This window comes from Somniosus microcephalus, chromosome 12 (assembly GCF_052327205.1).
Source record: "Somniosus microcephalus isolate GS21.2 chromosome 12, FLI_Smic_1.0, whole genome shotgun sequence".
Taxonomy (NCBI): Eukaryota; Metazoa; Chordata; class Chondrichthyes; order Squaliformes; family Somniosidae; genus Somniosus; species Somniosus microcephalus.
Window position 1 is genome coordinate 199,296,353 of NC_140998.1, and position 72,089 is coordinate 199,368,441.

General features: G+C 48.7%; 1 protein-coding gene across 1 annotated transcript; it reads right to left on the minus strand.

The window, feature by feature from the left end:
* Window positions 1-1,073: 1,073 nt before the first annotated feature.
* LOC147109876 (uncharacterized) lies at window positions 1,074-59,892 on the minus strand. Its single transcript, XM_086002414.1, has 9 exons — window positions 59,887-59,892; window positions 59,259-59,415; window positions 43,795-44,151; window positions 41,547-41,852; window positions 40,494-40,587; window positions 27,545-27,725; window positions 26,780-26,900; window positions 22,549-22,562; window positions 1,074-7,866 (listed from the first exon to the last, which is right to left on the minus strand). Exons 1-9 carry the CDS (start codon window positions 59,890-59,892, stop codon window positions 7,750-7,752), a joined length of 1,353 nt encoding a protein of 450 aa, XP_085858540.1. The 3' UTR covers window positions 1,074-7,749.
* Window positions 59,893-72,089: the final 12,197 nt, after the last annotated feature.

Consider the following 72,089-nt stretch of genomic DNA (forward strand, 5'->3'; position numbering starts at 1 on the left):
TCCACCACACTATGGCCTATCACGCGCAAGCAAATGGCTTGTGCAAGCGGGTCAGCCTTCTGGATGCATCCTGGGTAGACAAACTGCCGTGGGTGATGTTAGGACTCCGCACGGCGCTGAAGGAAGATCTCCAGTCGGCGGCGGCGGAGATGGTTTACGGGCAACCGCTTCGAGTTCCGGGTGAATTCCTGCCATCCCCTACGCGGCCATGGTCCACAGCCAGGCAAAGAGAGACCCACCAGGATGCGGCCCGCTGTTTCCGCCCAGTTCCGACCTCACAGCACGGTTTGCCTTCGTCCAACGTCCCGGGGGAGTTGTCGAAGGCCAAATTCGTTTTTGTGCGCCAAGACGGCCATCGTACCCCGCTCGCACCTCCTTATGCAGGGCCCTTCCAGGTTTTGCAGGCAGGGGACAAGAGTTTCATGATCGACGTCAGGGGCAAGCCTGATCACATCTCTGTCGATCGCCTTAAGTCTGCGCACCTGGACCTCGAACGACCGATTGAGCTGGTGCAGCCTCCGCGCTGCAGCCGGCCACCGGCTGCCGCTACACCTGACAGCGCCGTGTTACCTGCCAGCTCACCGCCTGCTCAGCGTTTTCCCCTCCGGGAATTTAGGAGTCGGTCTGACAGACTTGTCCGATCTCCTCAGCGATTGACTCTTCTCGTTAAAGACAATTCTTGGGGGGCGTATGTGGCAAAGCCACTAAGAGACTCTCACAGTGACTTGTAAAATTGCCTTTAATCATGTTTATTACCTTTTAATGTTGGCTCTGGTTAAACAGAGCTAGAGCGACAAAATCGCGATGTGACGCGATGACGTCATCACGTGGGTCATGTGACGTCCCCAACGGCGGGAAACGTGATGACATCATGACGTCAGAGGTAGAGGGCGTTTCCAGCCAGTCCTCGTGTGGAGTGATAGTGAATAGACCTGTTTAGAGCTTCTCCTGCATTTTCTTGTTTTGTAAAGTTTCAGTACATTAAACTCAGTTTGTTAACTGCTAGTGAGTTTATAGATTCTTTGCTAGGAGTGCACAGACTCCTACAATATATTTAAATTGGACAAATGGTCTGGATGCAAGAAAGTCAAATTTTATTAAAACTAAACAAACTACACCACACGATCAAAGTAATCACGGTAAAATTGCTTAACAGAGGAAGGCAGATGGCAAAATGAGGGATAAATGGCTACAATGTTAATCTTACAATAGAAACATAGAAACATAGAAGATAGGAGCAGGATTAGGCCATTCGGCCCTTCGAGCCTGCTCCGCCATTCAACGAGATCATGGCTGATCATCCAAACCCTAGCATCCGGTCCCTACACCGACAACCATCCCACCAAAGCCCTATCCCCGTAACCCCTTAACCCCACGTATTTAATCCCCCCTAACAATAAGGGCCAATTTTTTATCATGGCCAATCAACCTAACCCGCACATCTTTGGACTGTTAGCATCTTAGCAACAGTTCCCTTAAATTACCACCCCTTTACTTCTCACTAGATTGTCTTGCTAGTGGGTCAGAAGCCTTGCTCACCTGCAGTCCAAAGAGTAAAAGAGAAGAGAGAGATGCTTCTGGGAAGCTATCTTTTATACCCCTTTTTTTGGGGGCCCGCCCAGATCTGATGTTTCTGGGCTAAAACAAAAGAGATCCAATCTGTCCACTTGTCTGGGATGGGTTTGGATAAAGTTGCAGTTTAAATGTGTCCATTGTCTGTGATGGCTTTCGAATAAAGCTGCAGTGGTTTGAAGGTGTTCTCCCATTCATTTAAACGGTTCCTCCTCAGTTTGGATGTGTCCACTTGATATACAAACAAATGCTAATAGCATTCAATTGCTTTGTAAACAAAGCATTGTCCTGTGGTCATCTGGAACCGCAATTGATTGACAGTCTTGAGTGGTTAGCAAACAAAGACCCTTTGTTCATGCTGGCAGTTTCAAGCATTTGATCTTAGAGTCAATTTCAGTGAATGGATGTGTGTAAACAACCTAGTGTGCTTGTTGTCCGATGATTGGCTGATTCAAACGGGCTACTCCCCAGTGTAAACAAACAGCTTGTAGGTTACCGGACCCGCCCAATACCACAGGGTGACTGACAGCTCGGGCTCCATTCAAACCCATTACAGGACAGCGCTGAGCTTTTTCATATGCTAACAGCTTGTCTGTTTCATATGCTAACAGCCTGTCTGTCCTTTTAAATTCTGTTTCCATGAGGTCTGTTCAGCCATTTTTAACAGTTCAAAACTCAAGAGTACATCTTTTAATAAAATGTACAATCTTAAAGTGTGCGCTTTTCACAAAGTTCTTTGATTCCAGTGTCCAAGTGCTGCCCAGCTTATGAGCTTTTTAGCGCAGCCTTTTGCGGTTCTGGGTATGTTTTAAAACATTGTCCAACCCAGAGACAATTTAAATCACACAGGTCTTCATCCACGATGTGGATTAATATTTCCCGATCTTCGGGGGCTGAGGGGATTTTGCGACCCCTACAAGGTACAGAAAATACTCAAAAAGGCTAATGGGATTCTGACCTTTATATCTAGAGGACTAGCGTACAATTGAGCAGAAGTTGTGCTGCAGCTATACAAGACCCTGGTTAGACCACACCTGGAGCACTGTGAGCAGTTCTGGGCACCATACATTAGGAAGGATATATTGGCCTTGGAGGGAGTGCAGCATAGGTTTACCAGAATGATACCCGAAATTCCAGGGTTAAATTACGAGGAGACATTACACAAGTTCGGGTTGTATTTCCTAGAATTTAGAATGTAAAAGGGTGAACTGATTGAAGTTATCAGTATATTAAGGGGAAAAGATGGGGTAAATAGAGATAAACTATTTCTGTTGGTTTGGGACGCTAGGATTACGCGGCATAGTGTAAAAATTAGAACCATACCTTTCAGGAGTGAAATTAGGAGACAGTTCTACACACAAAGGGTGGTAGAAGTTTGGAACACTCTTCCACAAATTGAAATTGATGCTAGATCAATTGTTAATTTTAAATCGGCGATTGATAGCTTTTTGTTAACCAATTGTATAAAGGGACATGGGCCAAAGGCAGGTATATTGTGTTAGGTCGCTGCTTAGCCATGATGTCATCGAATGGAGGAACAGCCTCGAGGGGATAAATGGTCTACCCCTGTTCCTATGTTCCTATGTTCAGTGTTGATGCCCTGCAAAAAGCTGGAGTGCTGCCTGTGAGACCCTGGGTGCCATTCCCTGGCTTGCGAAGCCATTTGTGTGCGTGCTGAAGCACTTTTCCCATTTATTTGTTTTGGATGGCCAGTCATTTTTAAAAGCTGAAGACTGGCATTTGGGAATTCTTTTTAATGTTTCTCTTTTTCAGAAGGTAGTTGAGCTGTAAGTGAAAAAAATTGATTATTTTAAAAAGATTTTTATTTTAGAAGGCAGTTCCTCTTTAAGGAACTGCACTGTTTTCTAAAATGACAGCCTTGCTTTAAGAGAAGATTGTTCTTGCTGCAATGACGCTGTGGCCACGCTACATTGGGCTTCCGGCTGAGACTAACGCCAGGAAAGGCGGCCTTGCACGGTAAGTTTAGCGCTAGGCTAACGTTAATTAGCAACCAGCACCAATTTCGCACTCCTGCGAGCTCCATTAATTTCGGTGGCCATGAACTCTGACCTGCAGTGGCACTGCAAGTTTTCAGCTCTCTCCAATTTTTAGCCCATTTTTCTTCCAAACCGGCCTGAAACACCAGCGCAAACAGGTCCAATTTCCCGGCCATAGAGAGGCGGAGAGGTTTTGGGAGGGAATTCCACAGCTCAGGGCATTGGCAGCTGTCGGCACGGACACCAATGGTGGAGCGATTCAAATCGGGGATGTGCAAGACTCCAGAACCACTTGTAAAGAAATTAGTTCATTAGTACGATGTAGTGGCATTCAAAGCTACGTCATCGAAAGGCAGTAAAGCTGGCCACTCTAATATCTAACATGGTAATTTCAAAGCTATGATGAAAGACAAAAGTCTCATGAGGACAAAAAATGTTGCCAATCATCTGACATATTGGAGGAGTGGAATATCGGTGTTCACCTGATGTGGTGGGCATTGAGGATAATACACAGCTACTGAGCACTGTTGGACATCGTGAAAGTTAAAAGTTTAACAGTCAAACTGCTTTGTATCTGAAAGCAACAGGTTTTCCTGGAAGTGTCGTAAAATGAATGCCTTGTCAGGCTTTCCAAGATATAAACAGGATGACTTAGAAGTGTCCTGAGAAGAAGGCATTGCTTGAGTAAGGGAATACATGTTAGTGATGACATCACCCATCATGTTTAATATTTCATTATAAGAAGGTGTATTGCCAGAGGACTGACGGATAATTAACAATGGGCCATATTTCCCGATCAGAGGCTTCCCGCACGCGGAGGCCTCCGACCTGGAATAAAATCTATGGACTTACCTGAGGGCTCCCAATGCGCCTATACTTCCGCTCCTGGGCCTCTCCAACTCAAAATTTGCAGTGCCCACGTATCCCAGAGGCGCAGGCGGTTCGGAAGCTTCCCTGGGATCACGTGTGCCATGGGGAACCAATCAAAGAAGGGAATCTCCCTTCATGCACTTCACAGGTAGACCTGTCAAATATATGAATGGAGATCACCCCAAAAACACTGTAAAACATTAAATAAACATGTTACATCAGAAAGTCTCATTTAAGAGCAATGGTTCTGAGGTAAACAACATGTTTACATAGATAGTCTGTTTCCTGAGGATTTGGGAAATAGATACGTCATTTTACCATTTTCCTTTGATGTGGTCAAAATATATGGTGTATAAAGGAGTATGGTTTTCAACAGTTTGTCAGAGTGTACACGAAAGATATAGAAACCGCTAAATTCACTCTCTGTATACAGTTAAGACTGGTCACCTTAACCTGTCAATACAGTCTGTTCCGTATAATCCTCTGCAAAGTCTCCTGCTTACTCGACACGTGTTGTTGTGAACCAGAGAAGAAAGGAGGTTGCTTAGCAACCAGCTCATCCACCTATGAAATCCATCTCAAAAGCAAAATACTATCAGATATAAACTAAACATTACAAACAGCGTAGATATGGGGGAGCGGTAGAGGAAAGGAGGCCAGAAGGGTTTTGAGGTGAGGCTTTAAATGGGAAAGGGAGGAGGGGGAAGGGCAACGGAGGGATGGAGAGGAGGGAAGAGCCGGAGGGAGCACAGAAGAATGGAAGTGACGAGAAAAAGGGAAAGTTAGGAGACAGGAGGCGCTGAGAAAGGTGGAGAGGAACCAGAGGAAATGAAGGGAGAAGAGAGGTTTTAAAAAAGAAAGACTTGTTTTTATAGAGCACATTTCACCACCTCAGGATGTCACAAAACGCTTTACCGCAAATGCAGTATTTCTGAAGTGTACGTACTGTTGTAATGCAGGAAACGCAGCAGCCTATTTGTGAACAGGAAGCTGCCACAAACAGCAATCACATGATGACCAGATAAACTGTTTGAGGGATGTTTATTAAGGGATAAATATTGGCCCGGGACACATGGGATAACTCTACTGCTCTTCATTGAATAAGTGCCGTGGGATCTTTCAAGCCCACCTGAGACTGCAGACAGGATGGAAGTGTCGTGAATTGGAAGGGATAGGTAGCGAGAAGAAGAGAGAGGAGGAGTGGGGCGGCTGAGATGTAGAAAGAGGGTGGGCGTCGAGTCGAAGAGGGGATGTATATGGGAAATAAGTGGGTGTAGGAGTGGAAAGGGCAGAAGAGTAAAGAGGAAAGGACGGCGTGGGGTGGACGAGGGGGCAAAAGTGAAGATGGAGGACGTGATAGGGGAGATGGGAAAGTCGAAATCATGGAGGAACATTGCAGAGTAATTTAGAAACGGCCATGAAAAAGAGGGACGGATCTTCGGATTGCAGGAGGTGGGGAGGAACAGTGGAGCGTGAGGAGTAGGGGAGTGGATTGGGAGTTGAGCAGTGGGAAGGATTAATTTTAGAGGCAGAGAACAAGGAGCGAGAGGCAAATGGAAGGGAGTTTATATTGACGAAGGAATGGGAGTACGGTTGACTGATCTTATATTACCATGGAGAGTGTTGAGCAGCTGATTGTGTTGTCAGTGGACAGTGGGTGGGGGCCAGCGATTTGAATAACCAGAGGTGGGCCTTCTTGTATTCAGGAGGCAGCAGTGGACAGTTCGTGTCACAGTAGGGGTGGGTTTTTGGAGGTTGAGTTAGATGATTTCCATTTCAGTGGGTAGGGTGCGTTACTGGAATAAGTTCGCCTCGAGAAAGTGAGAGGAACTGTTATTAAAGATGCATTAAATTGTCTGTACAACAATGCACACAGTGTCCATAATAAAAAAGGGGAGCTGGAGGTAATAATGCGTTGCGAGGAACCAGACAGAGTGGGGATTACAGAGAAATTGATTCAGAAAAATCAGGATTTGGAATTAAACATTGCAGGGTATTTGGAAAAGATAGAGGGGGAGAAAGGGGAGTTGGAGTCGCTGTATTTAATAGAGATGACGTAATGTCGGTAGAAAAAAGTGACTCATCCATCATCAAGACAGAAATACAATCCATGTGGATAGAGATAAGAGATATAAAAAAGGATCAATCACACTAATAGGTGTAGGCTACAGACCACCTAATCGTGGAAGGGAGGTTACCAAGCTAGATGGGGAAAGCAGGCTGAAATGAAGGGTTAGCATTTATAGAGTGTCTCATCAACTCCAGTCAAGGTGCTGCAACAACCCCCATATATCATTTTTGAAGTGTGGTCATTTATTTGATGTCGACAAGCAGGGCAGCCATTTTGCTCACAGCACGACCCAACACACAGGAAATGAGGGAAGCAGTCAGTTGATTGGTTCAGAATGCATTTTAAATTTCAAAACGCAATTGGATATGTGTTTGAAGGGCACTAATTGCATGGTTATGTGTAAAAAGCTGGGATGTGTCACTAAATTGGAAAGCTCTTCAAAATAACCGGCACAGGCACGACGGGCCGAGTGGCCTCCTTCTGTGCTGTTAGATTCTATGATTCTTTGTACATCATTAAATTCCAAATTGAATCTTCAAAATGGTGCCCTGCAGGAACCAGACGGGCGCTCTGGCCATCAACCTAACTGCCCTTACCCACAACACAGGCAACAGAAAGCCGGCAGAAACTTGGTGCTCAGTGATAACACTCCATTTTCAGGCACCGACCAACTCAGTCTCACCTTCGGCTACAGTTGAAATAAGGACCGGTGTTTGCTATTTTCACACTGTCTTTAGCCTAGTTAGCGTAATGACTGCCCTGACACAATGATCTGTGCGGAAACGTACAGGTGGGAGGGAAAGAGAAGGACCAGATTGGGGACTCCCATTAGAATGAAACTGACGGGAATGGCACAGAAGCAGATGGCTTGGTTTCACACACTTGCCAACTGGCGCAAGAGAAAACTAAGTGTAGAAGACTTCAAATCGATTCTGTGAGGACAGTTTTACAATTTCACTGTAAATAATGAACATAGGAACGCTCCTGTTATGTGTACGATATAACCAACACATGGCGGGCAGGGAGAGGAAGATTTCACTCTGTGGGTTGTATGTAGCAAAATCGTAAAGTCTTCATTAGAAACACGTTTCCCACTTTGCAACACCCAATGTCCACTCAGCAATGACTCTGCCCATCTTACAGTAAAGCAGCGTTAATTCTAACTGGCAATAACTCTGAGAGATTCTCAACCCGGAGCCATGCAAACAGTGACAAGCGTTAATCCATGGCAACATCCAACTAGTTTGGTTTAACCTCGGCGTAAACGGTGGCTTCTGCTGATCGCTTGACACCTTTTCCGGGTTTGCCGAGTGCATCCAGGTTAATTGTTGCATAATTGTCCTCATTATTCTGCACCTGAAGAACAGGAAGGTGGATTGAATATTCGGGTTATCCATAACTTCAGGTGAAACTTTCTCATTTAAGTGGAACTCATTTTTATTTCAAACTTTTAGCTAAATTATTGGCCCAGAAATTCGGGTCTCCACGGGTGAGTACGCATGGGCTACTCACGCGTGGGCCCGATGGAAGTGCCGGTTTCTTGCATGCACTGCGCATGCGTGGGAAACTGGCACTTCCATTCCTCTGAAAGCAGGGGTTCAGAGGTCGAACGCGTGCGCGCGGGAGTCTGCGCGTGCGCTTTGAACTTACGTTTTTTTTACAGGTTTTTCTGTGAGGGTAAGTCTTTAGATTTTAGAAATGTAAAAACCAGGCCTGCATTTTAAAAGGTAAGTGGCCAATTAGTTAAAATTAAAACATTTTTTCACAGATCACAGAAACCCCACAGTGCAGATAGAGGCCATTTCGGCCCATCGAGCCTGCACCGACACATATCCCACCCGATCCCCTAACACTAAGGGTCAATTTATCATAGCCAATCATCCTAACCCGCACATCTTTGGACTGTGGGAGGAAACCGGAGCACCCGGAGAAAACCCACGCAAACACGGGGAGAATGTGCAAACTCCACAGAGACAGTCACCTGAGGCCGGATTCGAACCCGGGTCTCTGGCGCTGTGAGGCAACAGTGCTAACCACTATGCCACTGTGCTGCCCTTTTCCACAGGTTTATTATTTTTAAATACTTTGAAGCAAGGTAAGTTTATTTTTAGCCCCGTTAGAATATAAAATTACTTTTTTCAAAAATTTAAATTATTGTTTAAAATAGTTATTTAATGTAATTTATAGTTTATTTAAAAAGTGTGATGATTTTTTAAAATTTATTTGAAGGTTTACTACTATTTTAGGGCCGTAGTATTTATAAGTTTTGACAGGTCTTCCTGTCACTACTTATGAATGGGCTTTTCCTTGCACCGATTGGCTGCCCACAGGCCACGTGATCCCAGGGGACGCATCGAACTAATTACGCCCCTGGGACACGCAAGCACTGCACGCAGGCAGCTGGGCCAGGCCCCGGAGCGCAATTCCACGGGGCCCTACAGCTCAACTGCCAGTGCACAAGGTAAGTGCAGGTCGGGGGCTTGCATCCGTGGGAAGCCCCTGACCCGAATTTCTGGGCCATTATTAGATTACCAATGGAACGGCAACAAGGCAATCGGAACATTTCAAGTGCCCTGATGTACTGTCAGATTATTTTGAAAGTTAAAACAGCAACTTGATATCATAGAATCATGGAATGAAACCACACAGAAGGAGGCTATTCGGCCCACCGTGCTTGTGCCGGCTTCACATTCACCTTCAAATATTTATCCAAATCCCTTCTGAATGTTATTATTGAATCTGCTTCCAGCATCTTTCAGCTAATGCACTCCAGATCATAATAACTCAATCCAGATCATAATAACTCACTGCATAAAATAACATTCTCTTCATCTTGCCTCTGGTTCTTTTGAAAATTACCTTAAAGCTGCCACTTCTGCCACTGGAAACAGTTTTTCCTTGTTTATTCTATCAAAATCCTGCATCATTTTCAACACCCCTTTAAATCTCCCCTTAGCCTTCTCTGCTCTGAGGATAACAACCCCAGCTTCTCTAGTCTCTCCACATTACTGAAGGCCCTCATTCCTGTTACTATTCGGGTAAATATCCTCTGCACCCTCTCCAAGGCACAGACTTCCTTCCTGAAGGGTGGTGCCCGGAATAGGCCACAATGCTCCAGCTGAGGCCTCACCAATGTTTTATAAATGTTCAGCATAACCGCCTTGCTTTTGTATTCCTCTATTAATAAAGCCAAGGGTCCCATGTGCTTTTTTAGCAGCCTTCTCAACTTGTCCTGCCACCTTGTACACACACCCCCAGGTCTCATTTGATGCACTGCGCGTCCCTTCTTAGAAAACCTGCAGCAGGTCTCAGTGACATCAGAATCAGTTTTCTCACAATTTTGTGGGAAATGATGAAAATAAATCTCCACAACGCCATTTACCACGTCCTTACACATAGTGAGAAGAGGATTACTTAACCAAAAATGCCCCAATCACAATACACTTCTGTAAGTCGAATACTTTATCATGAAAATGAGAGATTAAAAACTGGGCGTTGAATTGAGATAAAAAGGATTGTGGCACAGGAACACGCCCCAAACAGGATATACATAGCTGACATTCATTATTACCGAACAAACCACTGGAAACCCCACATCAGGACAATTACACCGCTGGTATTCTCAAAGGTAATGATCTATGGATCAGTACCTGAGCATCGCGCAAATTGGCATAAGTCAAGCCGATCAGAAAGTTGAATGCGTGGTTCAAAGAGTGATGTGGGAGGAAGTGGTTTCGATTAAAGGGGCACTGGCACCAGTACTTCAGAAAGAGGGAGCTGTTCCATTGGGACGGGCTCCAACTTAAAACGGGCTGGGGCCAGTGTCCCATCGAATCGAATGACTAGGGCTGTAGAGAGTATTTTGAACTAATAAAGTGGGGAGGGTTCAGGAGAAAGTACATTTATAAATCTGAAGAGAAAAGAGAAGGCCATAGAGCAGGGCAGTGATTTGGGTAAGGAAAGGCAGAGTGTGACAGGAATGGACAGAGAGTCTAATGGTGAAAGTGCATCAGTGAATAAGAGAAAAATAGTAAAAAGTTAACATTAAACGCACTGTATCTGAATGCACGAAGAATTCGTAACAAGATAGAGGAATTAATGGCACAAATAGAGATGAATGGCTTTGATCTAATAACAATTACAGAGATGTGGTTGCATGGTGACCAAGATTGGGAAATATATATTCCAGGACACTTGACATTTCAAAAAGACTGACAAAATAGAAAAGGAAGGGAAGATGAGCCTGATAATAAAGGATGACATAAGGACAGTAGTGAAAAAGGATCTTGGCTCAGAAAAGCAGGAAATAGAATCAGTATGGGTGGAGATAACAAATAAAAATCTGCAGAAAATAGTGGTGGGAATAGTATATAGCACGCCACCTAGTAGCAATACTGTCGGACAGTGTATTTATTAATCAAGAAGTAAGAGGAGCTTGCAACAAAGGTAATGCAATAACCGTGGAGGACTTTAATCTTCATATAGACTGGAGAAATCAAATTGGCAAAGGCAGGTTGGAGGACGGGTTGATGAATTGCATTTGAGACTGATTCCTAGAACAATATGTCGTGGAACCAGCCAGGGAAGAGGCTATTTTAGATCTTGTTTTGTGTAATGAGACAGGGTTAATTAGTAATCTCATAGTAAGGGATCCTCTGGGGAATAGTGATCATAATATGATGGAATTTCACATTCACTTTGAGAGTGATGTACTTAAGTAAGAAACTGGAGTATTAAATGTAAGCAAAGCCAATTATATAGGCATGAGAGGCCAGTTGGCTAAGATAGATTGGGAAATTAGATTAAATGTTATGATAAGCAATGGTAAACATTTAAAAATATTTCATAATTCTCAACGAATATACGTTCCATTGAGAAATAAAAACTCCATGGGAAATGTGATCCATCCATGGCTAACTAAAGAGGTACTATTACATTAAAAGAAAAGGCTTATGATGTTGCCAATAAGAATAGTAAGAATGAGGATTGGGAGAGTTTTAGAAACCAGCAAAGGATGGCCAAAAATGATAAAGAGGGTGAATATAGAATATAAGAGTAAATTAGCACGAAATATAAAAACAGATTGTAAGAACTTCCACGTGTAAATAAAAAGGAAGCGAGTAGCGAAAGTAAACGTGGGTGCTTTAGGGGCTGAGACAGGATAAATTATAATGGGACTAAGGAAAGGGAAGAGATGTGAAACTAATATATTGTATCTGTCTTCACAGTAGAAGACAGAAGAAACATACCAGAAATAGTGGGGAGCCACTGGTCTAATGAGAGTGAGGAACTTCAAGTAATGAAGATCAGTGGAGAAAAAGTACTGTAGAATTTAACAGGAGTAAAATTCAACAAATCCCCTAGGCCTGATGGCCTATATCCTATGGTACTAAAAGGAACTGCTGCGGAGATAGTGGATGTATTGGTTGTGAGCTTCAAAATCTCCCCAGATTGTGGCACGGTCCCAGAGGATTGGATGGCAGCAAAAGTAACACAGCTATTCAAGAAAGGAGGGAGAGAGAAAACAGGGAACGACAGGCCAGTTAGCCTGACAATGCTCATCGGGAAAATGCTGGAATCCATTATTAAGGAAGTGGTAACAGGGCCCTAGAAAATCATAATATGATTAGGCAGAGTCAACATGGTTTTAAGAAGGGGAAAATCATGTTTGACAAATCTATCAGAGTTTTCGAGGATGTAACCAGCAGGATAGATAAAGGGGAACCAGTGGATGTAGTGTATTTGGATTTCAAAAGGCATTCATTAATGTGCCATACGAAAGGCTGCTACAGAAGATAGGGGTCATGGGGTTGGAGATAATATATTAGCGGGGATAGAGAATTGGTTAAAGGACAGAAAACAGAGAGAACAAATAAACATGTAGTTTTCCTGTTGGGAGGCTGTTACCATTGGTGTGCTGCAAGGATCAGTGTTTGGGCCTCAGCTATTTACAATCTACATTAATGACGTAGATAAAGGGACCGAGTGTAATGTCTCCAACTATGTGTGCAGGAAGTGTGTCCAGCTGCAGCTCCTAGCGGACCGCATGGCGGCGCTGGAGCTGCGAATGGACTCACTCTGGAGCATACGCGATGCTGAGGATGTTGTGGATAGCACATTCAGTGAGTTGGTCACACCGCAGGTAAAGGCTAGCTCAGACAGTAAATGGGTGACCAAAAGGCAGGGTAAAGGCAGGAAGGTAGTGCAGGAGTCACCTGCGGTCATCTCCCTCCAAAACAGGTTCACCGTTTTGGGTACTGTTGTGGGAGATGACTTATCAGGGGAAGGCACCAGCAGCCAGGTTCAGGGCACCATGACTGGCTCTGCTGCACAGAAGGGTGGGAAAAAGAGGGATAGGGCTATAGTGATAGGGGATTCAATTGTAAGGGGGATAGATAGGAGTTTCTGTGGCCGAGACCGAGACTCCAAGATGGTATGTTGCCTCCCTGGTGCAAGGGTCAAGGATGTCTCGGAGCGGGTGCAGAGCATTCTGAAGGGGGAGGGGGATCAGCCAGTTGTCGTGGTACATGTAGGTACCAACGATGTAGGTAAAAAGAGGGAGGAGGTCCTACAAGCTGAATTTAGGGAGTTAGGAGCTAAATTGAAAAGTAGGACCTCAAAGGTAGTAATCTCTGGATTGCTACCAGTGCCACGAGCTAATAAGTTTAGAGAGAGTAAGATAGATAAGCTAAATACGTGGCTTGAGCAGTGGTGCAAGGGAGAGGGATTTAAATTCTTGAGGCATTGGAACCAGTTCTTGGGGAGGAGTGACCTGTACCAAGGGGACGGTCTACACCTGAACTGTGAGGGAGCCGATGTCCTCGGGGTAATATTTTCTAGGGCGGTTCGGGAGGATTTAAACTAATTTGGCAGGGGGATGGGAACCTAGGTAGTGGAAAAGAGGGAAGTCATATGAAGTCAGAAATAGATGGTAGAAAGGTGAGAAGCAATAAGCAAAGGAGAGAAACACAAAGGGCCAAACTAATTCATAATGAGAGTGTGAAAAAAGCAAGCCTGAAGGCTTTGTATCTTAATGCTAGAAGCATTAGGAACAAGGTGGATGAATTAGTTGTGGAAATAGAGGTAAACAAGTATGATTTGATTGGGATTACAGAAACGTGGCTGCATGGTGGGCAAGGCTGGGAACTTAACATCCAGGGATATACAATATTTAGGAAGGATCGGCAAAAAGGTAGGGGAGGTGGGGTAGCATTGCTGGTAAAGGAGGGGATTAATGCAATGGAAAGGAAGGATATTAACTCGGATGAAACGGAATCTGTATGGGTAGAAATGAGAAATAGCAAGGGGAGGAAAACGTTAGTGGGTGTGATATATAGGCCTCCAAATAGTAATATGGAGGTGAGGGAAGGCATAAAAAGGGAAATTAGAGAGGCGTGCGATAAGAGCACAGCTGTCATCATGGGTGACTTTAATTTACATATTGATTGGACTACCCAAATTAGTAAAAATTCTGAGGAGGAGGAATTCCTGGAATGTTTTCGGGACGGTTATCTGGACCAATATGTCGAGGAGCCGACTCGAGATCAGGCCATTTTAGACTGGGTATTGTGCAATGAGAAGGGACTTATCAGCAATCTTCTTGTACGAGGCCCCTTGGGTCAGAGCGATCATAATATGATCGAGCTCTCAGTCGAGATGGAGAGTGAGGAAATTGAATCAGAGACTAAGGTCCAGAACTTAAATAAAGGGAATTACGAGGGTATGAGACGGGAATTGGGTAAGATTGATTGGGTGGTGTTTCTGGGGGGATTGACAGTGGAGAGACAATGGCAAGCATTCAAAGATAGAATGGAAGAATTCCAGAACATGTTTATACCGGTTTGGCATAAAAATAAACCTAAAAAGGTGACTCAACCGTGGATAACGAGGGAAATTAGGGACAGCATAAAATCAAAAAAAAGGGCATATCAACTGGCAAAAAAAAGCACCAGACCGGAAGATTGGGGGCAGTACAGGATACAGCAAAAGAGGACAAAGGGATTAATCAGGAAGGGGAAAATAGAATACGAAAGTAAACTTGCAGCAAACATAAAGACAGACTGCAAAAGCTTTTATCGGTATATCAGGAGGAAAAGACTGGTAAAATCCCAAGTCGGTCCGTTGCAGTCCGATTCGGGAGAATATATAATGGAGAATAAGGAAATGGCAGACCAATTAAACTCATACTTTGGTTCTGTATTCACAAAGGAGGACACAAATAACCTCCCAGGAATATCGGCAAACATAGGGACTAATGAGAGGGAGGAGCTGACAGAAATTAGTATCTCTAGGGATATGGTGTTGGGTAAGTTGAGGGGACTGAAGGCCGACAAATCCCCGGGGCCTGATAAACTACATCCTAGGGTACTTAAGGAGGTGGCCCTGGAGATAGCAGATGCTCTAAGGATCATCTTCCGGAACTCCATTGACTCGGGAACAGTACCCGTGGATTGGAGGGTAGCTAATGTTACCCCAATATTTAAAAAGGGGGGTAGAGAGAAAGCAGGGAATTATAGACCAGTAAGCCTTACATCGGTTGTGGGCAAAATGCTAGAGTCCATTATTAAGGATAAAATAGCGGAGCACTTGACAAATGGGGAAAGGATCGGACAGAGTCAACATGGATTTACAAAGGGTAAATCGTGTTTGACTAATCTGCTGGAATTTTTTGAGGAAGTAACTGGTAAAATAGATGGGGGAGAGCCAGTGGATGTGGTGTACCTTGACTTCCAGAAAGCCTTCGATAAGGTTCCACACAAAAGATTATCATGCAAAATTAAGGCTCATGGGATTGGGGGCAAAGTATTAACGTGGATAGAGAACTGGCTGGCGGATAGAAAACAGAGAGTTGGAATAAACGGCTCGTTTTCGGAGTGGCAGGCAGTGACCAGCGGGGTGCCGCAAGGATCTGTCCTGGGACCCCAGCTGTTCACAATATATATAAATGATCTGGATCAGGGAATTGGATGCAATATTTCCAAATTCGCTGACGACACTAAACTAGGAGGAGGGGTGGGCTCTGATGAGGATGTCAGGAGGCTACAGTGCGATTTGGACAGGTTGGGGGAATGGGCGGATACGTGGCAGATGCACTATAATGTGGATAAATGCGAGGTTATCCACTTTGGGGGTAAAAACAGGAGGGTAGATTATTATCTAAATGGCAATAGATTGGGAGATGGGGAAGTGCAGAGGGACCTGGGTGTTCTTGTGCACCAGTCACTGAAGGAGAGCATGCAGGTGCAACAGGCGATTAAGAAGGCAAATGGTATGTTGGCCTTCATATCAAGGGGGTTCGAGTATAGGAATAGGGATACCTTACTACAGCTGTACAAGGTGCTGGTGAGACCGCATCTGGAGTATTGTGTACAGTTTTGGTCGCCCCATCTGCGGAAGGATGTTCTTGCCATGGAAAGAGTGCAACGGCGATTCACCAGGCTGATACCTGGAATGGCGGGAATGACCTACGAAGAGAGATTAAATAGTTTGGGCTTGTACTCACTGGAGTTTAGAAGATTGAGAGGGGATCTCATCGAAACATATAAAATTATGGCAGGCCTGGACAGGCTGAATTCAGAGAGAATGTTTCCAATGGCCGGGGAGCACAGAACCAGGGGCCACAGTCATTTAAAACAGAGATGAGGAAGAATTTCTTCACTCAAAGAGTGGTGAGCCTGTGGAATTCCCTGCCACAGAGGGCTGTGAAGGCTAATTCAATAAATATTTTCAAGAGAGAATTGGATATATTTCTGAAGGCTAAGGGGATTAAGGGTTACGGAGAAAAGGCGGGGACGGGGTACTGAACGGGTAAGATCAGCTATGATCTCAGACGAAGATCAGCCATGATCTCATTGAATGGCGGAGCAGGCTCGAAGGGCCGAATGGCCTACTCCTGTTCCTATCTCTATGTTTCTATACAAAGGACTGTAAGTTGTGTGGAGAGCACAGAGAGTCTGCAAAAGGATATAGACAGGCTAAGCGATGAGGAAATAGCTGGCAGATGGAGTTTAATGTGGGGAAGTGTGAGGTTATTCACGTCAATAGGAAGAATTAAAAAAGTGTTCTTTTTAAATGGTGAGAAAATATTAAATGTATGTATTCAGGGGGAATTGGGTGTCATTGCACACGAAACAAATAATGTTAACATGCAGGTAGAGCAAGTAATTAGGAAGGCAAGTGGTATGTTGGTCTTTATTACAAGGGGGTTGGAGTACAAGATTGAGGAAGTCTTGCTACAATTGTACAGGGCTTTGGTGAGACCACACCTGGAGTACTGTGCACAGTTTTGGTCTTCGTACATGAGCAAGGATATACTTCCCTTGGAGGGGCTGCAACTAAGCTTCACTAGATTGATTCCTGGAATGAGAATGTGTTCCTGTGAGGAAAGATTGAGTAGATTGGGCATATACACTCTGGAGTTTAGAAGAATGAGTGGTGATCTCATTGAAACATATAGGTACTGAGGAGGATTGACAGGGTAGATGCTGAGAGGTTGTTTCCACTGGCTGCAGAGTCCAGAACTAGGGGACATAGGCCGAGAAATTCAGTGGGCTTTGCGCCCAGTTTCCGCCCAAAGAGGGCTTCTGCGCCACTAGAGGAGCTTGCGCTGATATTCAGCGCTGCGTTAATGGCGGCGGTAGCCGGTAGCGCTGCGCCGACACCGATGACGTCATCGGTGTGCGCAGTGCCCCGGTTCCGCCCCGCTACCGGCCCGACCCCCATGTTTAGTTGCGGCCACCTCTTCCGCAGCGGCCGCAAATGACGTTCAGCAACCGGGGCCGTCCTGCAGCCTTATTGGGACGAGTTAAGGCGGAGGTGCGGCCGGCCGCTTTTTCGGCGGCCGCCTGCCCGCACCTCCTTCCCCGGCCTCCTCCACCCCCCCCCCGCGGCATTGCCGGCTGCTTTCCGGGAGCCCGGCACTTCTCCGTGGTGCTGGGCTCATTTGCCGGCACCAGCGAGCGGCGATCTCGGAGTTGCAGGCACCTCCCCCTTAAGAGAAGGAGGAAGGCCTGCAGTACCGCAGCCTGCCGCTCCACAGCGGGTGGTGCTGCAGCACCTAGCGTGCCAAAATTCAGTTTCAGCGCCCCAAGTGGGGGCGGCCACACCCTTGAATTGCGGCCGGCTTCGACTTGGGGCGCTGAACTGAATTTCCGGCGGGTGCACGTGGCTCCGCGCGCAGCGGTAACTTTTGGGCGCAAACCAGCTGGCGGGCCCAAAGTGAATTTCTAGCCCATAGTCTCAGGATAACGGTTGGCCATTTAAGACTGAGAGCAGGAGAAATGATTTCACTCAGAGGGTTGTGAATCGTTGGAATTCTCTACTCCAGAGGGCTGTTGATGCTGAGTCGTTGAATATATTCAAGGCTGAGATAGATCGATTTTTAGACTCTAAGGGAATGAAGGGATATGGGGATTGCGCGGGAAATTGGAGTTGAAGTCGAATATCAGCCATAATCTTATTGAATGGTGGAGCAGGCTGGAGGGGCCTTATGAACTACTCTTGCTCTTATTTCTTATGTTCGTTTAATATTGGCATTGTGATCCATATGGAGGCAGATTTGAACAAATTCAGATTTCCATACTGAAGGAGATATTAGGGTTGAAGCTACAGGACTTTGAGTGAGATACTTCTCCTACAATTGAGTGTTAATGTGTAACACAGTGGCTAATGTCTATGGTATGATCTCTGAATTGCATATAAATAATGCGACTAGTTAGGGGAGACGGGAGAGAAACAGAGGCCTAGAAATTCAGCTGTTTGCGCCAGCCGTTAGCGCCAGATTTCCGGCGCTATCCACTTAGCGCCCGGGCACCGCCGGATCTGCGCCTACGCCGAAATTCAGCTGGGCTTTAGCGCCGGCGCAAAGTGTTAGCGCCCGCTCAGCTGCGCGCGCATCTTATGACGTCATTCCGTCGTGCAACGCCGTTTGTGCGCCCCAAACCGGAAATTCAGTGGCGCCCGGCCGATGTGGGCGTGGCGCTGCTAAGAACTGTGAAATGGAACTCAACAGAGGCCCTGTGGGATTCGGGGAGCGCTAATTAAAGGGCACATCCACTCACCCATAAAAGCCAGCCATTTCGCTGCAATGACTTGACTGGTTTGGATTTCTGCACAGAGAGCAAGGCACAGAGATTACTGATTTCGGACACCATAGGAGAGGTATTTTTGGCTTCTAGCCAGTGCTTTGACATTTGCATCCTTGTGATTTTGCTGTTTGGAACTTTGTAATGGGGGCTGCATGGGGGGCCAACCCTCAGTTGCTACATTTTGTGCGAAGGGCTCGCAGACACTTTGAGAGAGGGCCAGGCATGCCTAGACGCAGAGGGGCCATTAGGCGTCGCCAACATAGGCCTTACCCAGTCAGGCAATACCGGGAGCAGGTCTCATATCTCACCATGACTGCGGCGCATTGTGTTAAGAGGCTGCGCTTCAGAAGGGAGGTGGTTGGAGAGATCTGCCAGCTGCTTCATGCAGATTTGCAGCCACAGCTCATGTCCAGGGCGTCTCTCTCGGTGGAAGTGAAGGTCACGGTGGCTCTCAGCTTTTATGCAAGCGGCTCCTTCCCAGCCGCTGCTGGGGACATTGCGAACATCTCCCAGTTCGCCGCGCATCGCTGCATCCGACAGGTCACCAAAGCACTTTTCGCGAGGAGGCACCAATTCATCTCCTTCCCCATGACCCAACACAAGCAGGAGCAGCGTGCAGTCGGATTTGCCAGGATCGCGGGCTTCCCCATGGTGCAGGGCGCCATTGACTGCACGCATGTGGCTATGCGGGCACCTATCCACAATGCCGAGCAATACCACAACCGGAAGGGCTACCATTCCCTAAATGTGCAGCTGGTGTGTGACCACAGGCAGCGCATCCTAGCTGTCAATGCCCGCTTCCCAGGAAGCAGCCACGATGCCTTTATCCTGCGCCAGACTACTGTGGCTGACATGTTCCAGGCACAGCCTCCACCAAGGGGATGGCTTATCGGGGACAAGGGCTACCCTTTGTGCAGATGGCTCATGACCCCGCTCCGCGTGCCCAGGACCCCAGCGGAGCTGGCATACACCGAAAGCCATCAAGCCACAAGGAACCTAATAGAGCAAACGATAGGCGTCCTCAAGCAACGGTTCCGTTGCCTGGATCGTTCGGGCGGGTCTCTTCAGTATTCACCGGATAGAGTCTCCCAGTTCGTCGTGGTGTGCTGCATGCTCCACAACCTGGCTATCCGCAGGACTCAGGCACTGCCACCTGACATTGCCCCACCACCTCAGGAGGACGAGCAGGAGGACCCTGAGGAGGAGGAGCACCAGGCCAGGAGGGAGCGACAAGGTCCAAGGGCCGTCCGCCGGGGGCTTATTGCTCGACACTTCTAGGCCCCCTGTCAGGGAATGGCCTGGGCCACTGAACGCAGCTGCTCCGCAAGCCCTCAGCCGGTTAACCCAACAACCACTTGAAACATGACACCTGCACATGGTGAATAAATAAACATCTTTATTTCAAAAACTCAGGGCCCTTCCCACATGGAAGAGCAAAACAGAGAAGACCCCCAAAAAACAGTCACAAACTTCTGTCACTCCCAAAACCTGGGGAGGACTAACAAAACATCACCATCCAAATGGCCTTCCTCACTGGCCTAACAAAAACAAGCCCCCCCCACAACACAAACACCCCCATAAAACCAAACCACATAATGCCCCCCAGAACAGAAGCCCCCGCATCACCCAAACCCTCGCTCAACACACTCTATTCGGTGTGGCGAGAGGGCGAGTCTGTCGACAGCCGTCTTTTGCCCCGGCCCGTCCTGCTGCTGCGCCTCAAGCTGGGCCGTGAGGCTGTGGCGAGGCTGGGGGAAGGATCTTCAGGGCGACAAGGCGTCTCGCCAGATGCCCTTGGGGGTCGGCCTACACGAGGGCGGGCCCGGGAGGGGCCGGCTGGTGGCTGCTGCAGCTGTGGGTGGCCCTCTTCACTGCCTGCAGCAGCTCCTTGCACCCTGGCTGGGGGAGTGGCAGGCTCGCCTGCACCAATGGGGACAAGGTGGGTGATGCCAGGCGCGCGCTGGTCGCCAGACACAAGTGCACTCGGGTGGCCTGGCCGGGGAGCAAGCGCGCCAAACTGTTGGTCGCCAGACCGGTGTGCGGCAGCAGGGCGGCGGCTGGCCTGGCGATGCCTCCGCACCAGTGCGAGGGTGGCAGAAGTCAGTGCCCCAACTGCGCCGGCATGTGCCCGCATCTGCAGTGCCATTGTCTGCACAGCACCTCTCAGCTGGCGACTGGCGTGCTGCGCTGCCTCGAGTTGTTGCACCCCCCTCTCATGCGCTGCCACAAGGAGCTCCACCCCCCTGGCGTGCGCTGCTGCGAATTGCTCTAGGCCCCTGGCCTGGGATTGGCCAAAAGCCACCACACATTGTGCGAGGCTTTCGATGGCGTGAGGCATCTGTGCCACCACCCCCATGATTTCGACGTGCCGCCGCTCTGACGCCGCCGACATCTCGTCCAGGAGGCGCACCTCCTGGGCGACGTCCGAGTCCGGACTGGAGGGCGCCTCCACCCTCTGGCCAGAAGGTTGGCATGCTGCCGGAGCCTTGCCGCGTGTGGCCACGCCACTGGGACCAGGTTCTGCCCTCCCCTCCACCGCCTCCCCCTCTGGGCAGAAGGCTGGTGTGCCGCCGGAGCCTTGCCGTGTGCGTCCATGCCACTGGGACCAGGTTCGGGGCTCCCCTCCCCCGCCTCCCCCTGGCTCTCCGGCATGCCAGACGTCTCCCCTTCATTGCCATCTCCTGGAGCGGAGGAGGGTTCCCCCGAGGTGGCGCCTTCCTGCTGCTCCTCGACGTCCTCCTCCTCCGAGGGCCTGGCTGTCTGGGCTTCAGGGAGCACCTCCTCCTCACCAGCTGAAAGCAGGAAGGCACAAGTGTAGCTTTAGAGTGAGGACAGGCCGACAGCGAGGGAGGCCGCACTGGTGCATTATGCGCATTTTTCGGCCAGTGGGGAAGGATGTAGATCTGATGCGCGAGGGCAAGGAGAGAGGTGCACCCGGTCCTGTCCTTACCAGTGGGTTCCAGTATAGGGTCGGCGTCGCCGAGCGCCACAGGCCCAATCACCGGGTGACGCAGCAGTCGGGCCACCCTCTCTTCCAGAACCGTTAGCTCCTGGTAATCGCGAGGGCCTCCACCAGTGACACGCAGGCTCCTGGCGTTCCTCGCCAGCTTGGCCTGCAAGAGAAAGGAGGGCGTCTAAGTACAGTGTGGTGCCCCGTTGTTGTGTGTGAGGCCTCCCATGGTGGAATAGCTTGCACAGTGTGGTGCCCTGTTGCTGTGTGTGAGGCCTCCCATGGTGGAATAGCTTGCACAGTGTGGTGCCCTGTTGCTGTGTGTGAGGCCTCCCATGGTGGAATAGCTTGCACAGTGTGGTAAGTGCAGAAAGAGCTATTGATTAACATGCAAGTGCCATTGCAGCGGCAGCAGGGCTGGGCATTAGACCTTGGATGTCCCTTTGGCCCTAATGGGAGGTGCACATGCAAGGATGAGGGGGACACTTGAAAGGGTACTCACCTTGACCAGCCGACATAGGTCATTGTATTTCTTGCGGCACTGGTCCGCACTCCTGGGAACATCGGAGTTGGAGGAGACCCTCCGGGCAATTTTGGTCCACGCCTCCCTGAACTGGCTCCTGGGAGCCTTCCTGCCACTAGCCGGGCACACGACCCGTCTTCTCTTGCGTACCCCATGAAGGAGCACACCCAGCGCATGCTCAGAGAACCGCTGGGCTCTTTCACGGGCCCTCTCCATGACCTCCAGGCGTTGATTTGGTACACAACCAGTCCTGAGGCCTAGTTGCAGGGCTACAGCATGCAGGGCGTGGCTGCAGTCAAAGTTGACCCTTCCCCCTTTAAGAGCTGGCCGGCGTCAGGGTGTCTGCTGACACTCACCACATGATCGCACCTGCGCTGCGCCCGGAATCGGCGTTATCAGGCTGCATCGCCGGATTAGCGCCTGAACACAGGGTTCCAACGCCTTTTGCAGCGCTCGGCCAAAAAGTTGGCCAAATCTACTGAATTTCGGCGAGCTCGCCTGCACTTTCCGGCGGCCGCTAAATTTGCCGAGCGCCCGACTTTAGCGCCGCAATAGCGTCCGAACTGAATTTCTAGGCCAGAGACTGTAGAATGAATGCGCTCCACTTTGGAGATTGGTGCTTTAAAGTATATGGCCTAGAAATTCGGTAGGCTTAGCGCCGCTTTTGAGGCGCTAGAGGGCCTAGCACCGGAGTTATGGCCAGTTTGGAAATTGAGTGGGTCCCTAAATCGGCGTTAGGCCGTTAGCGCTGCGCCGGCACCGATGACGTCATCGGTGTGCGCAGCATCCCGGTTGCCATGGTAACCCGCCCGAACTCCGAAATTGACTTGCGGCCGCCTCGCCCGTGGCAGCCGCAAGCAACGTTCTGGCAGAGGTGCCTTACTGGACTTTGCGCTGGCGCATTAAAGGCCTCGCGGCGGCCGGCCGCTTTCCCGCCGGCCGCCTGGCCACAGCTCCCTCCCCGGACTTCTCCCCCCCCCCCCGGGACAGATGCAAGCCCGGCACTTGTCCGAGGTGCCGGGCTCATTTTTACAATGATTTTCGCGGGCCGCGGCCGGGTGCAGGCAGCTCTTCCTTAAGGGAAGGAGGAGGCCTGCACTTCCCGAACCTGCCGCACCGCAGCGGGCGCCGCAGCGCCAGAATAGCGCCGCAATTCAGCGCGTAGCGCCAGTTTTCAGGCGCAAACAGCTTTCAGCAGTGCCGGCAGCCGTTTGGGCGCAGAACTAGTGAATTTTTGGCCCGCCCAGCGCGACTTAGCTCCGGCACTAACTTCCGGCGCTAAAGCCGTCGCTGCGCCAAAACCCAATTTCTAGGCCATAGTTAATACCAGTTGAGACTTGTATGGTGTTACTATAGTTTGATTTCCAACAAATATTATATCACGTACATTAAATGGGGGTTAAATGTGTTACCGCTGGATATGAAAGTCCCCGGATGCAGACTAAAATCTTTTTTCCAAACATTTCATGAAATATTCGGGTTGAGAGTCTGTGTGATGAGCTCTATGGGTTCTGTCCGGTGAGTGGTTGCTGGGATATTATTGTGAACTCTGTAGAGTACAACCGTGACAATTTATGGCTGGTATGCCATTCTTTCCGGAGCTGATCCTTGCTTTAGGAGGCGGATGGGTTGGCTAGATTCAGCTAATATTGTCTGACATTCCTTATTTCCAACAGTCAGTCATTTCCCTGCCTTTCTCTCTCACCCCACCCGCTCTTGCACCATTGATAATCAGCCATCAGTTCACCTTAGTTTTACAACAGTAATAATATATATATAAACGATTGAAACTTACCGCAGCTGAATTTTGATCTTTTGTCACAAAAAGAAGAGAGGCAATAAATATTGTTCAATATATTGGAAACCAGCACAGAACAAATCCAGGTTTCAACATTGCACCTTCTCTAAGTCTAAACAGATATACTGCTAACAAAGCTTTGGGTTAATTCCTAGAGGAATAGAATTGAAAATCATGGAGGCTTTGTAAAAATTGCATAGAGCCTTGCTTACACCACATTTGAAGCCGTGTGCAGAGTTCTGTTCTCCATATTATAAAAAAGGACAGGGAGGCCCTGGGGAACGTAAAAAAAAGATTTACAATGGTGATGCCAGAACTGAGAGGTTATAATTATCAAGGAAGACAGAATCGTCTCGGGATCTTTTCTCTAGAATAGAGAAGGCTGATGGGTAACCTGATAGAGGTCATTAAAATTCTGAAAGATGTTTGATAAGGTAGATGTAGAAAATAAGTCTTCTACATCTGTGGGGCAGACCAAAAACCAAGGGCCATAAAAATAAGATAGTCACCAAAAAATCCAGTGGGGAATTCAGGAGAAAATTCTTTATCCAGAGAATGGCGAGAATATGGAACTTGCTGCCACATGGAGTAGTTGATGGAAAAGCTTAGATGCATTTCAGGGGAAGCTGGATATGAACATGAGGGAGAAAGAAATGGAAGAATATGCCGATAGGGTTCGATCAGGTTGGGTGGGATGTGGCTCCTGTGCAGCATAAACACCGGCATTGATCTGTTAGAACAAATGGCCTGTTTCTGGGCTGTAAACTCTAAGTAATACAATGATTAATTAAAACATGTTTTTCTGTTGCTGTGTTGTTTTACATATTGGCATTAAATTCTAATACTATATATATTGGGCAGTAATTTGCGATCCCTATGGGTGTGTACAACATGTGCACGCACCTGTAGGGGGTGCGCAAGTCCCAGGTTTAGGCATGCGAAGCGCATGCGCGAAAACCCAGAACTTGCGATCTGTCAAGAATCCTCTTGACAGATCCTCTGCATCCCCGGGATAGTTGCGCTATTTGCCCAACTTCAGCCCAGCGAATGTCCGTGAAATTCTTTTCTACATTAATAACCCTGTCCAAAGGGTAAGTTTGTTTTTAACCCCGTTAAAACATATAAAAAACAATTTAAAACAATAATGGGCCAGAAGTTCGGGTCCCCACGGGTGAGTGTGTGCTCGGTACTCACCCGTAGGGCCAACGAAAGTGCCAGTTTCGTGCATGCACTGCGTATGCGCGGGAAACCGGAACTTCCATTCCCTTCAAGGAAGGGGTTCACAGGTCGAACGCGTGCGCTGGAGAGGCAGCGCGTACGCCTGGAACTTCCGTTTATTTTGCAGGTTTCTCCGGGAGGGTAAGTCTCCAGCAGCTACACGTTTAAAAATCAGTCACAAGGCCTGCTTTTAACAAGGTAATTGGTGAATTAAGTAAAATTAAAACATTTTTTCCACAGGTTTATTATTTTTAAATACTTTAAAGAAAGCTAATTTTATTTTTAGCCCCGTTCAAAACTGTAATTAATTTTTTCATTCATTTAAATTACTGTGTAAAATAGTTATTTTATATAATTTACAGTTAGTTTAAAAATGTGATTTTTTATTTATTTATTTGAAGTTTTATTTATGTTTTGGGGCCGATCTCTAATTCATAGATCTGACAGGTCTTCCTGTCAAATCTATGAAAAGAGATTCCCTGCTACCATTGGCTCTCCATGGCCCACGTGATCCCAGGGGACGCTTCGAACTAACTGCGCCCCTGGGATACGCGAGCACTGCGCGCCGGCAGTTGGAGGAGGCCCAGGATCGGAATCCCATGCGGGCCCACAGCACAACGGCCGGTGCGCTAGGTAAGTGCAGGTTGGGAGCTTGCACCTGCGGGAAGCCTTCGACCCGAATTTCTCACCCATTAATATTTTGTTTAGAATATTTAATTAAAGGGCATTTTAAATAATTTTTTTTTTACTTATTTCATGTGTTCGTTTATTTTCTAAGTGATCCCCTTTCATACTTATGGGAGTTCCGTACATACAGAATTCCCAGAAGTATGAATGGGGATTCCCCTTCTTTCATTGGTTGGGCTGGCCCACGTGATTCCAGGGGTGGTTGCGAACTGCATGCGCCCCGGGATAGGTAGGCCTCTGCCCGCGCATACCTGGAGAGGCCCAGGAGCGTGAATCTCCGAATTTCCCGGGCCTCCAGGAAAATTCATAAATTTTTTGCAGGGCGGAGGCATCGGCCTGCGGGAAGCCTCCGACCAGAAATTTTGGGGCCAAAATCTTCGTGGCAGAGGGACGGGAGGACATAAAAATCTCTAAACATTGCTGGTCGCCTGTTTTCTAATACATAGTCCTGTTGCTTGTTAGCTGCAATGTAAATGTCTGAGGCATTAAGGAGTGACAGGAATCATCCACATTGACAGTAAACCCAATGATAAATTTCTGTTTGTATTTCAGCAAGTTAGTGCCCAACTGTGGTAAGCCGCAAGTAAGATCAGACTCTCACGCAGTTCTTGATGCAGTCAGTGTGTGAGTTCCTGTTCTCATCCTTTCCACCGTGGGAAAGTATTGAACCAGTGTTAACCACCTCAATCAAAGGAAGTGAAACATAAGCGTTGAGTCACCGCAGTGGATATCCTCACATCTCCCTCTCGATCAGCAAGATGAACAAAAATGGGAGATGCGGGTAATATTAACTTTTTGTGATAGTCTATAATGGGTGATTTCGAATTTGCCACCCATTATACTCCACATCCGATTTTCCTGTCAGTTGAGGGCAATGGAAGCGAAAATGTCGTTGGGTGTATCATCGGCGTCCAATTCCATATCACCCATTTTATACTCTGGCCCAGAGTTGAAATACTTATAGGCAATGCAGCTATTCTATTTATGTTAATTTTTGCAATATTTACCTGTTGATTTGTATTTCTTCTTGTTCAATAAACCTATGAGAATCATGGCAAAAGCAACCACCGCCACTCCGACTGCCGTACGTCCGATGACTGTATTTTCTGTTTGAATTCTGGTGTGGATCTGTGAAAACAGTCTCAGTGAGATAAAAGCACAAAGTCCAACGAATTATCCATATATAATACTACATGTGTATAATATGTGTACACGTGCAATTTAATATGTGCCCTTCATACCTACTAATTTTACTACTTTTGTGAGGATTTCTGGTCCCAGTTTTTATGTGAACCTGGAAGATGTCTCTGTGACTGGTGATAATGAGAATTGACTGCGGTAGATGTTAGTCTTGGCCGTTTTATGGGCCCAGACTAGGCGTTGCACTAGAGGTGCGCATCTAAACAGAGCAGCCTGATTTCAGCCTGAAATTTGGACTCCATCACGTAAATTTTCCAGGTGTGCTGGGGTTAATTTTCATTGTGGGCGATGGTGTAAAACGGGCCCATTACCCGCCCATTATACACCACGCTTGATTTTATTTACCATTAAAGTCAATGAAAGGGGAAATCAGCCGAGTTGTAGAATGGGCGGTGAATTCAATATTGCTCCTTTTACATCATCACACAAGTTTAGAGTTACCCCAGTGAATGCAAACCCCTGTTAACTGCAAATCACCTCAGTCTCTTCACTCAGCTCTCCCCAGGTGCAATTAGCTACAAGACAGCAAGAAGCAAACAGCAATCGCGGATTTCATAAGAGAAGAGTTTCACCTGATGTTCCAGTCCATGAATTCTCTGTAATGAGAGATGTCGGTGCACGTACTGCAGAAAGTAACAACAAATTAGGATGAGGAAGGAAATTTCAGGAAAGTGGGCACCCATGATGAAAATTGACACTATACTGATTAAAGCTATTGGTTTTCCATACACACCAAAATGGTTGAAGCGTGCCCTTCAGTGAGGACCTGGCCTACATGTGACTCTAGTCCTACACTATGTGGTTGGCTCTTACTGCCCACAGGTCAACCGCGGATGGGCAGTAGATAGTACCATCCTCATCTCAAGAATTGAGAGGCGATTCTATCTAATATTACTCCATTTTGCTTTTACAGGCTGAAGCAGAATCACCAGGCAGCTGGTCCCAGGATTTCCCATACCCACAGACAAGCCGATAATTGTGGGCTCTCATGGGTTGAGAAATTGCAGTCTGCTGTGGTCACAGTGGGTCACAATTTATGTCAAGTTGTTTTCCTGCTGGTGTTTACAAAGTCTAACTGGGAACCGGTGTCACAGCTGTGTCTCACAATAGTTAAGGTTACTTTTGTTGCCTATATACAGGTTGAGGTAATCTCGTTGAAACTGGTGACAGTAGCTGCCCTTTATAACAAGGCAACATTGGACCGAGAATGGCACCGAGGAGTCCTCCAAAAAGGGAGGTCAGTGGGAGCCAAAGGGAAATGGTCGTGTTGCTGGAGTTACACCAGACACACAGGAAGATGATTAACTCTGTCAGAGGCCAATCATCACAGCCCGGGATGTCATGGCAGTGGTTTCTCAAGGCAAACTCCATGACCATTTTAAGCAACTCCATTAATGTCCTTCCCTCTGTAATTATCTCAGGAGTGGGATTATTCACTGACGAATTTACAGTGTTTAGCCCCAATCACAACCCCTCCAATAATGAAGCAGCTCATGTCTGCCTGCAGCATGACTTGGACAACATCAAGACTTGGTCTGACAATTGAAAGGTAACATTAACACCACATAGCTAACAAAACTAGTATTAACTCTTTAAAACTCAAAATTATTTAATTAATAATAGGATGCTGTTTGGGAGGTAAGGTGGGGCTTTAGGATAATTATGGAAAGCTGAAATAATATGGGATAAAAGGCTTATCCCATATATAATTCACTTGTCACTTTGCGATAACCAGGTTGGTTTCAAGGGTTTGGCCGTGTACCTGTACACAGCGAGCAGAGCAATTCCCCCCACGTCCTCTTGTTGAGCACAGCAGAAAAGATTAATTTTTTCTCTGAAAACACCCTCACTCAGGGCAAGTAACAGTACATTTCAGAAAGCTCAGCACCTTGAAAACTTGGCAGGAGTAAATTGGTTGTTTTCGCATTTTCACATCTCACACTCTTCGCTCGGGGTGGTTAGTCCCAGACGGTGAGAGTTTTATGGGATATCACAATGCAGATCACACGGGGTGTGGGGGGTTGGGGGTGGGGCGCGCAGGGGGAATCCGCATCTAAAAGACATGAGTATCCCGCTGGACGTCAACTCCGAATTTAGAAACCAGAGCTTGTCTCGTTACTCTCCAGGAATGTTAGGAGTAGATTTCGAACACTACACTTTCGGTGTCAGACCTGAATGTGCCTCCATTGAGCCTAATTCTAGCTCCAGCAGTTCTTGTTATTGAATTGATAGTTTAAAAGTAAAGAGCAGCAGGCCAGGTTTCTCTCTGCCCATCATTCCCTGCCCTCGCCTTATAAGAACATAAGAAATATGAGCAGGAGTAGGACATTTGGCCCTTTAAGCCTGCCCCAGCATTCAATAACATCAGGGCTGATCTTCTACCTCATCTTCACTTTCCTGCACTATCACCATATCCATTGATTCCCTTAATATTCAAAAATCTATCGATCTCCATCTTGAATATCCTCAATGGCTGAGCCTCCACAGCCCTCTGGTGTAGGGAATTCCATAGATTCACCACTCTCTGAGTGAAGAAATTTTTCCTCATCTCCGTCCTAAATGGCTGACCCCTTATTCTGAGATTGTGATCCCTGGTTCTAGACTACTACCCTGTCGAGCCCTGTAAGAAGTTTGTATATTTCAATGAGACCACCTCTCATTCTTCTAAACTCTAGAGAATATAGGCCAAGTCTACTCAATCTCTCCTCATAGGACAATCCCCCCATCTGAAGAACCAGTCTGGTGAACCTTCGTTGCACTCAATCTATGGCAAATATATCCTTCCTTAGATAAGGAGACCAAAACCCTGCACAATACTCCAGGTGTGATCTCACCAGGGCCTATATGATTGCAGTAAGACATCTTTACTCTTATACTCAAATCCTCTTGTAATAGAGGCCAACATTCCATTTGCTTTCCTAATTGCTTGCTTTACCTGCATGTTAGCTTTCGTGTACAAGGACACCCAGGTCCCTCTGAACACCAACATTTCCCAATCTCTCACCAATTAAAAAAAATACTCTGCTTTTCTATATTTCCTACCATAGCCAACTCACCTTTCATACCTACATAGTTTGCTTTGTTTAGTGTTAAGACCCTAGTTTCGGATTTAACTGAATCTCTTTCAAACTGAATATAAAATTATATCATACTATGGTCACTCTTCCCTAAATGCCTCTTTATTACAAGGTTATTAATTAACCCTTTCTGATTGCACAGTACTAGACCTAAAATAGCCTGTTCCCTATTTGGTTCCTCAACATACTGATCTAGAAAACTATCTTGAATACATTCCATGAAATCGTCCTCCACACTAAATACAAATTTGGTTTGCCCAGTCTATATGTAGATCAAAGTCCCCCATGATCACTGTATTACCCTTGCTACATGCGCCTCTAATGTCCTGATTTATACTCTGCCCTACATTACAACTACTGTTTGGGGGCCTATAAACAACTCCCACCAATGTTTTCTGCTCCATGCTGTTTCTTAGCTGCACCCAAACTGTTTCAACTTCTTGATTTTCGGAGCTAAGGTCCTTTCTCTCTACTGTCTTTAAAGCATCCTTTATTATCAGGGCTATCCCGCCTCCTTTTCCATTTTGCCTATCTCTTCTGAAAGGTAGGTATGCTGGAATAGTAGTTACCAAACTTAGCCACTTTGCAAACACGGAGTGCAGCTTGGAACAGATTGTAAACCTGCGAGTTTGGTGAGTAAGGGAGTGAATTTTAAAGGTTAATCTCTTTTTAAATATAAAATCTAGTCTTTACTGCTTGCAATTAGCATTTACCTTAAATTTAGATTTACTGTTTCAAGTTTTAAGATTCTTCCAGGCTTGGGCAGGGCTAAGCAAGCTCTGTGCTGGAGAGCAGGTGAGAGTAATTAATTAATTAACTGGTCTAATCTGGTTATGTAACTGCCAGAGAGCTCACCCTTTAAAATCTCAGCAGTATAAATAAGGGAGGCTAGAGTGCAGTTTGCCACGGAGTGCAGCTTGGAACAGAGTGTAAACCTGCGAGTTTGGTGAGTAAGGGAGTTCAGGGAGGGAGGTGCTCCTTTCATTTTCTACCTTTGTCAGCTTCCAAGAGAGCAGGAGATAAAAAGCTGTGAACCAGCGGGAGTTCGGCTCTGTGATGCCCCCTTCATATTTACTAATTTTACTTATTTTGTCAGGATTTCCGGTCCTGCTTTTTATGTCAAACTTGAAGATGTCTTTGTGACTGGTGATAATGAGAATTGACTGGGGTAGATGTTAGTATTGGCCGTTTTATGGGCCCAGACTAGGCGTTGCACTAGAGGCACGAATCCAAACAGAGCGGCCTGATTTCAGCCTGAAATTTGGACTCCGTCACATAAATTTTCCAGGTGTGCTGGGGTTAATTTTCAGTGTGGGCAATGGTGTAAAACGGGCCCGTTACCTGCCCATTATACACCACGCTTGATTTTATTTACCATTAATATCAATGAAAGGGGAAATTAGGCGAGTTGTAGAACGGGCAGTGAATTCAATATTGCTCATTTTACACCATCACACAAGTTTAGAGTTACCCCAGTGAATGCAAACCCCTGTTAACTGCAAGTCACCCTCAGTCTCTTCACTCAATTCTCCCCAGGTGCAATTATCTATGAAACAGCAAGAAGCAAACATCAATCGCAGATTTCATAAGAGAAGAGTTTCACCTGATGTTCCAGTCCATGAATTATCTGTAATGAGAGACGTCGGTGCACGTAATGCAGAAAGTAACAACAAATTAGGATGAGGAATTAAATTTCAGGAAAATGGGCACCCGTGATGAAAATTGACACTATCGTGGCAGAGCCACCAGGGGATTCAGGACAATTGTTTATAATTCCTTTAGCAGCAATGTAGTGCAACCGGGGGCTGCACCTTTAATATATCTGTTAACTGTACTATGGCTTCTTTCCTTTACTCCGCGTGATGACATCCTGCCGCCCGTCACGTGATCCCCCAACGGCGGGAAGAACGTGATGACGTCATGACGTCAGTGCTCGGAACCTTCTAGCAGTTCTAGAGAGGCTTTCAACCAGACCAGACCTATTTGCATTGTATCCAGCAGTTTACTGTTTAATTTCATTTGTTCATTAAATTTTATTATTTTTGATTCTCTGCGTTGATCTCAATTCTTCAGCTAGGAACCTCCGTTCCTACATTGGTGACCCCGATTTCTTCGAACAATTTTCGTTGAAGTTACATCATGGACACGAACGCCGTCACCCTCAAACTGCCGCAATTTTGGGAGCAACAACCAGTCGCGTGGTTTTTCCAGGCGGAAGCCCAATTTGCAATCCGGGGAGTAGTAGCGGATTCGACCCGTTATTATTACCTGGTCTCTGCCCTCGACAGCGCCACGGCCTCACAGGTCATCAGCCTCCTCGGGAGTCCTCCGAACGATGGCAAGTACGAAGCTTTAAAAACACGGTTACTGCAGGTTTTCAGTCTGTCCAAGTCGGAGGGCGCTCGCAGACTTATCTCCATGCCCGGCCTCGGTGACCCAAAGCCATCAGAGCTCATGAGCCAGATGCTCATGCTCTTGGGCTCGGAATTGGAATGTTTTCTGTTCTGGGAGTTGTTTCTCTGCCAGTTGCCAGAGCCAGCACAGGCGGCCTTGGCCAAAATACGCAATCACGGACTGTGCTGCACTCGCTGCAGAAGCGGATAAAATTTTCACCGTCACACAACAATGTTGTGCGGCCACGAGGCGCCCATCCCCCACAAGAGCGAAGCCGACTCCTCCGCCAGCAGGCTGGTGTGCATACCACGCTTGTTTTGGCGTGAAAGCCCGATGCTGCTTATTAAACTGATTAAAGCTATCGGTTTTCCATACACATCAAAATGGTTCAAGCGTGTCCTTCAGTGAAGACCTGGCCTACATGTGACTCCAGTCCTACACTATGTGGTTGGCTCCTACTGCCCACAGGTCACCCACGGATGGGCAATAGGTAGTACCATCCTCATCTCAAGAATTGAGAGGCGATTCTATCTAATATTACTCCATTTTGCTTTACAGGCTGAAGCAGAATCACTAGGCAGTTGGTTCTGGATTTCCCGTACCCACAGACAAGCCGATAAATAATGGGATCTCACGGGCTGAGAGATTGCAGTCTGCTGTGGTCACAGTGGGTCACAATTTATGTCAAGTTGTTTTCCTGCTGGTGTTTACAAAGTCTAACTAGGAACGAGTGTCACAGCTGTGTCTCAGGATATTTGAGGTTACTTTTAAGGTGACTTTTGTTATCTATATTTTTCTCTGAAAACACACTCACTCGGGACAAGTAACAGCAGATTTCACAAAGCTTAGCACCTTGTAAACTTGCTTGGAGCAAATTGTTTTTTTTTGCATTTTCACATCTCACACTCTTCCCTCGGGGCGGTTAGTCCCAGATAGTGAGTTTTATGGGCTATCACAATGCAGATAATGCGGGGTGGGAGGGAGGGGGGTATCCATATCTACAAGACACGAGAATCCCGCTGGATGTCAACTCAGAATTCAAAAACCAGAGCTGGAATCTTTACTCTCCAGGAATGTTGGGAGTTGGGTTCAAACCCTACAATTTCGGTATTAGACCTGAATGTGCCACCATTTAGCCTAATTCTCGTTCCAGCAGTTCTTTCCATTGCATTGACAGTTTAAAAGAAAAGCGGACTGGGCCAGATTTATTTCCTCCCATCATTCCCTCGCCTGGCCTTATAAGAACATAAGAAATACGAGCAGGAGTAGGACATTTGGCCCCTCGAGCCTGCTCTGGCATTCAAAAAGATCATGGCTGATCTTCTACCTCATCTCCACTTTCCTGCACTATCCCCAAAACCCTTGATTCCCTTAATATTCAAAAATCTTTCGATCTCTGTCTTGAATATACTCAATGACGGAACCTCCACAGCCCTCTGGGGTAGAGAATTCCAAAGATTCACCACCCTCTAAGTGAAGAAATTTACCTCATCTCAGTCCTAATTGGCCGAATCCTTATTAATAGATTGCGACCCCTGGTTCTAGACTCCCCAGCCAGGGGAAACATCCTCCCTGCATCTACCATGTCAAGCCCTGTAAGAATTTTGTATATTTTAATTTTAAATTTTTTTTTTAATTCATTGATGGAATGTGGGCATCGCTGGCTAGGCCTGCATTTAGTGCCCATTCCTAATTGCCCTTGAGAAGATGGTGAGCCACCTTCTTGAACCGCTGCAGTCCATATGGTGTAGGTACACCCACAATGCTGTTAGGAAGGGAGTTCCAGGATTTTGGCCCAGCGACAGTGAAGGAACGGCGATACAGGTCCAAGTCAGGATGGTGTGTGGCTTGGAGGGGAACTTGTAGGTGGTGATGTTCCCATGCATCTGCTGCCCTTGTCCTTCTAAGTGGTAGAGTTCGCGGGTTTGGAAGGTGCTGTTGAAGGAGCTTTGGCGATTTGCTGCAGTGCATGTAAGAATCTTGTATATTTCAATGAGGTCACCTCTCATTCTTCTAAACTCTAGAGAATATAGGCCTAGTCTACTCAATCTCTCCTCATAGGACAATCCCGCCATCGCAGGAACCAGTCTGGTGAACCTTCATTGCATTCAATCTATGGCAAGTATATCCTTCCTTAGGTAAGGAAACCAAAACTATGCACAATACTCCGGGTGTGGTCTCACCAGGGCCCTATATAATTGCTGTAAGACGTCTTTACTCTTATACTCAAATCCTCTTGTAATAAAGGCCAACATTCCATTTGCTTTCCTAATTGCTTGCTGTACCTGCATTTTAACTTTCGTGTACAAGGACACCCAGGTCCCTCAAAACACCAACATTTCCCAATCGCTCACCATTTTAAAAACGACTCTGCATTTCTATATTTCCTACTCTAGCCAACTCGTCTCTCATACCTACGTAGTTTGCTTTGTTATATTTAAGACCCTAGTTTCAGATTTAACTAAGTCACTTTCAAACTCAATATAAAATTCTATCATATTATGGTCATTCTTCCCTAAAGGCCCCTTTACTACAAGGTAATTAATTAACCCTTTCTCATGGCACAATACCAGATCTAAAATAGCCTGCCACCTCAAAATCCTGATCTAGAAAACTATCTTGCATACATTCCACAAATTCATCCTCCACTATTAATACAAATTTGGGCTGTCCAGTCTATATGTATGTAAGAAATCACACAACACCAGGTTATAGTCCAACAGCTTTATTTGAAATCACAAGCTTTCGGAGTGCTGCTCCTTCTTCAGGTGAAGAAGGAGCAGCGCTCCGAAAGCTTGTGATTTCAAATAAAGCTGTTGGACTATAACCTGGTGTTGTGTGATTTCTTACATTTGTCCACCCCAGTCCAACTCCGGCATCTCCACACCAGTCTATATGTAGATCAACGTCCCTCATGACCACTCCATTACCCTTGTTACATGCACCTCTTATTTCCTGATTTATACTCTGCCTTACATTACAACTACTGTTTTGGGGCCTATACACAACTCCCACCAATGTTTTCTGCCGCTTGTTTTTTAATAGCTATTAGATCAAGCCTGTTAATCTCTATCTGCGCTATTAATTGATCTATTTTGTCGTGAATGTTTCGCACATTCAGATATAATGGCCTAGAAATTCAGTTCTGACGCTATTGCGGCGCTAAAGTCGGGCGCTCGTCAAATTTAGCGCCCGCCGGAAAGTGCAGGCGAGCTCGCCGAAATTCAGTAGATTTGGCCAACTTTTTGGCCGAGCGCTGCACAAGGCGTTGGAACCCTGTGTTCAGGCGCTAATCCGGCGATGCAGCCTAATAACGCCGATTCCGGGCGCAGCACAGGTGCGATCATGTGGTGAGTGTCAGCAGACACCCTGACGCCGGCCAGCTCTTAAAGGGGGAAGGGTCAACTTTGACTGCAGCCACGCCCTGCATGCTGTAGCCGTGCAACTAGGCCTCAGGAGTGGTTGTGTGGCATATCAACGCCTGGAGGACATGGAGAGGGCCCGTGAAAGAGCCGAACGCTTCTCTGAGCATGCGCTGGGTGTGCTCCTTCATGGGGTGCGCAAAAGAAGGCGGATCGTTTGCCCGGCTAGTGGCAGGAAGGCTCCCAGGAGCCAGTTCAGGGAGGCCTGGACCAAAATTGCCCGGAGGGTCTCCTCCAGCTCAGATGTTCCCAGGAGTGCGGACCAGTGCCGCAAGAAATACAACGACCTATGTCGGCTGGTCAAGGTGAGTACCCTTTCCAATGTCCCCCTCATCCTTGCATGTGCACCTCCCATTAGGGCCAAAGGGACATCCAAGGTCTAATGGCCAGCCCTGCTGCCGCTGCAATGGCACTTGCATGTTAATCAAGAGCTCTTTCTGCACTTACCACACTGTGCAAGCTATTCCACCATGGGAGGCCTCACACAGAGCTACAGGGCACCACACTGTGCAAGCTATTCCACCATGGGAGGCCTCACACAGAGCTACAGGGCACCACACTGTGCAAGCTATTCCACCATGGGAGGCCTCACACACAGCTACAGGGCACCACACTGTGCAAGCTATTCCACCATGGGAGGCCTCACACACAGCTACAGGGCACCACACTGTGCAAGCTATTCCACCATGGCAGGCCTCACACACAGCTACAGGGCACCACACTGTACTTAGACGCCCTCCTTTCTCTTGCAGGCCAAGCTGGCGAGGAACGCCAGGAGCCTCCGTGTCACTGGTGGAGGCCCTCGCGAGTTCCAGGAGCTGACGCCTCTGGAAGAGAGGGTGGCCCGACTGCTGCGGCACCTGGTGATTGGGCCTGTGGCGATCGGCGACGCCGACCCTATACTGGAGCCCACTGGTAAGGACAGGACCGGCTGCACCTCTATCCTTGCCCTCGCGCATCAGATCTACATCCTTCCCCAGTGGCCGATAAATGCGCATAATGCACCAGTGCGGCCTCCCTCGCTGTCGGCCTGTCCTCACTCTAAAGCTACACTTGTGCCTTCCTGCTTTCAGCTGGTGAGGAGGAGGTGCTCCCTGAAGCCCACACAGCCAGGCCCTCGGAGGAGGAGGACGTGGAGGAGCAGCAGGAAGGCGCCACCTCGGGGGAACCCTCCTCCGCTCCAGGACATGCCAATGAAGGGGATACGTCTGGCGTGCCGGAGAGCCTGGGGGAGGCGGGGGAGGGGAGCCCCGAACCTGGTCCCAGTGGCATGGACGCCCGCGGCAAGGCTCCGGCGGCACGCAACCCTTCTGCCCAGAGGGGGGAGGCGGTGGAGGGGAGGGCAGAACCTGTTGTCAGTGGCGTGGCCGCACGCGGCAGCGCTCCGGCGGCACGCCAGCCTTCTGGCCAGAGGGTGGAGGCGCCCTCCAGTCCGGACTCGGACGTCGCCCAGGAGGTGCGCCTCCTGGACGAGATGTCGGCGGCGTTGGAGCGCCGCCATGTGGAAATCATGGAGGTGCTGGCACAGATGCCTCAGGCCATCGAAAGCCTCTCTCAAAGTGTGGTGGCTTTCGGCCAAGCCCAGGCCAGGGGCCTCGAGGTTTTCGCTGCAGCGCACGCCAGGGGGGTGGAGCTCCTTGTGGCAGCACATGAGAGGGGGGTCGAGCAACTCGAGGCAGCGCAGCACGCCAGTCGCCAGCTGAGAGGTGCTGTCCAGACAATGGGACTGCAGATGCAGGGACATGCCGGCGCAGTTGGGGCACTGACTTCTGCGACCCTCGCACTGGCGGGGAGGCGTCGCCAGGCCAGGCGCCGCCCTGCTGCCGCACACCGGTCTGGCCACCCACAGTTTGGCGCGCTTGCTCCCCGGCCAGGCCGCCCGAGTGCACGTGTGTCTGGCGACCAGCGCGCACCTGGCATCACCCACCTTGTACCCATTGGTGCAGGCGAGCCTGCCACTCCCCCAGCCACGGTGCAAGGAGCTCCTGCAGCCACTGAAGAGGGCCACCCACAGCTGCAGCAGCCACCAGCCGGCCCCTCCCGGGCCCACCCTCGTGTAGGCCGACCCCCAAGGGCATCTGGCGAGACGCCTTGTCGCCCTGAGGATCCTTCCCCCAGCCTCGGCACAGCCTCACGGCCCAGCTTGAGGCGCAGCAGCAGGACGGGCCGGGGCAAAAGACGCCTGTCCACACACTCGCCCTCTCGCCACACCCAATAGAGTGTGTTCACCGAGGGTTTGGGTGATGCGGGGGCTTCTGTTCTGGGGGGCATTATGTGTTTTTGTTTTATGGGGGTCTTTGTGTTGTTGGGGGGGCTTGTTTTTGTTAGGCCAGTGACGAGGCCATTTGGATGCTGATGTTATGTTAGTCCTCCCCAGGTTTTGGGAGTGACAGAAGTTTGTTACTGTTTTTTGGGGGTCTTCTCTGTTTTGCTCTTCCATGTGGGAAGGGCCCTGAGGTTTTCAAATAAAGATGTTTATTTATTCACCATGTGCAGGTGTCATGTTTCAAGTGGTTGTTGGGTTAACCGGCTGAGGGCTTGCGAAGCGGCTGCGTTCAGTGGGCCAGGCCATTCCCTGACAGGGGGCCTAGAAGTGTCGAGCAATAAGCCCCCGGCGGACGGCCCTTGGACCTTGTCGCTCCCTCCTGGCCTGGTGCTGCTCCTCCTCAGGGTCCTCCTGCTCGTCCTCCTGAGGTGGTGGCCCAATGTCAGGTGGCAGTGCCTGAGTCCTGCGGATAGCCAGGTTGTGGAGCATGCAGCAGACCACGACGAACTGGGAGACTCTATCCGGCGAATACTGAAGAGACCCGCCCGAACGATCCAGGCAACGGAACCGTTGCTTGAGGACGCCTATCGTTTGCTCTATTAGGTTCCTTGTGGCTTGATGGCTTTCGTTGTATGCCAGCTCCGCTGGGGTCCTGGGCGCGCGGAGCGGGGTCATGAGCCATGTGCACAAAGGGTGCCCTTGTCCCCGAGAAGCCATCCCCTTGGTTGAGGCTGTGCCTGGAACATGTCAGCCACAGTAGTCTGTCGCAGGATAAAGGCATCGTGGATGCTTCCTGGGAAGCGGGCATTGACAGCTAGGATGCGCTGCCTGTGGTCACACACCAGCTGCACATTCAGGGAATGGTAGCCCTTCCGGTTGCGGTCTTGCTCGGCATTGTGGATAGGTGGCCGCATAGCCACATGCGTGCAGTCAATGGCGCCCTGCACCATGGGGAAGGCCGCGATCCTGGCAAATCCGAATGCACGCTGCTCCTGCTTGTGTTGGGTCATGGGGAAGGAGATGAATTGGTGGCTCCTCGTGAAAAGTGCTTCGGTCACCTGTCGGATGCAGCGATGCGCGGCGAACTGGGAGATGTTCACGATGTCCCCAGCAGCGGCTTGGAAGGAGCCGCTTGCATAAAAGCTGAGAGCCACCGTGACCTTCACTTCCACCGAGAGAGACGCACTGGACATGAGCTGTGGCTGCAAATCTGCATGAAGCCGCTGGCAGATCTCTTCAACCACCTCCCTTCTGAAGCGCAGCCTCTTAACACAATGTGCCGCAGTCATGGTGAGATATGAGACCTGCTCCCGGTATTGCCTGACTGGGTAAGGCCTATGTTGGCGACGCCTAATGGCCCCTCTGCGTCTAGCCATGCCTGGGCCTGTCTCAAAGCGTATGCCAGCCCTTCGCACAAAATGTCGCAACTGAGGGTTGGCCCCCCATGCAGCCCCCATTACAAAGTTCCAACCAGCAAAATCACAAGGATGCAAATGTCAAAGCACTGGCTAGAAGCCAAAAAGACCTCTCCTATGGTGTCCGAAATCAGTAATCTCTGTGCCTTGCTCTCTGTGCAGAAATCCAAACCAGTCAAGTCATTGCAGCGAAATGGCTGGCTTTTATGGGTGAGTGGATGTGCCCTTTAATTAGCGCTCCCCGAATCCCACAGGGCCTCTGTTGAGTTCCATTTCACAGTTCTTAGTAGCGCCACGCCAACATCGGCCGGGCGCCACTGAATTTCCGGTTTGGGGCGCACAAACGGCGTTGCACGACGGAATGACGTCATAAGATGCGCGCGCAGCTGACCGGGCGCTAACACTTTGCGCCGGCGCTAAAGCCCAGCTGAATTTCGGCGTAGGCGCAGATCCGGCGGTGCCCGGGCGCTAAGTGGATAGCGCCGGAAATCTGGCGCTAACGTCTGGCGCAAACAGCTGAATTTCTAGGCCAAGGCCTTCAGCTTTAACTTATTTCTATTTTTCCCTGATGTCACCTTAGTCACTGATGCCTTATTAGCTTTGTTACGCATTCTGTCCCTTTCTGACCCACTCTCCTTATATTTACTAGAAACCCTATTCTTCGAGAGTCTTGACATTTCTCTCGCTGCTTTTAAATTTACTCGTTCCTTAATCCCCCCCCCCCCCCAACACCCGCACCTCCTTCATTTCTTTAAAGTCCTGTCTACTGCCCTAGTTATTCAGTTCGCCGGGGCACTGGTCCCAGCCCAGTTTAAGTGGAGCTCGTCCCAATGGAACAGCTCCCTCTTTCCCCAGTAACTGGTCATGTCTAAAGGGACTTTTCTATGGTAGAAATTCCCGCTTTCCTGACTGGTCCTTTTCTGTTCCCTTTTTTTTTTAACACCTACACACACTTCCTCTGGCTACATTTCGTGAATGCAATAACCTGCTCACTGCAAATCACCTCAACATTTTCACTCTGCTCTCTGCAGGTGCAATGAGCTGCACGACAGCAAGAAGCAAAAAGGAAACGTGGATTTCATGAAAGAAAATTATCACCTGATGTTCCTGTAGGCGGATTGTCTGTAGTGAGAGAGGTTGGTGCAGTTCCTACAAAACATAGGAAAACATTAATATGAGTAAACCAATTTGTACAAAATAGACACTGGGGCTGAAAATTGACACCAAACTAATGAAAGCTCTCCGTACATGATGAAAACCCAAATGATTGACTCATGTCCTTCAGGGAAGGACCTACATGTGACTCCAGTCCCTCACTAGGTGGTTGAATCTTACCGCCTTGTGGTAACTAGGAATGGGGAATGAACACGCTCTTACCAGCGTCATCTGCATCTCAAGAACAGACTGAAACAAATACACAAACATTGGTTTCTGGAGATAGGGATTGGAATCTTTGGATTTGAAGCCATTTTAAGTAAAGTTCCAAGGTGTCCAATAGAGGTTAGAACATGCTGAGGCTCTAAAATATCAGAGAGCACATCAGCATAAAACAGCTCATGGTACATTTCGGGCACGAAACTCATTAATTGATATTACTCTGCCAAATAATTAAACTGAGGTGTTGACCCATTGAAATGGAACAAGAGAATGATCATCACCTTCAACAGCTCCACCATTTCCCAGCCACCTGCTAACTTTCTAGGAGTCATCACTGACCAGAAGATTAAACAGACCACTGTGGATCTAGGAGGGGGGCAGAGGCTGGGTTCTGTGTGGTGATTTGGATCATCTCCTGACTCCTCGAAGCTGTTTCGCCCTCCTCATTGCTCATGTTCTAAGTGCAATGGAGTACTCACCAGGCGGCTGAATGTAGTCGGGGAGCTCAGCACCACGCAGGACGTAGCAGGTTGCCAACTTAACTTTTCTATTAGTGAAACTGGGGAGATAATGATATCAATCATCGCGGGCAAATGGAAGTTTTGTTTGCGATGCGGGCTAACCTGATATCTCCAAGAGATGGCTGTAAGAGCAAAACTTTCCATTCTTCAATCTTACGGTATATGTGTAGTGTCCCGCATCGGGGAGTTGAAAATTGCTGATGTTTAAACTTCTGAAATCGAACGTGTGATGCTTGTCTTTAGAAATCGGCGATTTGTTCAGTTTCCATTGGATTTTATTCCCTTTTGCAGTTACTTGGTTATTTTCAACGCTCCAATCGATACTGTTGAAATATGACGGGTCGGACATCTCACAGGTCAGATTAACGGATGTTCCCAGGGGAATCGGACCAGCTGGGGTCACAGACACTGTGGGAAGAGGATATCTGGTCAAACTGGCAAAAGACATCATCGATTATATTGTGGTCTAGAACTGCAATCATGGGCGAATACAAGTGCAGAGGGAGCAGGCGCACATGCTGCATGTGCCACATCACATAGTCCCAGGCACCACCTTGAATTCCTGCTCGAAACTCATTAAAATGATTCACGTGCCACCAGCCCTTCCCCCGCTGTTCAGTGGCATTTTTCCGGTTTCGGGTTAGGTCCGGAAATCGGGTGTCCCTCCCGACCCTTAAAGGCTATCAGCAACTCTTAAAGGGGAGGTGCACTTTGTTTACAGACAGCGAGAAATGTTGTCAGAGTGATAGCATTGCTGCAAGTGATCCTGTTCGGGCCCCAAGTTTCTCCAATGTCACGTTGGTGGCACTAATGCAGACAGTGGACGGGAGGAGGGACATCCTGTTCACCAAACACCTCCACCGCCAGTGAGGAGAGGTCACTGAAGAGATCAAGGCAAGGAACGTTCATCCCAGCACATGGCTGTCATGCTGAAAAACGTTCAATGACCTCACGAGAGTTGTCAAGGTATCGATACTGCTCTTTCTCTATGCTCACAGCTCTACCACTAACAACATCATTATACAAAATACTCACAATACAACCACCCCGTTTCCCTTCACTCTCCTGAAATCAATGCACCAAACCACTTTGGCTCCTCATACTCACCACTATTACACAGTGCTTAATAACTATTCTATCAGGACAGACACAACCTCAAAACAGGTAGGCCCATCAGGCCTTGGACCGCATTAATGTCAGACCAATGTGCTGAAGGCACATGCTGGGAGTCCAGGAGGAGCTCGCCAGTGAAGACCAGGCTCGAGAATCCGTGCCTTGGTCGGGGTTCAGGTGTCTGGGCTTTTGTCGGGGATTGAAGCTGGGGTCAGGGGTCTGGGTTTAGGATGGTGTTCGGCGTTCGGTGAACATGGCCTGTTTCAAATGTCGGCGATTGCGGCCGGAGTGTAGAATCGGGGGTGGGGCATGGGTCGGGGATCGGGTTCACAGCCATGGTTGGGGGTCGACGATAGAGGTCTGGGCCATGGATCAGGGATTGACCTTAGTCAGGGATCAGGGCCTGGATCTAGGATGTAGGAGATCATGGTCAGTTTCTCGGGATCAGTGGGTCGGGTTCGGAAGTGGGGAGTCGAGAGGGGCGATTGGTTCCTTTCATATGAGGTCTTACATTAGTTAGCTTCTTTGTTGCAGGCAATCCTAGAGCTGGTTTCCAAGAGTGCCTCTGGAGAGAGGCCTGGCTGCCTCATGGTAAACCAATCTTACAGAAGGGGCCTCAAATTAGCAAATGCAAAGAGTCTAACGCCTGTTTCAGGCATGGGCAAAGGATGCTTCTCGCCTGTTCTTACCCAATATGCCAGGCGGCGCACTTCCAGTCGCAAATGTACACACGCTTCCTGCCCACCATACTGGAACCTTTGTAGACCGAGCCTGTTGGTTGGAAATTAATCTTTAACGACAGTGTATAATGTGTGGTAATGTGTTGGCCGCCTGTTACACCCGCCGCCCGATATTCAGTTCCATTAAAGTCAATTTCTGCCAGAGTGAGTTTTGAGCAGAAGTGCTGTGGGAAAGTTCCGGAGATGGAACTCGTCTTCACCGGTTGAGACTTTACTGAGGGATTTCTTATAGTTTTCACAATAAAGAGAAATAAATTGCTGAGTGTTTACATTGAAGTTACAGAAAGGGTTATAGAGGCGTACAATAGCCTGGCCTGGGGGAAAGCGACACTGTTTAAATGCTAAGTTTTTCCACGTAACAAATGACCACAAGTCTGGTATTTGATGAACCGGTGTTTAATGGAACATTGGCGCAAATATGGAATATGGTGAAACTGTTTGTGTCAGAGACTTTCATACACATATATCTACACCATAAACTAGTTTCAGTAACTCACCATTGATCACTATGAGGCGGATTTCCATCCTGCTGTTCAGGTGTTCACGATACAGGAAACATTCGTAATTTCCGGCATCTTCCATTGTCGCTGTGAACAAAAGAGAGTAATTTCCCATCCTCAAACCATCAGTCTCAGCCAGTGTTATATGCGGGAACCGCGAGGAGTCCCAATGAGGGGTGCTGTCAACAATAGTACAAATTCTAGAGCCATTGTTTCCTGCGGCATGTTGAAATATCCACTGAACCTCTTTAATACTAGTGTGAGACCGGCTGGAACAAGGCAGCAAAACCGGAATGGACCCGTTCGAAAGAACCACTCCCGGAACATCTTTATGATCTCCATCCTCAGTGGTACCTGTGCAGGGAGTAAAGTGTGATATTAAACCGGACCAGACACAGCTGGATAAATATTCACCAATACCCTCAAACTCCGTTCCCTATCCACTGACTTCATCCCTCTGCCTGGTCACTGCCTGAGTCTGAATCTGACCATTCAAAACCTTGGCGTCCTATTGGACATTGAACTGAGCTTCCCATGTCCTCTCCATCACCAAGACCGCCAACATCCACCTCCGTAACATCACCCCCTGCCTCATCTCATCAGCTGCTGAAACCCTCACCCATTCTTTTGTTACCTCCAGACCCGACTCTTGCAATGCTCTCCTGGCCGGCCTCTAGCTCTCAGAAGATTTACAACAGCCTATGTTATAGTGGAGGCGCTCAGCTCATCGATGTGACATTACTCTGTCCAATAATTAAAGAGTCTTTAGACAGTTAAAAATAACAAGCAGAAAATATAATGGACGGATTAATGCCAAAGAAGCAGGATAAACGTGTAGGTGTTAAACTTGACACTGTAGGAGTTGCTGAAAATCAACAGACTGCGAGACTTTCATAGCAGCAAAGATCAAACACGTGTTAACTTTATTAACTCTCCACATGGACTGAGGGACTCGGCCTCGTCACAGGGCTATGACGTCATCACACAATCGACGACTCTTAAAGGGACCCTGCCCCGATAACCCAATCAGGTTCCGTACATAACGTGGAGCGATAACAACATTGGCTAAACATAGTGGCCTAGAATTTCACTATGGCCCCGCCAGCTGGCTAGCGCCCAAAAATTAGCGCTGGGCGCGGAGCCAGTTGCGACCGTCAGATATTCAGTTTTTGCGCCCCAAGTCAGAACCGGGTGCTATTCCAGGGTGTGCCCGCCCCCGCTTGGGGCGCTGAAACTGAATTTCAGCGCTCTAGGTGCCGCTGCGACACCCGATGGGGTGCGGCAGGCTGCGGGACTGCAGGCCTCCTCCTTCTCTTAAGGTGGAGGTGCCTGCAACGGGGAGATCGCCGCTGGATTGTGCCGGCAAATGAGCCCGGCACCACGGAGAAGTGCCGGGCTCGCGGAAAGCAGCCGGCAATGCCACGGGGGTGGTGGTGGAGGAGGCCGGGGAAGGAGGTGCGGGCATGCGGCCGCCAAAAAAGCGGCCGGCCGCACCTCCACCTTTATGCGCCCCACTAAGGCTGCAGTAAGGCCCTGGTCTCCGGATGTTAGTAGCGGCCGCCACGGAGGAGGCGGCGGCAACTGAATATGGGCGTCGGGCCGGCATCGGGGCAGAAACGGGGCACTGCGCACACCGATGACGTCATCGGTGCCGGCGCAGTGCTACCGGCTACCGCCGCCATTACCGCCGAGCTCAATATCAGCGCAACCTCCTCTATTGGTGCAGAAGCCCTCTTTGGGCGGTAACTGGCCGCAAAGCTGGCAGCGCCTTACTGAATTTCTAGGCCAGTGAATTGTCTTACTGTCCCTATGTGGTCTCCACCACATACGTCCCCCCAGAATTCACTAGAACTGGCAATGTCAATCATTGAGGGGCCCGGATCACACGGCTGAAACGGCTCCTTAAGTCTGGGGCGGGGACCGGGGTGTCACCGGAGGGTCCCCGTGCGCTCGGTGGTGGACTGAGGGTGCAGAAGCCAGAGGTTGGCCCCGCCGCGGGGGCTGAGCCAACCCAACGGGTCGGTCCAGATCCAGGTGGGCCGGCTTAAGATGGTCCACGGAAATGTAGTCCGGCTTACCACCGACATCCACCACGAAGGCCTTGTCCCCGGCTTCCAGGACATGGAATGGTCTGTCGTAGGGTGGGTGAAGAGGTCCCCGGTGGGCATCGTGGTGGACAAAAACATTCTCTGCCGCACGAAGGTCGGGTGGAATGTGGGACTGAGGGAGACTGTGCTGCAACGTGGGCACTGGCGCGAAAACCTTGGCGTTGTCCAGGAGGGTGGACTGCTGATGGGCTGCGGACCAAAGGTCCGTGGTTTTGGGGACGAAATCCCCGGGAACCCGCAGCAGCTTCCCGTAGACGAGCTCGGTGGATGAGGACTGGAGGTCCTCCTTGGGGGCGGTCCTGAGTCCCAGCATGACCCACGGGAGCCTGTCGGTCCAACTGTCGTCCCGGAGGCTGACCCGGAGCACGGCCTTCATGGAGCGATGAAACCGTTCGCAGAGCCCGTTAGCCTGAGGGTGATATGCGGTGGTGCGGTGGAGTCTCAACCCGAGGCCTTGGGCGACAGTGTTCCAGAGCTCCGACGTGAACTGGGGCCCCCGGTCGGAGGAGACATCAGATGGGGCGCCGAACCGGGCGACCCAAGTGTTGATGAACGCCCGAGCCACATCGGCGGACGTTGTTGACGACAGCGGGATGGCTTCCGGCCATCGGGTGGTTCTGTCGACCATCTTGAGGAGGTGGGTGAACCCGCGGGAGGGTGACAGGGGCCCCACCAGGTCCATGTTAACATGGTCGAACCGCCTCTCGGGCACCGCGAAAGGCGCCAACTGGGCCTTGGTATGGCGATGCACTTTCGTGCGCTGGCATACCACGCAGGTATTGGCCCAGTCGCAAGCGTCCTTCTTGAGCCCGTGCCAGACGAACTTAGCCACCACCAGCTTCTGTGACGGCTTCCTGCCCGGGTGGGAAAGGCTATGGACGGCGTCGAAAACCTGCTGTCTCCACCCGTTGGGCACGACAGGGCGTGGCTGCCCAGCGGAGACGTCGCACAGGAGCGTGGTGCCGGCATCGTCAAACACGACGTCCGCTAACTGAAGGCTCGTGACAGCTGTCCTGTAGGCCTGGACGTCCGGGTCGGAGGCCTGGTCGGCTGCCATGTGGGTGTAGTCGATGCCGAGGTGTACGGCACTGGCAATGGCCCGGGAGAGACAGTCGGCGACGGTGTTGTCTTTCCCAGCCACAGGCTGGATGTCCGTCGTGAACTCGGAGATGAAGGAAAGCTAGCGCTGCAGACGGGCCGACCACGGCTTGGAAATTTTGGCCATGGTGAAGGTCAACGGCTTGTGGTCCACGAACGGCGTGAACAGGCGGGCCTCTAGCAGGAAACGGAAGTGTCGGATGGCGATGTAGAGGCCGAGAAGCTCGCGATCGAAGGTGCTGTACTTCGGCTCTTTGGGGCGGAGCTGCCGGCTGAAGAAAGCAAGCGGCTGCCAGGTGCCATTGACCCACTGTTCGTGGACGGCACTGACAGCATAGACCGAGGCGTCGGTGGTGAGAGTGATCAGTGCATTGGGCAATGGATGCGCCAGCATGGTCACATTAGCCAGGGCCCTTTTCATGTCCATGAAAGAATTGGCCATCTCCTCGGACCAGTCGACGGCGAGCTTGGCGGGCTTGCCTTTGAGGGCCTCATAAAGGGGCCGCATAAGCTGGGCTTCCCGGGGAACGAAGCGATGATAAAAGTACACCATGCCCAAAAAGTCCTGCAGGGCCTTCACGGTGAGGGGTCGCAGAAAATCCTTCATGGCCTCCACTTTCGACGGCAGTGGCACCGCCCCGTCCTTCATGATGTGTTGCCCAAGAAAGTTGATCGAGGACAGCCCGAACTGGCACTTGGCCGGATTGAAGATTAGGCCGTGCTGGCTGAGACGTTCGAAGAGAGTCCGTAGGTGGGACATATGCTCCGTCCTGGAGGTGCTGGCAATGAGAATGTTATCCAGGTAGATGAACAGGAATGGCAGGTCCCATAACACAGTGTCCATTAGGCGTTGAAAAGCCTGAGCGGCGTTTTTGAGACTGAATGGCATGCGGAGGAATTCGAACAGCCCGAACAGGGTGATCACCGCGGTTTTCGGGACGTCTTGTGGCCGGACGGGGACCTGGTGGTAACCCCGAATGAGGGCCACTTTCGAGAAAACAACTTTCCCGTCCAGGCGGGTGGAAAAGTCCTGGGTGTGTGGAATCGGGTAGCGGTCGGGGGTCATAGCGTCGTTGAGGCGCCGGTAATCACTGCACGGGCGCCAACTGCTGCCTAGTTTCAGTGCGATGTGGAGGGGCGAGGCCCATGGACTGTTTGACCGGCGAACGATGCCGAGGCGCTCCATCGTGTTGAACTCGGCTTTAGTGATGGCGAGTTTCCCGGGGTCAAGGCGCTGAGCGTGGGCGTAGGCAGGCGGACCGGTGGTTGGGATGTGGTGTTCTACCCCATGCTTGGTGGCGGTCGATCAGAAAGTGGGCTTCGTGAGGTCCGGGAACCCGGCGAGGAGGCGGGAAAACTCATCGGAGGCCGAGAGTGCGCTGGACAACTTCGTCGGGCTGGAACCACTGAGTAAACACGGGAGTGAACTGTAAGTCTCAGCGTGGACGAGACGTCGGTTCTTGACATCCACCAAAAGGCCATTGGCGCAGAGGAAGTCAGCGCCGAGAAGGGGGGTGGACACTTTTGCTGTAACAAAGTCCCAAGCGAAACGCTGCCCGCCAAAACACAGTGCCACGCTCCATTTCCCGAAGGTACAAATGGAACTGCCGTTGGCAGCTTCGAGGGCGGGGCCGTGGTTCCCCCCCTGTATGTCTATGGTTGACGCAGGCAGGACGCTCAACGGTGCACCCGTGTCGCAGAGGAAATGACGTCCAGAGTCAGTGTCAGTAATGAATAACAGGCTAACTGAACGGCCGACAGCCATGGTAGCTAATGAGTGGGCCTTCGCACTTCCCGACATGGTAAAGCTGCACTGGGGCCGGCACTTCTTAGCTTTGGGGCCGAACTGCGCGTGGTAGAAGCACATGCTTGGGGGCTGCCGCTGTTGGGCTGTGGCAGTGGGGGCAGGGCCCCGCATGGCCGCGCAGTACTGTTGCCCGGCGAAGAAAAATTTGTCGGCCTCCTTGACCAGGGCGCGGAAATCACTAATATGAGAGTTGGCTAAAGCTGACCGTACCTGCCCTGGCAGCTGTTGTAGGAACAGTTCTCTGAAGAGGAAGCACGGCTTGTGCTTGCCCAGGAGGGTTAACATGTGGTCCATCAGTTCTGAGGGCTTGGAGTCGCCAAGCCCGGGTAGAGAGAGAAGCTGGCGTGCGCGCTCGGGTTCAGTTAGTCCAAAAGTCTCTAGGAGGTGCGTTCTCAGCGTCGCAAATTTGTGGTGCTCCAGGGGTTCCTCGAGCAGGCTCATGACTCTGGCCGCAGTGGAGCTGCCGAGAGCAGAGATGACGTAATAATACTTCGTGTCGTCCACGGTGATGTCCCGGAGTACAAACTGAGCCTCGGCCTGGGCGAACCAAGCGGCAGCCTGTCATTCCCAAAACTCCGGTAATTTGAGAGAAACGGCGTTCATCGCCATCTTGGATAAAGTCTTTGGAAACGTCCAAAAGAGAAACGGGGTCACCAATGTAGGAGTCGCTGGAAATCAACAGACTGTGAGACTTTCGTAGCAGCAAATAAAAACGCGTGATAGCTTTATTAACTCTCCGTATGGACTGAGGGACTCGGCCTCGTCGCAGGGCTATGATGTCATCACACAATCGACGACTCTTAAAGGGACCCTGCCCCGATTACCCAACCAAGTTCCGAACTTAACGTGGAGCGATAACAACATTGGCTAAACATAGTGAATTGTGTTACTGTCCCTATGTGGTCTCCACCACAACACAATAATTTGCAGCTTTGAAATTTCCCGCTGCTTTCCCAGCCCCGGTCCTGCCTTCCAGAGGGGCCTTTGCTTTGATTCTCTCACATATTTGGACCAATGCACTGCCCCGCCATTGAACTGCAGTCCTTTAGATGGAAGGATCCAAGTTTTGGGCAAATTTCACCTTTGACCGCCCCCTCCACCCCCTCCACCCCGTCCCAACCAACCTGCACACACCAGCATCGAGCAGATCCCAGTGTCTCCTCATCTGGTTCATTTCTTTAGTCATTGCTCATTTAACCATCTTTTACACTTTGTGCTTTACTGTGAGCATTTCAGCTGCTGAAAGCTGTGTCCTGTGTGGTCGGAGGACGCGGAACATAGAGGCTGACAGGAACTTGGTGTCTGGTCCCCTCCCCCAGCCCACTCTCGGTCAGATCTGTGGAAGCAGGAAAATGTTTGCAAACTAACGTCAGATTCAAAATGAATACTTTTCTTAGTAAAATGGACACGAAGTTATAATTCACTACATCTGAACAAATATTTTAATCTGCGCTATGCTGCAATGGCGAACATGTTAACTCTGCCGAGGAAATGCCCCTGGCCTCTATGTTACCCCGATGCTGTCGTACTATTAATGTTGATGTGTAATCACATAACATGATTCCGCCTCGCATGAGAATAACGAGCCTGGGCTCAAACAAGGAAGCAGGAGTATTGGTGAAAATATTACATAGAATTACAAAGAATGCACAACAGAGAAACAGACCATTCGGCCCAAGCAGACCATCCCGGCATTTATGCTCCACTCGAGCCTGCTCCCTTCTTTCCTCATCTAAGCGTATCAACATATGCCTCTATTCCCTTATCACTCATATTCTTTTCTGCCTCCCATTAAATGCATCTCTACTATTCACTTCAACCACTCCCTGTGGTAGTGTGTTCCACATGCTCAACAATCTCTGGGTAAAGAAGTTACTTCCTTCAATCTATCTCAACACCATTTTTTCCTTTGTTCAGTATATATTGCAGAACCTCCCAGACACAGATCGCTTTGCACAATGTGCGGCCTTGTCCAACATGAACTGAAATATTTCAGCTCACTTTATCTATGTCGGTATTTGAAGCACTGTTCGGGGGCGTTTAAACTAAAATAGCAGGGGGTTGGGAACCTGAGCAGGGAGACAGAGGAAAGGGAAACAGGGATAAAAGCAAAAGATAGGAAGGAGAAAAACAAAAGTGGCAGTCAGAGAAATCAACGGTTTAAATCAAACGTGGCCACAATAAATAATAATTCTAATAGGTCTAAGAGCGTTAAAAAAACAAGCCTGAAGGCTTTGTGTCTTAATGCAAGGAGCATTTGTAATAAGGTGGATGAATTGGCTGCGCAAATAGAGGTAAACGAGTATGATTTGGTTGGGATTACGGAAACGTGGCTCAAGGATGGCCAAGACTGGGAACTCAACATCCAGGGGTATTCGATATTCAGGAAAGATAGGCAAAAAGGAAAGGGAGGTGGGGTAGCATTACTGGTTAAAGAAGGGATTAATACAATTGTAATGAAGGATATTAGCTCTGATGATGTGGAATCTGTATGGGTAGAATTGAGAAATACTAAGGGGAAAAAACATTAGTGGGAGTGGTATATAGACCTCCCAACAGTAAGGCAGAGGTTGGGGATGGCATTAAAAGGGAAATTAAAGAAGCGTGCAATAAGGGCACAGCAGTCATCATGGGTGAGTTTAATCTACATATAGATTGGGCCAACCAAATTAGTAACAACGCTGTGGAGGAGGAATTACTGGAGTGTGTACGGGATGGTTTCCTGGACCAATATGTCGAGGAACCAACCAGAGATCAAGCCATCTTAGACTGGGTATTATGTAACGAGAAAGGATTAATTAGCAATCTTGTTGTACGAGGCCCCTTGCATCTGAGCGATCATAATATGATCGAATTCTTCATTAAGATGGAGAATGAAGTAGTTGACTCAGAGACAAGGGTCCTCAATTTAAATAAAGGAAACTACGATGGTCTGAGGAGCGAGTTGGGTAGGATTGAATGGGGAATGGCACTCAAAGGGTTGATGGTGTACAGGCAATGGCAAACATTCAAAGACCAAATGCATGAGCTACAGAATTTGTTCATCCCAGTTTGGCATAAAAATAAAACAAAAAAGGTGACTCAACCGTGGCTAACAAGGGAAATTAGGGATAGCATAAGATCCAAGGAGACGACATATAAATTGGCCAGAAAAAGCAATAATCCTGAGGATTGGGAGCAGTTTAGGATTCAACAAAGGAGGACAAAGGGATTAATTAAGAAAGGGAAAATAGAATATGAGAGTAAGCCTGGAGGGAACATAAAAACTGACTGTAAAAGCTTTTATAGATATGTGAAGAGAAAAAGATTGGTGAAGTCAAGCGTAGGTCCCTTACAGTCAGAATCAGGGGAATTTATAATGCGAAACAAAGAAATGGCAGACCAACTAAATTAATACTTTGGTTCTGTCTTCACAAAGGAGGACACAAATAACCTCCCAGAGATGCCAGGGAACATAGGGCCTGATGAAAGGGTGGAACTGAAAGAAATCAGTATTTGTAGGGAAATGGTGTTAGGAAAATTGATGGGACTGAAGGCCGATAAATCCCCAGGGCCTGATAATCTACATCCCAGGGTACTTAAGGAAGAGGCCCTAGAAATAGTAGATGAATTGCTGGTCATCTTCCAGAACTCGATAGACTCTGAAACAGTACCCATGGATTGGAGGGTAGCTAATGTTACCCCACTATTCAAAAAAGGTGGTGGAGAAAAAGCGGGGAATTATAGACCGGTAAGCCTGACATCGGTAGTGGGGAAAATGCTAGAATCCATTATAAAAGATGTAATAGCAGAGCACTTGGTAAGCAGTGACAGGATCGGACAAAGTCAACATGGATTTACAAAAGGTAAATCATGCTTGACTAATCTACTGGAATTTTTTGAGGATGTAACTGGTAAAATAGATAAGGGAGAACCAGTGGGTGTGGTGTATTTGGACTTTCAGAAGGCTTGCGATAAGGTCCCACATAAGAGATTAGCGTGCAAACTTAAGGCACATGGGATTGGGGGCAAGGTATTGACTTGGATAGAGAACTGGTTGGCGACAGAAAGCAAAGAGTTGGAATAAACGGGTCGATTTCTGAGTGGCAGGCAGTGACTAGTGGGGTACCGCAAGGATCGGTCCTAGGACCCCAGCTGTTCACAATATATATTAATGATCTGGACGAGGGAATTGGATGTAATATCTCCAAATTTGCAGACGACACAAAGCTAGGTGGGAGGGTAAGCTGTGATGAGGATGTCGTGAAACTGCAGTACGATTTGGACAGATTGGGTGATTGGGCAGAAACATGGCAAATGCACTATAATGTGGATAAATGTGAGGTTATCCACTTTGGTGGCAAAAACAGGAAGGCAGATTATTATTTGAATGGCAATAGATTGGGAGAAGGGGAAGAGCAAAGAGACCTGGGTGTTCTTGTGCACCAGTCACTGAAGGTAAGCATGCAGGTGTAGCAGGCGGTTAAGATGGCAAATGGTATGTTGGCCTTCGTAGCAAGAGGGTTCGAGTACAGGAACAAGGATGTCTTGCTACAGTTGTACAGGGCCTTGGTGAGACCGCACCTTGAGTAGTGTGTGCAGTTTTGGTCTCCTTACCTGAGGAAGGGCGTTCTTGCCATGGAAGGAGTGCAGCGAAGATTCACCAGGCTGATACCTGGGATGGCAGGAATGATGTATGAGGAGAGATTGTGTCGATTGGGATTATACTCACTGGAGTTTAGAAGATTGAGAGGGGATCTCATCGAAACCTATAAAATTCTGTCAGGCCTGGACAGACTAGATGCAGGAAGGATGTTTATGATGGCCGGGGAGTCCAGAACCAGGGGTCATAGTCTAAGGATAAGGGGTAAGCCATTTAGGACTGAAATGAGGAGGAATTTATTCACCCAGAGAGTGGTGAACCTGTGGAATTCTCTGCCACAGAGGGCGGTGGAGGCCAGTTCATTAAATATATTCAAAAAAGAGTTGGATATTTTTCTTAAGGCTAAAGGAATCAAGGGATATGGGGAGAAGGCAGACAGGGTACTGAATTTGGATGATCAGCCATGATCTCATTGAATGGCGGAGCAGGCTCGAAGGTCCGAATGGCCTACTCCTGCTCCTATCTTCTATGTTTCTATGTTTCTATGTAAGAATAAATTGCCCGGGTGTGTCATTGAATGAGACCCAGAACTGCAGCGACCCGATACAGAAACTGTCCACTGAAGATAGCAGCATCACAGGGGCTCTGAAACTGTGTCTTGTCTTTTGTCTAATACTGTTTCTCTTTCTCGCTGTTTCAACTGCAGAATCTCGCCGAGCAAGAGCTGGTTCATTTTACGTGTGGACTGATGGCCATTTCTGTCATAATTTATGGTAGTTTGCGCAGCTGATCCATTATTAACGATGCGGTTGTGTTAGTAAACTTACCAAATAAGGGCAATGGCGGGGTCATGTAATGTTTGCGCCTCGTGCTGTTTCCAAGGCCGCTTCTACACAGATCATCAGTCTTATGAAGCAAGAGATATCGCCACTTATTGTTAGGTTCAAAATAACTTCGAGATTAATTTGATAATTCTTGCTACGCGTTCACCAACACCGAACGGAATATAAGCAAAGTCCACTTTGAAATTCCGCTACCGTTTTGAGACCCCAACACGGAAGTATTAGATTGATGGGGACAGATATATCCACACAAGCAACAGTGTTAGAGATTATGATTATCAATACACAACTGAAAATAAAATTGAATTTGATTTTAAATCATACCTGGATTTAGAATGGCGAGTAGAAGGGAGACCTCGAGAATGGAACACTTCATGCTTGCTGCTGTTGAGCTTAAACTAAACACAGAGAACTGACAGAGCGTGTCAGTTAGAAAAGCAAGAGGAAGTTCTCGTTTCCTTTTGTGAAAGAATATATATCAGGCTCGGTCACGTGATTATTGGTTAGCATTTCCTCAGTCACTAACTGGAATCCCATTGTTTCGACATCAAGTCCTGGCTTCACCATCAATAGGTGTAGACAACATTCACGGTGCTTAATTCCTAGATTATCACCGTCTCGAACAAGAATAAGCCCAACGACCATCCAGGCCCTCAACAGCACCAACATTGTCGAATGACCCAACAGCCTCTTGAAAGACAACATTATGCAGAAGCTTAACTGTATCAAGTGTAACAACACAGTGGCTAAAGAGCAGGGCAGAGGCTGGGTACTCTGCGATGATTGACTCACCACTTTTCCACTCCAAATCTCCCCACCCTTTACAAAGCACAATTTAGGAACATGATGTAAACTTCCCACTCACTTGAATAGGTGCAGCCCCCACAGCACACACAATTTTCAGAACACTGCAGCACCAAGACCTTTATTTTGGTCTGCGCCCATGCCACTGGACTCAGTATCCACTGCCCCTACCACATGCGCACTGCAGCTGAAGTGTGAACCACATAATGCATGCACTGCAGAAACTCACTGCCTGAAGTGTCACTCCCAACACCAGACTCCAGTGCCCAAAGAAGTTTCATGACCTCAGACAAGTGGTCAAGGTCAGTGAATGCATCTTCAAAAGCTGTCTCCCAACAACTGCACCACTAGCCACACACTGTTCAATGCACAGCTCCCTCATCACTCATCTACCAACAATCTCTAACAAACACGAGGCACATTTCACATTCCTAGCTTCCCCTCAACCCCTTGGAGGAGACGGTGCTGACCCATCTTGACAGGGGCCTGGCTGAGCCAGCGGCCAGCGGCGGGGCTGACAGGATACAAGATGCTGGTATCCTCCTGTCTTATCCTTTTTCTCACATGCCACTGCATCCTCATCCCAAAATTTCTTCTGATTTCCTTGCTGCATATGGTGTAAGCATACACCTCTTGCTTTAAACCCCCTGCCCTCACATCAGCCCCACACTTTTGCCTTCCTCATTTCAGACAACCAAGAAATCGAGCCTGGCATGCCCGTGCTTGACCAAAAAGAGGGAGAGGAGAGCGAAGAATAAAAACCATCACACGACTTCACATTCACAGCCAACTCAAGGTTGTCCTCCACTTAAAGTCACAGCCTTCCACCAGCCATGCTGCAGCACTGGTTAAGAGCACTATGATAGTCAAAAGCACATGCAAGTCACTCATTAAGGGAATGCACAAGGGTGGTGTCCCCAGTGGCAGAGGAAATGTAAGGTGTGGGGCAAATGTTGAAACAGGATTGGAGTTGTGATCACTGGTACAGCAGGTGGAGGATTCTATCCTGGATATCCCGGCTAGAAGGGGCTTTCTGGGTTTCATCGATCCTTCTGCTTCCTGCTTTCTACGTCTTGCTCTTCTGCCTCTTCCTGTTCCCTCTGTGAGCAGATGCTGGAATTCTGAAATAAAAGTAGAAAAAGCTGAAAATGCACAGCATGTCATGCAGCATCTCGACCTGAGACGTGAGCACTGTAGTTCTCTCCACAGATGTTGCCTGACCTGTTGAGTATTTCCAGCCTTTTCTGTCTCAGAGCCCTTCCTTTACCTACCTTGCAAGCATCCAAATGCACTCCCCTGCACTCTCTGCACACTTTAAAAACGTTTAACATCTATTGCACCACGCCATTATTTCAATAATATATAAGAAACCCATTCCAAAAGTTTAAATGCAAACTTACCTGAATATGGGTGTATCCACTGAAGATGTGCTGAGAGTGTCTCTGTCATTCTGATACACACTCTCGTTTCACAGCGAGCCTAGAACCCAGCGCTAAAATCAGCACAAAGGTCCAAGTTCGCAGAGCATGGCGTCAAGTTGGCGTGACCTTACGCTGTCCAAATTTGCATGTCCAGAGCCAGTACTGTGAACTGCAGCGCCATGGCCCTCACCAAAGTGGCAGCCGTCGTGTACCGCACCAGAGAAGGGCGGAAGAGCGCTTTTTTCCTGAGGGAAATGCTGGTACCTCATGGCGGTAAGCAGCCAAACTTATCCCCCATTGCGGCCGCCTCGTTTTCATCCACTTCCGGCAATGAACGCGACAGCTGCCATTTTAGAAAGTTCGGTAGTGCTGCTGTTGCTTGCGCCCCATTCACATAAATAGATGAGCCAGAACCTGACGTCAATCCACTTGAAAAGCTGAATTGACACACGATCTGGTATTTTGGATGTCGTCCCTCCTATTAACTCCATGTTCAAAGCAGAGGGAGGAGGAGCTGGAGGAAGAAGAGGAAGAGGAAGAAGTGGAAGAGGAGGACGCATCGATGGAAAAAGCATAACATTTAAAAGCAGAAGCGGAGGATGCAGATGAGAAGAAAGCATTGGGAAGGAGAACACCCAGACAGCCCCTTTCTGTCTGGGATGTCCGGGTTCGAATCATCCACCTGCGGTACCAGTGAACACTACCCCAATTCCCCTTTCAACATTTGTCCCACTCCTGAGCATCCCTCTGTTACTGAACATCACAGCGTCCTCTTGGCCAATGCTGAAATAAAAGCCACGACAAATCCAACTTTCAAATCCAACTTTATACATCTATCCTTCCAATCTGAGTTGAAGAAATTTACTAATCACCCTTACGCATTCCCTGAGTGACTGTCTTGTGTGTGCCTTTGCCTAACCTGCCGATGTCACACCATGCTCCCCCAGTGGCTGCAGCATGGCTGCTACCTTTCAGTGGGGGAGACTGTAAATGGTCTTGCAGCTCGACCTTGAGGAGCTGCTGGCTGGGAGTGTGAAATCCATCGACGGTGTTCCTTCTTCTTCTTCTTCTTCTTCTTCTTCTTCTTCTTCACTCTCCTCTCCCTCTTCTTGGACACCCACTGGCTGGGCAGGCTGCATTTCATGGATATGTGAAATGAGGAAGGCAGAAGGGTGGAGTTGTGGTGAGGGGTGGGCGGGAAAGCAAGAGTTGCATGTGAGAAGGAGGATAATTTTTGAGCGTACCAGCATCTTGTATCCTTGCAGCCCCACCGCTGGTTAAGCCGTCAGCCATGTGCCACTGCCAAAAATGGCTTGCACCGACTCATCCAAGGGCAAGAGGTGAAGCCAAGAATGTGAGATGTGCCTTGTGTTTGGTAGAGTTTGTTGGTAGAGTTTTGGGGGTGGGGGTAACAGTGACGCGCATTCAGAAGTGTGTGAGTCTAGTAGAGCAGTTGGTATTGGACGCCTTTTGAAGATGCATTCACTGACTTTGACCACTGGTCTGAGGTCATGAAGGTTCTTTGGCACTGGAGTCAGGTCTTGGGGCTGAAACTGCTGGTAATGACGGCCTCGGTGATCTGGTCCAACATCCTTCTTTCTGGAGGGCTTCCTGGCCCCTGAGGGTAGAGGAGCTCTCTTGCAGTATATCCAAATTTGTCGATGACACGAAGATAGGTGGCATTGTAGGCAGTGTAGATGAAAGCATAACATTACAAAGGGATATAGATAGATTAAGTGAAGTGGCAAAACTGTGGCAAATGGAGTTCAGTATAAGGAAATGTGAGGTCACCAAATTTGACCTCAAAATGATAGAACAGTATACTTTCTAGATGGTAATAAGTTAAAACAGTGGATGTCCAAAGAGATTTGGGGTTACAGGTACATAGGTTATTAAACTGTCATGAACAGGTAGAGAATGTAATCCAAAAGGCGAATGGAATGCTGGCCTTTATATCTAGACGACTAGAGTACAAGTGGGCAGAAGTTATGCTGTATCAATACAAAATCCTGGTTCGACCATACATGGAGTGCTGTGAACAGTTCTGGGAACCACACCTTAGGAAGAATATATTTGCCTTGGAGGGAGTGCAGCGTAGGTTTACCAGAATGATACCCAAACTTCAAGGGTTAATTAACGAGGAGAGATTGCACAAATAATGGTTGTATTCCCTAGAAGTTAGATGGTTAAGGGGTGATCTGATCGAAGTTTTCAGGATATTAAGGGGAACAGATAGGGTAGATAGAGAGAAACTAATTCCACTGGTTTGCGATTCTAGGATTAGGGGATATAGTCTAACAATTAGAGGCAGAGCCTTCAGGAATAGCATAAGGAAATGCTTCTATGCACAAAGGTTGGTAGAAAATTGGAGCTCTCGTTCACAAATGGCAATTGATGCTAGATCAATTGTTAATTTTAATTTGGAAACTGATAGCTTTTTGTTAACCAATGGTATTAAGGGATATGGGCCAAACGTAGGTATATGGAGTTAGGTCACAGATCAGCCACGATCTCATTGAATGGCGGAACAGGCTTAAGGGGCAGAATGGCCTACCGCTGTTCCTATGTTCATTGCTAACGCCCTGCACAAAGCTGGAGTGCTGGCTGCGAGATCCTGGATGCTCTTCCCTGGCTTGCAGAGCTATTTGTGTTTATGCTGAAGCACCTTTCCCATTTTTTTAGGTTCGGAAGGCATTACGGGTAGGAAACTCATTAATTGCTATTACTCTGTCAAATAATTTAACTGAGATGTTGAGCTATTGAAATCGAACAAGAGAATGATCATCGCCTCCCCATGACCTTCAGCATCCCCACCATTTCCCAGCCGCCTGGTAGCATCCTGGGCGTCATCACTGAGCAGAGGCTTAAACAGACCACTGTGGATCCAGGAGCAGGGCAGAGGCTGGTGCATCACCTCCTGACTGTTCGAAGCCTTTACTCCCGCCTCATTGCTCAACTGCAGAGTGCAATGGAATACTCATGGAAATGATTCATAATCAGCCAATGCATCTCTCCGCTTTTCTGTGGCATTCCTTCTGTTTTGCAATGGGGCGGTAAAATCGGCCATCTCTGATGCCCCTTAAAGGCAGTCAGAAATTCTTATCAGGCATATGCTATGTGGCTACAAACAGTGGGAAACGTCAACAAGATAACATTCGTGCAAAAGATCCAGTCAGGGCACCAAGTTTATCCAATATCATGTTAGGGGGCACTGATGCAGCTGGTGGACAGGAGGAGGGGCATCCTGTTCCCCTCAGGGGTAGAAGAACCTCCAGGCAGCAGCTCCACCGCCAGAGAGGAGAGGTCACTGTAGAGGTGAATGCCAGGAACGTATTTTCTGGGACATGGCTGGAATGTTGAAAGAAGTTCAATGACCTCACCAAAGTTGTCAAGGTAACAATATTAATCTCTTTCTCTCTGCTCTCACCTCCATCACTCGGAATACTCGCAATAACCCCTCACCCGCTTCCTCTCACACTACTACAAAAACTACACCAAACTTCACTCTACCTGCTTCTATTCTCACTCACAGAGTCAACATTATTACAATCCTACATTTCACATCTTACACACTGCATACCAACGATTCTACCGAGATATACACATTCTCTAGGCACCTCGCAGGACTGTCACGAACACACTCCTTTCCTTTTTGGAGGAATATTTCCTGCACAAGCTGTTCCAGGAGGCTGCCATCGGAGAACATGACCCCGGCTCCATACTTTTTTGCCTGGGGAAGTAACCATGTTGGCCATCACGGGCAGGTGGGGGAGAGTCGTGGTTGTGGTGACAGGTAACACCGGAGGAAATGATGAGCTGAGTATTTTCCACATCTTATCCCCCTTTTCCCTTCTTACTTTTATCTCGCCCTACACATGCTGCATAACAAACTGTAGCAGTTTTCACCAGACATTTCTTCCTCTGCTTTACCTTCACAGTAAATGTTAGCTCTTGTGCTTCCCTTTCATTTTAGCTTTAGGAAAATTGGAGATACCTCTGTCACTTCAGGAAGAGGGGGCCAGCCATGAAGAAGCACCATCACTTGAACTGACCCTAGAAAGCAGCAGCTCAGATACTGACAGTGTGCATACTTGAGAACAGGGCTAGAGGAGGGGTCATCACATGGTGGATCACCGGGCACAAGTGCACAGGAGCGAAGGCAGGAAGATAGGATGTCAAAGGTGCCAGCTCGCTAGAAGGCGAGATCAAAGACTGGCTCTGTAGAGGTATGAAATGCTCAATTCGAGGGCCCAGGCCCCAAGGAGGGCTGATGGGAATGTTGCAGGACATGCTGGCTGCAATGGTTCGGCTACATTTGGAGCATGGTATGCAATTGTAGGTGCCCCATTAGAGAAAGGGCCTAAAAGCCTCAAAGAGTAGACCACCTAGATTCACCAAGGAAAGTGAAAACGGTGAGGAGAGAAAAAGAAATATATTGAGATACTGGGGTTCACTTTTAATGCAGCAGGGAAAGTAAATATGAGATTTAATAGTCTTTTTAATTATGATGAGCTTTATTTGGGTAAATGGGGTAAGAATTAGTGGCCAGGGGTCATAGATCTAAAATTGTAATTATCAGAATGTGGTGAGAGGGTACGAGAACTGTCGTCAGACAGAGAGTTGTTGCTTTTCCATGGAGTGGCTGAGGCAGACATTATTGTTAAGGGAAAAGTGGATAACTATTGAAAGCCAGGGAAGATACAGGCCTACACGAAGAGAGCTGGGCAGTGGGATTAGTTTTGGATTGCAGTGGCAAAGAGCTGGCAGAAACAGAATTGGCCCAAATGGCCTCCCCGTGTGCTGTGAAGGATTATGTTTCTTCAGCACATGGATCTGTCCCATCTAGCTTTGTATCATCAGCAAGCTTGGATACATTACACTCGGTCCCTTCATCTAGGTCATTAATATAGATTGTAAATAGCTGAGGCCCCAACACTGATCCTTGCGGCAGCCCACTAGTTACAGCCTGCCAACCTGAAAAAGATCCGTTTATCCCTACTCTTTGTTTTTTGTCCGTTAACCAATCCTCTATCCATGCTACTATATTACCCCCAACCCCATGAGCCCTAATCTTGGGTAATAACCTTTTATGTGGCACCTTATCGAATGCCTTTTGGAAATCCAAATATACTACATCCACTGGTTCCCCTTTACCTATCCTATTAGTTACATCCTCAAAAAACTCTAATAAATTTGTCAAACGCAATTTCCCTTTCAAAAAAACATGTTGACTCTTCCTAATCATGTTATGATTTTCTAAGTGCCCTGATACCACTTCCTTAACAATGGATTCCAGCATTTCCCCGACGACTGATGTCAGGCTAACTGGCCTGTAGTTCCCTGTTTTTTCTCCCTCCTTTCTTGAATAGCGGTGTTACATTTGTGACCTTCCAATCTGCTGGGACCTCTCCAGACTCTAGGGAATTTTGGAAGATTAAAACCAATGCATCTACTATCTCTTCAGCCACCTCTTTTAGAACCCTAGGATGTAAGCCGTCAGGTCCAGGGGATTTGTCGGCTTTTAGTCCTATTAGTTTCTCTAGGAATTTTTCTCTATTTATATTAATTAAGTTAAGTTCCTCACTCACATTAGACCCTTGGTTCCCCACCATTTTTGGTATGCTTTTTGTGTCTTCTACTCTGAAGAGATACAAAATATTTGTTTAACATTTCTGCCATTTCCTTATTCCCCATAATAATTTCTCCTGTCTCAGCCTCTAAAGGACCAATGTTTACTTTTGCTACTCTCTGCCTTTCTACATACTTGTAGAAACTCTTACAATCTGCTTTCATATTTCTTGCTAGTTTTCTCTCATTCTATTTTTTCCCTTTTTATCAATTTTTTGGTCAACCTTTGCTGGTTTCTGAAACTCTCCCAATCCTCAGGCTTACTATTATTCTTTGCTACATTATAAGCTTCTTCTTTTAATCTAATGTTATCCTTAACTTCTTTAGTTAGCCATGGTTGGATCACTTTCCCTGTGGAGTTTTTGTTCCTCAATGGAATGTATTTTTGTTGAGAATTATGAAATATTTCCTTAAATGCTAACCACTGCTTATCTACTGCCATACATTTTAATCTATTTTTCCAATCAACCTTAGCCAACTCGCCCCTCATACCTATGTAATTGGCTTTATTTAAGTTTAAGGACTCTAGTTTCAGACTTAGGTAAGACACACTCAACCTTAATGTGAAATTATATTATATTATGATCACTCTGCCCCAGAGGATCCTTTACTATGAGATTGCTAATTAACTCTGTCTCATTACCCAATACAAGATCTAAAATAACCTGTTCCCTGGTTGGTTCCATGACATATTGTTCTAGGAAATTGTCCCAAATGCATTCCATGAACTCGTCCTCCAGACTACCTATGCCAATTTGATTTGTCCGGTCTATAGGAAGATTAAAGTCCCCCAAGATTATTGCATTACCTTTGTTGCAAGCTCCTACTATTTCTTGATTAATATTCTGTCCAATGGTATAGCTACTGTTAGGACTATATACTACTCCTACCAGTGTTTTCTGCCCCTTGTTATTCCTTATCTCCACCCATACTGATTCTATTTCATGATCTTCCGAGTCGTGATCCTTTCTCGCTACTGTCCTTATGTCATTCTTTATTATCAGGGCTACTCCCCCTCCTTTCCATTCTGCCTGTCTTTTCAAACTGTCAGGTACCCTGGAACATTTAATTCTCAACCTTAGCCACCTTGCAACCATGTCTCTGTAATGGCTATTAGAGCAAACCCATTTATCTCTATTTGTGCCACTAGTTCGTCTGGCTTGTTAAGTATACTTCGTGCATTCAGATAAAGAGCCTTTAATTTTTATTACCATTATTCCCTGCTTTGACCTTATTCTCCGGTGCACTGCTACCATTAAACTCTCTGGCCTAGAAATTCATTGACGCCACTTTTGGGGCGCTAAAGTGGGGCGTCCGCTAAAGTTTGCGGCCGCCGCCAAATCGATGCCACTTCTCCGATATTCATTAGCTTCACCCTAGGAGTTCGGGCGAGTGCTAAAACTGCTGCTGGATGCCTCTCTTTGGGCGCTAAGCCGGAGGTGGTGATCGATAGCGCCAAGGCCGGGCGCAGTGCAGGTGCGGCCATCTCGTGATTGACAGCAGACACCCTGGCGCCGGCCAGCTCTTAAGGGGGAAGGGTCGACTGTGTCGGCTGCCACGCCCTGGATAGTGGAGCCCTCCAGCTAGGCCTGAACACTGCTGCTGGACCCAAATAGCGCCTGAAGACATGGAGAAGGCCCGTGAACGTGCGCAGCGCTTCTCAGAGCGTGATCTGAGTGTGCTGATTGCTGCTGTGGAGAAGAGGCGCCATGTTTTGTACCCGGACAATGGCAAGAAGGCGACGGTCCGCGTCTACAGGAGAGCCTGGAGGCATGTCGCCAGCAAGCTGTCAGCCAACAGCGACGTCCCCAGGACCGGTGCCCAATGCCGCAAAAAGTTAAATGACCTCACACGCATTGTCAGGGTGAGCACCCTTTCCAGTGACCTCCTCATCCTTGCATGTGCACCTCACATTATGGGCAAAGGGACCTGAAAGCTCTAATGGCCAGCCTTCATCCAGCAGCTATGGGACAGGCATGAGCATCAATTGCACATTCTGCACTTAACACACTGGCCAAGCTATTCCACCATGGGAGGCATTGCACACCAGATCATGGCGACACACTGGCCAGGCTATTCCACCATGGGAGGCATTGCACACCAGATCATGGCGACACACTGGCCAGGCTATTCCACCATGGGAGGCATTGCACACCAGATCATGGCGACACACTGGCCAGGCTATTCCACCATGGGAGGCAGTGCACACAAGATCACGGCGACACACTGTACTTAGAGGCCGTCCTTTCTCTTGCAGGCCAAGCTGGCGAATAATCGCAAGAGCCGGACTGCGACCGGGGGAGGCCGACCCCATATCCAGCCACTCACCGACCTGCAACATCGCGTGGAGCGCCTCATGGGTGGCCGGGTGATTGGGCCCGTTGCATGTGGAGATGCCGACCCTGTTCTGGGCAGCAATGGTAAGGACATCACCTTTTGCACCTCTCTCGTCCCACTTGCGCATCAGATCTACATCCTTTGCCACTGTCCGACCAATGCGCTGAATGCCACCACTCATGCATCCCGCACTGACGCCCTCTCCTCACTCTAAAGCTACTCTTGTGCCTTCCTGCTTTCAGATGGTCAAGAGGAGGTCCCTGAACATGCCAGTGACAGACCCTCCGAAGAGGAGCAGGAGGAGGAGCAAGAGGAAGGCGGCCCATCAGGGGAACCCTTAGCCGCGGCCACCCAGGCCAATGTAGGGGACACGTCTTCCCTGGAGGGCAGCGTGGTGGAAGTGTCGAAGGGGAGGGCAGCTCCTGGGACCTGCGGGCTGCAGAAAGGCGGGAGGGGGGTGGAAGCTCGGCGGCCTTCTCCCCAGAGGGGGGATGCGTCGGAGGGGAGTCCAATTGCTGGGCCCAGTGGCCTCCAGCAACGCAGGAAGGGTCGGCCAGCTCGGCGGCCTTCTCCCCAGAGTGAGAGTCCGGCCTCCAGTCAGGAGAAGCTCTTCGCCGAGGAGATGGAACGCCTCGAAGACTTGTCCGCGGACTTGGAGCGCCGGCACACGGAGCTCATGGCGGCAGTGGCACGGTTGCCTGAGTCCATCGATTCCCTCTCTCAGAGTGTGGCCGAGTTCGGGCCTTCAGAGGCCACCAGTCGGGCGGAATACCGGGCAGATCAGGCAGCGAGTCGGACGGAATTCGGGGCAGCTCTGTCAGCAACTGGCCAGGTGATCAGTGGTGCCGTCCAGTCACTGGCTGCTCTGATGCGGTCAGTGAACAGGTCAACACAGGCACTCACTGCTGCCACACTCGCTGTGTCAGCCAGGCATCGCCAGGGCACCCGGCGCGCTGCAGCAGCACAGCGGTCTGTCCCTCGGCAGATTGGTGCGCATGCTGCAGTGCTGGCCCGGGCGAGTGCCAGTGTCTCAGGCGACCAGCGAGCACCTGCCATCCGCCAGCTTGCCGCCATTCCTCCAGCCGCCACTGCCAGTCCCTCAGTGGAGCTGCCAGGAGCTGCTGCAGCGACTGATGCTGGCCAGCCACAGCTGCAGCAATCAACAGCCGGCCGCTCGACGGCCAGACCTCGACTAGGCCGACCCCCAAGGGCATCTGCCGTCACGACATGTGCCCCTCAGGAGCCTGCCCCCAGCCTTGCAGCAGCCAATGGCCTTACTTTGAGGCGGAGCAGCAGGGCGGGCAGGGGCCACCCAAAGATGGCCAAGGCATCGCCCTAGCGGGCCAAATAGTCGAATGTGTGGCCATTTGTGTTTGTTTCTTGAGGCCGAGAATTGGATGTTTGTTTTTTGAAGGCCGATGATGTGATGTTTGTTTTGGACGAAGGCCGAGAATGACGGCCATTTTAGTTGCCCTATTTTGTTAATCCTCTCCAGGTTGTGGGAGTGAGTAATGTGTTTGAGTGTTTATTGGGGGTTTCGTCTGTTTTTGGTTTTCATGTGGGAAGGGCCCAGAGTTTGTACAATAAAGCATTTTATTTATTCACATTGTCCATGTTTGATCTTTGAAGTGTTTGTTGCCTTAACCGGCTGAGGGCTTGCAGAGCGGCTGCAATCATGTTCTATCATTGGCACAAGCCATTCCCTGACAGGGGGCCTAGAAGTGACGTTCAATAAGCCGTCGACGGGCGGCCCTTGGACCTTGTGCGTCCCTCCTGGGCTGGTACTCCTCGTCCTCGTCATCCTCATGCTCCTCCTGCTCCTCCTCCTGAGGTGGTGGTCCAACGTGAGGTGGCAGTGCCTGAGTCCTGCGGATAGCCAGGTTGTGCAGCATGCAGCAAACGACGACGAATTGGGAGACTTGATCCTGCGAATACTGGAGGGCTCCCCCGGAGCGATCGAGACAGCGGAGCCGTTGCTTGAGCACGCCGATTGTTTGTTCTATGAGGTTCCTCGTCGCTTGATGGCTCTCGTTGTATGCCTCTTCAGCAGGGGTCGTGGGCGCGCGGAGCGGGGTCATGAGCCAGGTACACAAAGGATAGCCTTTGTCCCCGATAAGCCATCCTCTTGGGGGAGGCTGTGCCTGGAACATGTCAGCCACAGTTGTCTGTCGCAGGATAAAGGCATCGTGGCTGCTGCCTGGAAAGCGGGCATTGACAGCTAGGATGCGCTGCCTGTGGTCACACACCAGCTGTACATTGAGGGAATGGTAGCCCTTCCAGTTGCGGTAATCCTCGGCATGCTCAAGAGGTGCCCGCAAAGCCACATGCGTGCAGTCAATGGCGCCCTGCACCATGGGGAAGCCCGCTATTCTTGCAAACCCCACTGCACGCTGCTGCTGCTTGTCCAGGGTCATGGGGAAGGAGATGAATTGATGTCTCCTTCTGAAAAGGGCTTTGGTCACCTGGCGGATGCAGCAATGCACGGTGAACTGGGAGATGTTAGCGATGTCCCCAGTAGTGGATTGGAAGGAGCCGGAGGCATAGAAGTTGAGAGCCACCGTTACCTTCACTGCCACCGACAGAGACGTCCTGCACATCAGCTGTGGCTGCAGATCTCTCTGAAGCAGCCGGCAGATGTCTGCAACCACCTCCCTTCGGAATCGCAGCCTCCTGACACACATCGCGGCAGACATGGTCAGATAGGAGGTCTGCGGGCGGTATGCCCTGCGTGGGTAAGGCCTCAGTTGGTGACGCCTGTTGCCCCCTCTGCATCTAGCCAGGGCTGCCACTCTCTCATGGCGTCTGTAAGCCCTTCTGGCATAAGGCTGAAATTCAGCGTTGCCACCCAATGCAGCCCCCATTATATGCTGGCAAACACTGAGCTCTGAATGAAGGCAAAGATAATTGGTAAGCTCTGGCCTGAGCCATAAATACCTGTCCAAGTGTTGGTCCAAACCAGTAAACTCTCCTCCTTGGTCTCTGTCCAAAAAACTGTTGCACAAGAGTGAATGCTGCAAAATGGCTGCCCTTTATACTGCTGGGTAAGTGCCCTTTAATTTGCACTCCCCGCGGCCCGGCTGGGCTGTGTACCATTCCACTTCACAGTCGCTCGGGCCGCCCAGCGCACAATGGGCCGGCGCGAGTGAAGTTCCCGTTCGGGGCGCACAAAAGGCGTTGCACTAGCAAATGACATCATGATGTGCACGCGCAGCAGGGCGCGTGCTAAGACTTTGCGCCGGCGCTAAATGTGTACTGAATTTGGGGCGAGGCGCAGATCGCACTGCGCCCGGCCGCTAAGCGCCTAGCACTCGAAATCTATTCCTCCTAAGGCGCTAACGGCTGCCGTGCCAACTGAATTTCTAGGCCTCTGTCCCTTCCTGTCACACTCTGCTTATTTTTATCCAAATCGCTACACTGCTCTACTGCCTTGACCTTTCTGTGTAGATTTCTAAATTTCCCCTCACGTGACCCCTCCCCCCTTTTTTAGTTTAAAGCCCGAATGAGGCCTCAAATTAGCAAATTCAAAGTGCCCAACGCCTGTTTCAGGCATGGGCAAGGGACACCTCTAGTCTGTTCTTACCCAATATGTCAGGCGGCTAAATTCCAGTCGCAAATGTACACACGTTCCTTGCCCGCTATATTGGGACCTTACTAGACCGAGCCTATGGGCTGGAAATTCATCTTAAACAACAGCGTAGAACGTGTGGTCATGTGTTGTCTGCCTGCTACACCCACCGCCCGATATTCAGTTCCACTGAAGTCAGTTTCTACCCCAATGAGGGCGAGGCAGACCTGTGAGAGGAGAGGCAGGAGAGGCTGATTTTAAATGAGCTCCGAGAGCGGGAGAGGCAGACCTACAAGAGGAGAGGCGGGAGAGGCTGATTTAAACAGAGCTCCGAGAGTGGGAGAGGCGGACCTACGAGAGGAGAGGTGGGAGAGGCTGATTTAAACTGAGCTCCAAGAGCGGGAGAGGTGGACCTGCGAGAGGAGAGAGAGAAGTAAAAAGTAATTGAAGTGTGCCATCACCAGAAAGCAGGTAAGTGATTGGTTGGTGAGTATTTCTCTCTTTCTTGCTTTTTTCCAAACTTAAATTTTCTGGTTTATAGTTTCTAAGGCCTCTGTTGTGTAGTGGGGACTGCTGGTAAACAAGGGCCCTTGAGTATATCATTTAATTATAGTGTAATTGGTTGGATTGATTTGACATCATTAAATTTGAATTAATTAAAGGGTAAGTCAAGGCAGTACAGCTCGGCGCTGTGGTATGCTCCACCTGCACTATGTGGGAAATTAGGGACACTTCCTGTGACCCTGACGACCATGTGTGCGGGAAGGGTAGCCAGCTGCAGCTACTGGCAGACCGCATTGTGGTGCTGGAGCTGCAAATGGATACATACTGGAGCATTCGCGATGCTGAGGACATCATGGAAAGCACGTTTAATGAGTTGGTCACACCGCAGGTAAAGGCTGCACAGGCAGGAAGGGAATGGGTGACCACCAGGCAGAGTAGTAGGAGCAGGCAGGTCCCCTGTGACCATCCCCCTCTCAAACAGATATACCGCTTTGGATATTCTTGGGGAGGATGGCTTATTGGGGGAAGGCAGCAGCAGCCAACTTCCTGGCACCATGGCTGGTTCTGCTGCACAGGACGGGAGGAAAAAGAGGGGTAAAGCTATAGTAATAGGAGATTCTATTGTAAGGGGAATAGATAGGCGTTTCTGTGGCTGCAAACGAGACTCCAGGATGGTATGTTGCCTCCCTGGTGCAAGGCTCAAGGATGTCTCAGAGCGGCTGCAGAACATTTTGGAAGGGGAGGGTGAACAGCCAGTTGACGTGGTGCATATAGGTACCAACGGTATAGGTAAGAAATGGGATGAGGTCCTAAAAGCTGAATATAGGGAATTAGGAGGTAAATTAAAAAATAGGACCTCAAAGGTAGTAATCTCAGGATTGCTACCAGTGCCACGTGCTAGTCAGAGTAGAAATAGAAGGATATTTCAGATGAATACGTGGCTAGAGGAGTGGTGCAAGGGGGAGGGATTCAAATTCCTGGGACATTGGAACCGGTTCTGGGGGAGGTGGGACCAGTACAAACTGGACGGTTTGCACCTGGGCAGGACCGTGTTTGCTAGTGCTCTGGGGAGGGTTTAAACTAAAATGGCAGGGGATTGGGAACATGAGCAGGGAGACAGAGCAACGGGAAACAAGGATAGAAGCAAAAGACAGGAAGGAGAAAAGCAAAGGTGGCAGTCAGAGAAATCAAGGGTTTAAATCAAACATGGCCTCAGTGAGTAATAATTCTAAAAGGTCTAAGAGTGTTAAAAAAAGCAAGCCTGAAGGCTTTGTCGTAATGCGAGGAGCATTTGTAATAAGGTGGATGAATTAGCTGCACAAATAGAGGTAAACGGATATGATATGATTGGGATTACGGAAACATGGCTCCAGGATGACCAAGGCTGGGAACTCAACATTCAAGGGTATTCAATATTCAGGAAAGACAGGCAAAAAGGAAAAGGAGGTGGGGTAGCATTGCTGGTTAAAGAGGGGATTAACACAATTGAAAGGAAGGATATTAGCTCTGATGATGTGGAATCTGTATGGGTAGAACTGTGAAATACCAAGGGGCAGAAAACGTTAGTGGGAGTGGTATATAGACCCCCAAACAGTAATGTGGAGGTTGGGGATGGCAATAAACGGGAAATTAAAGATGCATGCAATAAGGACACAACAGTTATCATGGGTGACTTTAATCTACATATAGATGGGGCTAACCATTTTAGTCACAATACTGTGGAGGAGGAATTCCTGGAGTGAATACGGGATGGTTTCCTGGACCAATATGTCAAGGAACCAACCAGAGATCAGGCCATCTTAGACTGGGTATTATGTAATGAGAAAGGATTAATTAGCAATCTTGTTGTGCGAGGCCCCTTGGGGCAGAAGAATCATAATATGATAGAATTCTTCATTAAGATGGAGAATGAAGTATTTGACTCAGAGACCAGGGTCCTGAATTTAAATAAAGGAAACTATGATGGTATGAGGTGCAAGTTGGGTAGGATTGATTGGGGAATGTTACTCAAAGGGTTGACAGTGAATAGGCAATGGCAAACATTCAAAGATTGCATGGATGAATGACGGAATTTGTTCATCCCAGTTTGGCATAAAAATAAAACGAAAAAGGTGACTCAACCGTGGCTAACAAGGGAAATTAGAGATAGCGTAAGATCCAAGGAGAGGACATATAAATTGGCCAGAAAAAGCAGTAAACCTGAGGATTGGGAGCAGTTTAGGATTCAGCAAAGGAGGACAAAGGAATTAATTAAGAGAGGGAAAATAGAGTATGAGAGAAAGCTTTCAGGGAACATAAAAACTGACTGTAAAAGCTTTTATAGATATGTGAAGAGAAAAGGATTGGTGAAGTCAAGCGTAGGTCCCTTGCAGCCTGAATCAGGGGAATTTATAATGGGGAGCAAAGAAATGGCAAACCAATTAAATACATACTTTGGTTCTGTCTTCACAAAGGAGGACACAAATAACCTCCCAGAGATGTCAGGGAACATAGGGTCTAATGAAAGGGAGGAACTGAATGAAATCAGTATTTGTAGGGAAATGGCAGATGCAGCATAACGTGGATAAATGCAAGGTTATCCACTTTGGTGGCAAAAACAGGAAGGCAGATTATTATCTGAACGGCAATAGATTGGGAGAAGGGGAAGTGCAACGAGACCTGGGTGTCCTTGTGCACCAGTCGCTGAAGGTAAGCATGCAGGTGCAGCAGGCGGTTAAGAAGGCAAATGGTATGTTGGCCTTTGTAGCGAGAGGATTCGAGTACAGGAACAAGGATGTCTTGCTGCAGTTGTACAGGGCCTTGGTGAGACCACACCTTGAGTATTGTGTGCAGTTTTGGTCGCCTTATCTGAGGAAGGATGTTCTTGGCATGGAGGGAGTGCAGCAAAGATTCAGCAGACTGGTACCTAGGATGGCAGGAATGATGTATGAGGAGAGATTGTGTCGATTGGGCTTGTACTCGCTGGAGTTTAGAAGAATGAGAGGGGATCTCATTGAAACTTATAAAATTCTAACAGGACTAGACAGACTAACTGCAGGAAGGATGTTCCTGATGGCGGGGGAGTCCAGAACCAGGGGTCACAGTCTAAAGATAAGGGGTAAGCCATTTAGGACAGAGATGAGGAGGAATTTCTTCACCCAGCGAGTGGTGAACCTGTGGAATTCTCTACCACAGAAGGCAGTGGAGGCCAATTCATTAAATATATTCAAGAAGGAGTTAGATATATTTCTTAAGGCTAAAGGGATCAAGGGATATGGGGAGAAGGCAGAGACAGGGTACTGAGTTTGGATGATCAGCCATGATCTCATTGAATGGCGGAGCAGGCTCGAGGGGCCGAATGGCCTACTCCTGCTCCTATCTTCTATGTTTCTATAGAAGCCAAGTTTGCAGTCGGAAGCGATAATTAGCACCAGGCACTAAACTTTGCGCCCAGCTGATAATTGCGCCCCAAACGGGGTGATACCGAATTTCTCCATTATATTTTGTGATAGGCACCTTTACCAACGCAGATGTAACCAGACTGCATAAAGACGACATCGATCCCATCGATCTCGCACCATCAGAATAAAGGAGCTGCGACAGATCAGTGGGACAAA

Coding starts and splice junctions, on each gene's coding strand:
- LOC147109876 (XM_086002414.1), bottom strand. Junction 40,588..41,546: donor CCATCTCTTGGAGATATCAG/GTTAGCCCGCAT, acceptor GCTGTCGTGCAG/CTCATTGCACCTGCAGAGAG. Junction 26,901..27,544: donor TTCATGGACTGGAACATCAG/GTGAAACTCTTC, acceptor CTGTTTTCACAG/ATCCACACCAGAATTCAAAC.